The sequence below is a fragment of the Asterias rubens genome, chromosome 3 (genome assembly GCF_902459465.1).
Source record: "Asterias rubens chromosome 3, eAstRub1.3, whole genome shotgun sequence".
NCBI lineage: Eukaryota > Metazoa > Echinodermata > Asteroidea > Forcipulatida > Asteriidae > Asterias > Asterias rubens.
This window is the reverse complement of record NC_047064.1, coordinates 11,411,603-11,466,018: the sequence shown is the minus strand read 5'-3', so window position 1 is coordinate 11,466,018 and position 54,416 is coordinate 11,411,603. Positions and strand designations below refer to the sequence as shown.

The window sequence follows — 54,416 nt, the reverse complement described above, 5'->3', positions numbered from 1 at the left end:
ACTCTGCTGATCTGAAACACCAGCGGTTGAATTGACTCAAATCCACACTCTGCTGATCTGAAACACCAGCGGTTGAATTGACTCAAATCCATACTCTGCTGATCTGAAACACCAGCGGTTGAATTGACTCAATTCCACACTCTGCTGATCTGAAACACCAGCGGTTGAATTGACTCAAATCCACACTCTGCTGATCTGAAACACCAGCGGTTGAATTGACTCAAATCCACACTCTGCTGATCTGAAACACCAGCGGTTGAATTGACTCAAATCCACACTCTGCTGATCTGAAACACCAGCGGTTGAATTGACTCAAATCCACACTCTGCTGATCTGAAACACCAGCGGTTGAATTGACTCAAATCCACACTCTGCTGATCTGAAACACCAGCGGTTGAATTGACTCAAATCCACACTCTGCTGATCTGAAACACCAGCGGTTGAATTCGGTGCTCTTTACCCCTAGGCCATGACAATTTCTTAGTTGATTTATTTTGATCATTTAACTAACCTCCCAGTGTATGATGCACATTGTAATAGACACTACTGGTACTGAGTGAGGCTACGTTGATATGAAGACGGTGACCCTTGCTCACTGAGGCGGGGTAAAAATGGGTCATGTATATGTGCCTATGTCACTCTCAAATACACTGCAGACAACAAAGGAAACAAAGAAGCTCATTTGCATACAGCTGCCAACAAGCCCAAAATATCCAGACGATGACATCAAACTAAAGAATAATTGAACAAAATGGGGATCAATGTCTTGCCTTTTATGTCACTATTAGTTGAACATATTTATTTGCTGTAATACCTCTGTCAGCCTGTATGTAAGTTTGACAGTAAAACAATGTGTACAAAATGTCATTTTCTATCATGCTCTATTCAATTCTAACTATGGAAATATAAACACAGATCTTTTTCAACAGAATGGACCAACAGCTTCATAAGAGTGACATCATGAAAACAAAATATTAAAATGCTTTCCACATTGGGATGATGTTAGAATAAAACTGAGGTTTAAAACAAACAGATTTAAGCAATTGACGGAACAGTGGTTGCTGGTTGTATTGTGAGGATAGTGCAGACATCATACTATTTACATGTTAAAGGCACTGGACACCTTTGGTAATTGTCAAAGACTAGTCTTCTAACTTGGTGTATCTCAACAGATGCACAAAATAACCAACCTGTGAAAATTTGAACTCAATTGGTTGTCGAAGTTGCAAGAAAACAATGGAAGAAAAAACACCTTTGTCACACAAAGTTGTGTGCATTCAGATGCTTGAGACCTCAATTAATCAAATTTTTGAGGTCTCAAAATCAAATTCAAATATTTTAGTGCAAAATTACTTTTTACTTGAAAACTACATTTTTCATAATATTTCAATGAAAATGTTAACAATTATAAATAAATTGATGCCGATCAGAGTTTGTTATTTTCGGTCCTACTACTTGCGCCAGCAACTCGTAGTCAACTCGCTTGTGCCGTCTACTCGCCGTCAACCCGACCACTACACAGATGGCAGGTATGAACTAGTCTTCACCCAAGATGTCAGCGATCAATTAAAGGAGCGATTTTATAAAATGCATATATGGGTAGAAAGACGTTGTAAAAGTAGAATACAATGATCAACACAATCATGCCTCGAAATTGCACGGTTTTCCTTTTACCTCGTCGACTAACACAGTCGGCCATTTATGGGAGTCAAAATTTTGACTCCCATAAATGGCCGACCGTGTTAGTTCGCACAGTAAAAATGGGTGAAATAAGTATGTAGCTATGTAGAGTAATATCTAAAGTTACAGGATAAAATTTAAAAAATGAGATATAGTCTCCTATAATGCTAATTATGAAGTGATTTTAACGAGAAACAAGCGCTTAGAGTGCGACAGGACGGAATGACTCATTAAAACTATAATAACTTAATTAACAGATTTATCAGTTTTTTTATTTTTGTATTTAGACTAGCCGGTCATGGAGCATATGTATCTAAACCAAATACTTCAAATAATTGACAAGTGGGTTTGACTCTTTAAGCATATTTGCTTTCAACTAATTCCTCCAATTAACTTAATGAGGCAATCCGTAGTGTTCATAACAGGACAAAACAAGTGCGACAGGACGGAAATAGGTGCGACAGGATGGAAAACAAGTGCGACAGGACAGAATTATTTAGTCAGTTTCCCATTGTATGTTTTGTTTTTATATGGTTATTTATACACTGGCTTAAAAGAGATTAAAAACATTTAATTAGACCCATTTTTATAATGGTTATAGTTTATTAAAACCATGTGAACGAAATTCCGTCCTGTCACATTTCCGTCCTGTCGCATGTATATCATAATTAATCCTCCAGTATTGAAAGAAAGAAACATGCAAAAATGATTCTTTTTCTGTAGATTAGAGTATATGAGGGTATACTTGATTACAAAATAAAAAAGTGTATTTAGTTGCTATAAATTTGATAAAAATCTAAAAGCTACTTGAATGTTTCAAACACATGTTTCTATCGATCCGTCCTGTTGAGCGAATAAATTTGTGTTACTATGGCAACAAACTAAATACTATTCAATTTTTTGGGGGAGCTTGCTTGGGTCAGTTGGTTCCTTGTTTACACACCATAAATTAATTTCTGCTTTTATAGTTATATTATTAAATACACTGAAAATACTACATCATATTCCGTCCTGTCACACAAACGATACTTTTGACTTTGGCCCAAAACTCAATTTTTTTAAACTGAAATGTAACCTCGATCTTATGAAAATTCTCCTTTAGCTAATGCTTTACAGTTTTTTGCCTCTTTTGTGGATTTTAAATGTATTATTGGAGGAGCTGACGGCTAGTTGATGGCACCAAGTGAGTTAAGGGCTAGTTGACGGCAAGGTAGGACCCCACTTTCGCCAACCCCCTCTCTTTGTGCACTCGTGACTGCGATTTATTTTCCGGGCGGTTTATCATCCTATGAAAGACTTAGCACACTTTAGAAAAGTTGCACTGAATCACCCCAATTTGACTGTTTCGTCCAATCAAAACTCAAACATGAAGTGACAAATTATCTCTTGGGCTCACTTCAAATGAGGTCTAGCATCATGAATTAACATTTGGATATTTTCCTTGGCATTAATGTTCAACCTCTATTCCTTCCAATTATTAAGAGTAAATGATTTTTAAAAGTGCCCTCTCGTGACATCTTTTGTATTTTTTTCATAAACAATTGTTGCAAGCTCAAATAGTTTAAAACAAAGCATACATTTATTACAAATTAGCAATGATTGTATTGGTTTTCAAATGACACTTGATGATAATTCATATCTTGAGAACCACAGATGTAGGCCTATTATTTAAATATTTGCATTGCCTGGAAACATGTGATGTGTGTAAGATCCATTTCATAGTGACCTGGTTTGACCTCCATTTCCTGTCCAAACCAGATGTTCAAATAAAATATACTCTGTATAAATTATAAAACCGTGGCACTTGGATATTACTGTGGCATTGCTTATTGAAATGGAGGCAACATTAGAGTCTCTCTCAACATGGATCCCTTAAAAAGGGTTTGCAAAAAGAGAGAAAAGAAATTGAAATTATGAAGCCAAAAGCTAACGATTTTGTGACATCATATGTAGCACATACATGTAGCTTCATCAGAACATTTAATCTAAATATTGGGCTTTTCATTGGATCCAATGAGTCATAGTGATTTAAAGTGATCTTAGACTGAGACACACAACATGTTCCTGTTTTAAATAAGGGAATCAATGTGTGATGAAGAGGTTTTTTAAAGTAGAGGTTTAAACCCGCACAGGCCTGGTTCTTGATAATTTTACCAAGAACCAGGCCTCGGCGGGTTTAAACCAATAGTTTTAAACTAATTCAACACACTTTGATTCCAATTCAATACCTTTACCTTCATAATGTTTTTAACAACCTGTAAATTTGAGAACGAAATTCTGCTAGCTTTGCCCATGGCTATTACATAGTAGGCTAACAACTGTATTTAATCACTTTTGGCTGTGGTTATATCATCCGTTTAAACACCCCCACGTGATGTCCTTTCAACCAATCAAAATGAGGAAACTGTCCCAGGTATTTATGAATAATGGATCATATCCTCTTCCAGTATCCTCTTCCAGTAACTAATGTATATTTACAGTGTTTTGTTTTATTTTATTCGGTATTGTTTACATCGATTTGTTTTTATTTTTGTTTATATTTTTATTTGATTTTAAATTTATTTCCCTTGTCTTTTATTGTTTATTCTATTTTATAATTTAATGTAGGCTTTTGCTTTTAAAATATATTTTAAATATATTTTCACAGTCGTTTATGGTGGTCTGTTTCTGATCACTATTTTATTTTATTTAATCCTCAATGTATGCTTTAATTTTCTTTCCTAAGATGATTCTATTTTAATGGTTAACTTTGTACATATCAGATTGTTTTTATATAGGCTATATGAATATTTCTAATTGTTTTTTATCCTTTCCTGTAATTGGTGACTCGTCCGCTGTTGGTTTGGTCAATAAAATATAAATATAAATATAAAATATAAAAATTAGCATTTCAAGCAATTTCTGAAAATACATTTATTATTACAATATTATGTAGAAAAGTAAACACTACAAAAGAGTCAATCACTCTTGCAGTGGGTTAGCAGTCTGGTGCTAATATTTTAACAGTATTTTTGTAGATTAGTATACATGTACATTGTACGTTAAATGAATTACAACAACACACACACATGTTGTGTGAAAAGGTGGTTTGAAAAGACATAAATGTACATGCATACAAATTGTTGAAGATCATTTATTACCAGGCCCAACCAACATTATGCAAGTTGAAAAACATTAATGCGGTTTGGTAGTGAGTTACACTCTTACAGTGTTATTTATCTGAGTGCAATAAATCAATTTAAGTGTTTGAATTGTGTCTTTAATACATTTTTTAAAAGAGAATAAAAAGCTTGTAAATGTGATCCTGTCATATTCAAAGGTGGTGCATGTTGTGTTAGTTTAAACATGATATTTAATTGCTGTTATAAAAGCATACAGTTGTTGAAATTTAACACAACACTTTGCCCTCGCATCTTCTTGACCATCAATGGATGCAGTCCGTGCACTGTAGAACTACGTATTGTTGCAGGCAAGACAGAATGCATGAAACGGCATACATCCAGCTGGTAAATTGGCTCAGTAAAACCATGGTAAAACTGCTCTGCAGCTGGGCAAACAAAAACATGGCTTCTTCACCCAGGAGCCAGGCTAGCCTTGTAGTCAGGCAGTGATAGAGTAATATATCACACACTGTACATGTACATGTAGACCTCTATGTTAATGTAGCCTAAAGTGTACAATAACCACAATAATTAGGCAAGCCTCCACAAATTATCAGCTTTCTGGGTTGTGCAATATGGAATGATACAGGTAATAAATGTACATATTATTTGCATAACTGATATGACAAAAAAGGCTAATTGTTGAAATGCAAAACAAGAGTTGTGATTCGATAAAATAATCCTTGCTCAGTATTTATTAAATAACAAAATAAATGAACAATCTGACCCTGACACTGTACAACACAAAATATGGGTTTAAATGTAACCTTAAATTTGTGTTTTTATCCAAAAGGAACATTACACGTATATTTATAAAAAGCTCCACATTATTACTCCAAATAGCACAATTTACATAACTGTAATTAACAACTTAGGGATCACCAGCTAAATTATAAACAAAAGACGTTTTCAAATTAAAACTTTGAAACTTAAAACTGCAATTTGATACTGTCTTTTAGAGACCATAAATAAATGTGTTTTTTGTTCCTAGATTTTGTTCTCATTAAAAGTATATTGGAAGTACAGCATTCTATTCCGATAAGAATAATTAGCCTCTTATCTGTGATATTAGTAACATATAAAACTGACCTTTTTACTGTCTGAAACAAAGGTATAAATAACGTTTCCTATGTTTACCTAAATATGATCAGAAACATTTCCAGAATGATAAACAAATGCATTTAGATAGAATGTGAAAAAAATATTATATAAAATAATAATTAAAGCCATTGGACACTTTCAGTACAGGAAAAAAATTAAAAGTTCACAGATTTACAAATAACTTACAGGGTTTACAGAAGGTAATGGTGAAAGACTTCTCTTGAAATATTGTTCCATGAAATGCTTTACTTTTTGAGGAATTATTAAAACAATTATAAGTTCTCGACAAAAAGAATTACGGATTTATTTTAAACACATGTCATGACACGGCGAATAGTGCAGAAACAAGGGTGGGTTTTCACGTTATTTTCCCCCTACTCTGATGACCGATTGAGCCTAAAATTTTACAGGTTTGTTAAAAATATGAGTTGTGATACACGAAGTGTGGGCCTTGGACAATACTGTTTACCGAAAGTGTCCAATGACTTTAAGTACGCTTCATTTTTAGGTAAAAATTGAAAAACCTATACTGATTACATGCTAGCATTTCACTTCATTGGTGGCAACAATCTTTATCCTCAGAACCAATTTGTTATTTCTTTTGTTGATGAATTTCTTTTAATATGACTTGGTACAAAACATAGGTATTTATTGACGGTGCTGGTTTCCTTTATACGTTGGATACCAGATTATTTTAGAAGTTGGTTTGCGACTCCGTCCCCAGGAGAGCAACTCACATCAACCAGATTTCCTGACATTTTGTGTATGTTTCCTGCGTGACCAAATTTGTAAATTTAAGTATTTGGCTCCTACCCTTGAAAGCAGTATACTAAATGACACAAAAACAAACCATATGTAAATTGTTATCATACATGAACCCTACAATTCAGTCTGAGGAAGCTACATGATACACCAGTGAACACTGACTGGGTCAGTTCATAAGAGAACACAGTGTCATGTAGGCCTTACATGTGCAAACATTTAAAAATCAACTATCACAGAAGAATGAATATATCTTAATTCTGTTTCCAAGAAATCTTTTGCCCAAAGTAACTTGCATGAAAGTTCCATCTTTCTGTCAACGGTATTTCATCATGTATCAGCTTTTCCTCATTATCATGTAGTTTTTCTAACACTAACAGTGTAAAACACTCCATGTTTTAAAATTGATTGAGAACATAGATTGTAAGAAGAAAATTACTGTACTGCTTTTATTATTCATTGCATGCCAGGCAGATTAATAAAAACACACTCCAAGAGAAACATCTCGCTAATAAATCTTTCATAGAATGGTTTCTACAAGAATCAATCAAATGAGACAATTTAAGCTTTCTGGAGAAGGCTGACTTGTCCTCTTCAGTTGTACGTGTACATGTACATGAACATTTAACGTGACCTTTCAATGGAAAACATTGTTTGCACTAAAATAGTAGTAAAATAATTATTTTAACAAGTTTATTAATCTAAATTGCAGTGAACACAAATGTTTAAAGGGAAGGTACACGTTTGATAATTACCAGAAACAAATATTAACTTAAAACGGACGTGGTAACAAGCATTGGAGAGCTGTTGATAATATCAAACATTGTGGGAAACGACTCCCTTTGAAGTATTGTAGTTTTTGAGAAAGAGGTAATTTCTCACTTAAATAATAAAAAGACTTCTGGCTAGAAGTTTTTTATTCTTATCTGAAAGTACACAAATTCGTCCAACAAGGGTGCTTTTTCTTTTATAATTTTCTCGCAACTTCAATGACCAATTGAGCCCAAATTTTCACAGGCTTGTTATTTTATGGTTATGATGGGATACACCAAGTGAGAAGACTGGTCTTTGGCAATTACCAGACGTGTACCATTCATTTGGACTATATGAAATGATGAAGTTTTAATGAGACAGAGCCAAAGATGAGCAACTTTGCCTTGAATGACAAGAGTGAATGCCACAAAGCCAAATCACAAACGGAAATGGCAAGATTTGACAGAACTAGTATAGCCTCAAGGTAGAGTCATTGACATCACTCTGACCTCCTACTTGGATTGACACTGTGCACTGACATCATCAGCAAATATGTCTCCTGTCCACATCATCAAAAGAACTCTTGAAAACACTTGCAACCTTCACCATCATTTTATAATGAATTAGCATAACAATGAAGACCTGAGTAAGGAAAAGTACAAGCTGACACCTTCAAGTATGCTTTGTCATTGCTAAAGGTTTAATCCTACTGCTTGCAATTGGTTTTGCAGTCAGTAGCCTAGTATATAGTGCAGCTCATCATCAGCCAAATAGAAAGAGGAAACAATAGTAGCCAGGAAACAAGCTTGTTGAATGGTTGAAGACAGACTGCATGGTCTACTTGATAGGGCTATAATGAGATTCACTTCCTTCCTCACCAGCTGAAGCGGGCTACCTTGGAGTGCAATAATGCTCTCATCAAAGCAAAATGTACCAGAGATCTCCCTATGCAAGCTAGCTAATTGGGCTGATACGCCCAAATCACCTCTGATAAGCGCGAACAGCGTCTGATACGCTGCTGCTGATAAGAAAAAGTAATGGGGGGGGGGGGGGGGGGGGAGACTTCAAATCAAACTCACAAAAAGCATAAAGAAACCATTAATACCCTAGATTGAACATAAGGGCTTTCAACTTAAAAAAACAAAAAACATAGAAAAACACCAAAACACAATTTTTTTTCAGAGGACCTCAGTGTGCTTTGGCTAAACTTTGGTCCAGAGTGCCCCCAAATTTGAAAAATCCTAGGGGGGGGGGGGGGGGGGGGAGTGAGGCACCCAGTATTGTCATCTTCATATGGTACAATCAGACGAGGAGTAAAACTAACCCTAAATCCAAAAGTGCTAAAATAACCCTCTGTTGGAATGCAATAATCCATTCCTGAAGGGTCAATTTGACCAACGAAAGTGGGCTAAGTTAGTCTCCCAAAAATGTTGGATTAGCACAACTTAGCCCAGGTTTGACGACCAACCCCTGCTACGATGCACAATAAACCATCCTTGGAATGCAACTGACCTGCAACTTTTGGTATTTTTGACTCCACATGACCGCGACAGAAAATGTGACATAAGCTATGTGTATGGATCACTACATAGTATACAATTATCAACCAATTCTCAGTCTCTTGGGTCTCTCTAGCACTGTACTGTAAGCAGCAATGCCATACCAGAAGCACTGCACTGCAAGCAGCAACACCATACCAGAAGCACTGCACTGCAAGCAGCAACGCCATACCAGAAGCACTGCACTGTAAGCAGTACAGCCAAACCAAAAGCACTGCACTGTAAGCAGTACAGCCAAACCAAAAGCACTGTACTGCAAACAGCACAGCCATACCAGAAGCACTGTACTGCAAGCAGCACAGCCATACCAGAAGCACTGCACTGTAAGCAGTACAGCCAAACCAAAAGCACTGTACTGCAAACAGCACAGCCATACCAAAAGCACTGTACTGCAAGCAGCACAGCCATACCAGAAGCACTGCACTGCAAGCAGCACAGCCAAACAAGAAGCACTGCACTGTAAGCAGCACAGCCATACCAGAAGCACTGTACTGCAAGCAGCACAGCCATACCAGAAGCACTGTACTGCAAGCAGCAACGCCATACCAGAAGCACTGTACTGCAAGCACCACAGCCATATCAGAAGCACTGTACTGCAACGACACAGCCATACCAGAAGCACTGCACTGTAAGCAGCACAGCCATACCAGAAGCACTGTACTGCAAGCAGAGCAGCCATACCAGAAGCACTGTACTGTAAGCACCACAGCCATACAGAAGCACTGTACTGCAAGCAGAGCAGCCATACCAGAAGCACTGTACTGCAAGCAGAGCAGCCATACCAGAAGCACTGTACTGTAAGCACCACAGCCATACAGAAGCACTGTACTGCAAGCAGAGCAGCCATACCAGAAGCACTGTACTGCAAGCAGAGCAGCCATACCAGAAGCACTGTACTGTAAGCACCACAGCCATACAGAAGCACTGTACTGCAAGCAGAGCAGCCATACCAGAAGCACTGTACTGCAAGCAGAGCAGCCATACCAGAAGCACTGCACTGTAAGAAGTACAGCCATACCAGAAGCACTGTACTGTAAGCAGCACAGCCATACCAGAAACACTGTACTGCAAGCAGCACAGCCAAACCAGAAGCACTGTTCTGCAAGCAGCACAGCCATACCACAAGCACTGAACTGCAAGCAGCACAGTTAAACCAGAAGCACTGTACTGCAAGCAAAATAGCCATACCAGAAACACTGTACTGTAAGCACCACAGCCATACCAGAAGCACTGTACTGTAAGCACCACAGCCATACCAGAAACACTGTACTGCCAGCAGCACAGCCATACCAGAAGCACTGTACTGTAAGCACCACAGCCATACCAGAAACACTGTACTGCCAGCAGCACAGCCATACCAGAAGCACTGTACTGCCAGCAGCACAGCCATACCAGAAGCACTGTACTGCAACGACACAGCCATACCAGAAGCATTGTACTGCAAGCAGCACAGCCATACCAGAAGCAATGCACTGAAAGCAGCACAGCCATACCAGGAGCACTGTACTGCAACGACACAGCCATACAAGAAGCATTGTACTGCAAGCAGCACAGCCATACCAGAAGCACTGCACTGCAAGCAGCACAGCCATACCAGAAGCATACCACAAGCCCTGCACTGCAAGCAGCATAGCCAAACAAGAAGCACTGCACTGCAAGCACCACAGCCATACCAGAAGCATTGTACTGCAAGCAGCATAGCCATACAGAAGCACTGTACTGCAAGCAGCATAGCCATACCAGAAGCATACCACAAGCACTGTACTGCAAGCAGCATAGCCATACCAGAAGCACTGTACAGTAAGCACCACAGCCATACCAGAAGCACTGTACTGCAAGCACCACAGACAAACCAGAAGCATACCACAAGCACAGCACTGCAAGCAGCATAGCCATACCAGAAGCACTGTACTGTAAGCAGCACAGCCATACCAGAAGCACTGTACTGCAAGCACCACAGCCATACCAGAAGCACTGCACTGCAAGCAGCACAGCCAAACCAGAAGCACTACACTGCAAGCAGCACAGCCAAACCAGAAGCATTGTACTACAAGCAGCACAGCCATACCAGAAGCACTGTACTGCAAGCACCACAGCCATACCAGAAGCACTGTACTGCAAGCAGCAAAGCCATACCAGAAGCACTGTACTGTAAGCACCACAGCCAAACCAGAAGCATTGTACTACAAGCAGCACAGCCATACCAGAAGCACAGTATTACAAGCAGCACAGCCATACCAGAAGCACTGCACTGCAAGCACCACAGCCAAACCAGAAGCACTGTACTGCAAGCAGCACAGCCATACCAGAAGCACTGTACTGCAAGCACCACAGCCATACCAGAAGCACTGCACTGCAAGCACCACAGCCATACCAGAAGCACTGTACTGCAAGCAGCACAGCCATACCAGAAGCACTGTACTGCAAGCACCACTAAGCCGGTTCCGAAAAAAAGCTCGGTTCTGAGACATACCCGGTTCCAATTCAATATAAAACATAAGCCGCCCGTCCCGAGCTCACACACACACAATTGAGCCGATCTATTTTAACTGAAAATAACCAAGTTAATCAGACATCGGTCCCGAGCTCACACACACACAATTGGAGCTGATCTATTTTTAACGAAAATACCAGAATACCCACCCCAAGTCAATCAGACATCGTGCCACTGAGCACCTATTCTCCCTGCATTTAAACAAGTCTTTGATTTAGCCGGCAGTACGTCCGTTGTGTAGCAGTACGTCCGTAGTGCAGTACGTCCGCAGTGCAGTACACCCGTAGTGCATGCAGTGTGTCGTCTCTGTACATACAAGTGTACATGCCTGTACATGCCTGTACATGCAGACAGTACTGTGTGTTCTGTGCATGGGGCAAGCTTTTATGAATATGAATATATCGGCAGCCAACCACAACGTGCTGTCTATTTGGACTTTGGACTCTGTACATGTACATGTATATGCATGACATTTACATGTATAGATGCCTATGCATTGGAGGGGGCTGTGCACTGTGTATGCAGCCACACGTGATAGTTGATACTCATGTCGGCTTGAAGCCTTTGCACACTGTATCTGCGGTCACCGCTTTCAACATCAAGCCTCAATTTCTAGAGCCGGTTCGTCGCAGGATCGGCTCCACAGAGCCATTTATAGTTGGGACTCGGTCTTTTAAAATCGGAACCGACAAAAGCGGGTACCCGGTTCCACAGAAGAGTGGAACCGCCGGTCCGGTTTTCAATTTGGAACCGGGTAGAACCGGCAGCACAGCCATACCAGAAGCACTGTACTGCAAGCAGCACAGTCATACCAGAAGCACTGCAAGCAGCACAGCCATACCAGAAGCATTGTACTGCAAGCAGCATAGCCATACCAGAAGCACTGTACTGTAAGCAGCACAGCCATACCAGAAGCACTGCAAGCAACACATCCATACCAGAAGCACTGTACTGCAAGCAGCACAGCCATACCAGAAGCACTGTACTGTAAGCAGCACAGCCATACCAGAAGCACTGTACTGTAAGCAGCACAGCCATACCAGAAGCACTGTACTGCAACGACACAGCCATACCAGAAGCACTGTACTGTAAGCAGCACAGCCATACCAGAAGCACTGTACTGCAAGCAGCATAGCCATACCAGAAGCACTGTACTGCAAGCAGCATAGCCATACCAGAAGCACAGCACTACAAGCAGCACAGCCATACCAGAAGCACTGCACTGCAAGCAGCACAGCCATACCAGAAGCACTGTACTGCAAGCAGCATAGCCATACCAGAAGCACTGCACTGCAAGCAGCACAGCCATACCAGAAGCACTGCACTGCAAGCAGCACATCCATACCAGAAGCACTGCACTGCAAGCAGCACAGCCATACCAGAAGCACTGCACTGCAAGCAGCACAGCCATACCAGAAGCACTGCACTGCAAGCAGCACATCCATACCAGAAGCACTGCACTGCAAGCAGCACAGCCATACCAGAAGCACTGTACTGTAAGCAGCACAGCCATACCAGAAGCACTGTACTGTAAGCAGCACAGCCATACCAGAAGCACTGTACTGTAAGCAGCACAGCCATACCAGAAGCACTGTACTGCAAGCAGCACAGCCATACCAGAAGCACTGCACTGCAAGCAGCACAGCCATACCAGAAGCACTGTACTGTAAGCAGCACAGCCATACCAGAAGCACTGCACTGCAAGCAGCACAGCCATACCAGAAGCACTGTACTGTAAGCAGCACAGCCATACCAGAAGCACTGCACTGCAAGCAGCACATCCATACCAGAAGCACTGCACTGCAAGCAGCACAGCCATACCAGAAGCACTGCACTGCAAGCAGCACATCCATACCAGAAGCACTGTACTGCAAGCCGCACAGCCAGAAGCACTACACTTTAAGCCATACTGACTTTGAGAGGGGATGAGTTTGTATGTTTGGCGGAGGGGCAACTTGACTGGCAAATTTCCAGCAGCACATGTGCATCTTTTCAACCAGCAAAGCCTTATTGTAATTAAATCTCACAGCATCAAAACAGAACATCAGCAACACTTCAAAAGCACAGCTTGCCACACAGAGTAGCTGCAAAAGTGTAGCTTTATCAAAATTGTTGCTTGCACTATGCTACATAACTTTGCCACTCTCGTGTTGTTTGCTCTAAGGTAGATATCAAAGCTACCTGTTAATAACTATTTTACACTCAAAATAAGCATTAAGTACTTTTGAGAATTCAAGTCAGAGACGCACTACTTGAAAAGTAACAACCAGCCACGATTATGATATATGCATCAGAAACCTTGACGTCACTGGTGGATATTATGGTAGATTTTGACACCTTATTACAAACATGCAACACAATCATGTTGCATTAAAACCTGTGCAGATACTTTTTTGTGAAAAAGTTTAGACATTACTTCAAAGCTCACATGAAAGGATATGTGCACATACCATTAGGTCATGTGCTTCCTGCAGATCTCCAGCTGCAGTTGCAGGGGCAATCAACACGAAACCATCAGAACCAACAACCATACATGTAGCTGGACCAACAGCACACCTGGGAACTTCAAGATCGTCATATTCGTTGATTGACGATCCAGTCACTTAAAAAAGTGTCATCCTCAGACAAAAAACCTGTGTCTTCCCTTATCCATTACTAGCATTGTCCAACTCAGCAATGATCATCCAGCTTATTGTCTCTAGTAGTTCAGATATTTTGTCAAGTTTACAACGCTTGGGGTGTGCTGAACCCTATCAAGCCAACTGTATTTAGGTTAGCTCCGTTCAAAGTTCAAATCAAGTAGCCACCACTGATATCGTGTGTCCTTTATTAGTCATATGGTTTGCTTGACCTCGCATTATTTAGATTTTCACTTAAAGTGTCTTGGAGAAAAATAGTTTTTACCCTGTTTTAGTGTAAACCCAGTAATAATTGTTACCTATTTGCTGTGGACTCTAACTATTGGCGAAATATAAAAACTCATTATTTCAGAGCACATGTGAACCTGCTCCTTTAACATAGCAAACAAGTTTGAGCTTTTCGAAAGATAATCTGTCTATCAAAAAAAGGAATATTTTTTAAGAACCCCTCCCCTGTAAAAAATTATATGAATAAGTAATAAATACAAATAATCACAGAAACGTTATCAATATCCAGTGTATGCATATATATAACCTGCCGGTCAAGTCTAAATTAATTATGTGTTTATTTGTTTGTTTAAATATATCAGCTTGGTTTTCAAAGAAAAAATAAAAACAAAACAATATTACATGCATGTGATGACATAACAGAATAAGACCACAACACAACATGGACAATAATTAAAGGTAAAATCTCACCAGGTTTATAGGAGGTGGTATGGCCTGCTGATCCAGAAGAAGTTGGAGGTATCCCTGGCGGTCCTGATCTTAAAGGTCCTGGTGGTCCTGGCGGTCCTGGTGGTCTTGCTGGCCCTCCTGGTCCTCCTGGTCTCGCTGGCCCTCCTGGTCCTCCGGGACCTGCTTGTCCCATGGAAGCTCCATTATTAGCACCTCCAGGCTTCCCACCAGCTCCAGTAGGGGGTGAAAACATCTACAATGTGTCAACAAAACATTTTACACACATATGAAATAATTTGTAAAGTTCAAAAACAAATGCAAAAGGAAATGCCAGTAAGTGTCCTTGCTGAGGTATCTGTAGCTACACTCTGGTGTTTTTCATCACTGAGCAACAAAGACTTAAAAGTACATTTCTCAAGTAGGAAAATAAATTGTATTACCGGACTAACACATCTACCCTTAATTTATTCTCTAGAACTCAAACATTACACTGTTTAATTTTAAAGCTAAAAGGTCTTCAAATTATTGTTAATCAAGTTTTAATCATGATATTCATTCCCAATCAAAACAAAGTCACATGAAGTGTGATTTTATACTAGAATCTTTTGTTCAGAGGCCTCAATGTGCAACCTGAAATAAGTGCCGATGACTTAAAGACACTGGACACCTTTGGTAGTTGTCAAAGACCAGTCTTCTTACTTAGTGTATCCCATCCACAGAGCTATATATATTGACTAGAGCGCTAACTTGCTCTGCGTTTTGAAGCCACCCTGAGCGCAAACATGTTTGATGTGTTGCGTGACTACGGAACGATTTTAATTTTAAGAAAACACACATTGCCGCGATTTAAAAAAAACATTTTAAGCATGTGCGCTTTCGTACGCGACTGCCCATTCGCACACGTCCGCGCTACGAAAACCTAAGTTCGACTTGATTAAACATGACGCACATGACGCTCGCAGTTTTGTACACTCATCAGCAGATTGTGCGTTTACATTTTCTGCATTTTTTTGTTCGATGACACATAGAAAAGAACATACGCACTATCATGCAAATAGCTGTACAATTGCCGTACAAAATTGCAAGCTTTTGTATTGGTTTGTACATAAACATGGATGTGCCCAAAACCTTAGTGCGTGTATAACGGGGTGTTAGCGCTCTAGTCAATATATATAGCGAGATAATAATGAAAGAAAAAAAATTATCAAAGCTGACACAAAGTTGTAAGCTTTCAGATGTTTGATTTCGAGACCCCAAATTCTAAATCTGAGGTCTCAAAATCAAATTCGTGGAAAATTACTTCTTTCTCGAAGACTACATTACTTCAGAGGGAGCCGTTTTCCTCGAAGACTACATTACTTCAGAGGGAGCTGTTTCTCACAATGTTTTGTACTATCAACCTCTCCCAATTACTCACAATCAAGAAAGGTTTTATGACAACAATTATTTTGAGTAATTACCAATAGTGTCCACTGCCTTTAATATAAAAGCTTTCCAGGTATAAATTTAGTATTCTATACTAATGGCCTGAGAATTGTTTCCATCAAGAATGATACAGAAATCAAATTTCCACTCAAATTTTGAAAAGGCTTCTGAACAAAAAGTTTGTTGCTATTTTAAGTTTTTTTAAGAAGGAGACTGAACAACAGGCATGTGAGTGGGCTGTGCAAAAATAGAAACATTTGGGTCTTAGCTGGAGAACCTTTGCATCATGGGCTGCTGGGGCCTACATGTAACAATTATACACAATCAAAATGTCTTCAAGTAAAACAATTGTGATCTATGGCAGCCTAGGTTGCTATAGCTTGCTATAGCTTATCCTTTGGTACAATTATTCAATATAATGTCTGACACACAGCGGACAAGTGTACTGATAACAGAGATTCTTCCCATCAATAGAACTTGCCATTTGAGAACAATATAACTTGACATACTGTTGACCTACTCAACTTGTGGCAACTAAATTGTTATCAAGACTGTCTGAATGGACTATAAAGGAAGACAAATCCATCATTTCAGACAAATCCATTTTGAGATGAGTCCTCATTCAAAGGCTGCTTGCAGTTATTTTATAGACAAAGCCTTTAGTGAAATTCCTAGAAAATCTCATTACATTTGTAGACACTTTGACATAATATTCACAGAATCTCCCAACTGGATACATTGGTTCAAACTGACAGACTTTTTTTGCATTTGAACTCTTTGACACAGCCTATTTGTACATAACAATTAAAATATCCAAAAACAGTTGGTCTTTTTCAAGCCACTTTCAAGGCTTACATTACATGAAAACTAAATAATAACATGATTCAAAAGCCTACTCAAACTGGACATAATTTGATGAAAGTACATCACAGGAAAAACATGATATTAGGGGGAAAAGCTTATCCGTGCATAGAGTGTATGTATGATTTCTGTGAAATGTCTTGTATCAGGATCTAGAGAGATTAATTAGAATTCTACCAACACAGACCTTTATATCTGGTACTGGATGGAATTTGGTTCAATAACATACCTCAAGCCTAAATGAACTTTGTCTAAAGAGACATCAATGTACATGGCATGTACTTCTTCATCCTTTTTGAGGTTGTGCAATGTAAACATACGTAAAAGTACACAGGAGACACAGACACACAGCGTACATAAAATATGCTACACTGTGTATCTTACAACACATACTTTTGCAATGAACATACATACTGTATACTAGCATTACCTTGTTGCAGACATCAGTTTAGAGTGTGTGATCTGAACTCTAATGACCTTAGTGAACTCATAACATGAATAACACTTGAAGTGACCTGATAAGTGGAATGCATATGAACCTTATGACTGCTGGAACTATCATGGTATGATTGCCTCTAGCACTTTCATATCCACGGTATTCTCATACCATGTTTTTGTAAAGGTAATTGCTATGAAATGAGAGTTGACATCAACTAACAGACATTGGAATTATCATAATCAGAAAAGCTTCCACTGTACTTCATGTAAGGCCAGTAGGAAATAAGCTACAGTCCAAGTTAGTCAATCTACACAGGATTGATCTTTGGTATTTAGCTCTTAAAAAGAAAAATACAAAAAAAGCAGAAAAACAAGAAAAAAAAAACAAGAGATGAAACTGACTGCATTTATTGCAATCAAGTGCTTAAATGAAATGAGTCTTTTTAATAAATGATCCTTTTTACAATATAGAAAAAGAGTGTAAACAAGAAACGTGGAGATGGGAACCAACATATGGTAGACTATTGTGAGAGAATAGTTGTCAATTGAGATTAGTCACTGGTTTTCAATAACATTTGATGTGTGTACAGTTGTAACTAAAAATATTAGCATTTACTCCACTCATGTAGTTTTCAAAACAAATCTAACCTGTGAAAGGTGAACATTTAGGCTACCCCACAAAGTAAAACATTTCTTTTTGAAAAAAATATCGACCACGAGAATATAGTTTGAATACATGTAATTCCTGGTCAACACCTAAACCGCGGTTTAAATTTTACACTGAAGATGTACATGTAACTCACACAAATTGCTGGTAAGATAATATCTGATGTCATTATTTCATATAAAGTACCTGTTCTTATTTTTCCTTTCAAGACTGATGACAATTGGGAATAAGGTTTGATATGTATGTTATGGTAGTAGTTGGGACACTAAAAGTTCAATAAATATCTAGAAAAAACACAGGTAGAATGTTTGAAATATAACTTACAGCACTAAAATCCAATAAGTCATTCAACTCTTTGTCAGATGGTCCCATACCAGGCATCCTTGGTACAGAGTTCTGCATATTCGCTTCAAACCTGCCTAGAATGAAAGCAAATCATCATTAAGGTTATCAAGGATATTCAATCTTCCTAAATGTTTTGTTTGCCATTTCAAATTCTTATAAAATTTTGGTTACACACTTTTACAATTTGATTTCTCTCATAAACACGTAGCCAAACATTTTAAACTAAAATCCTAAAAATGCTTTGCAAAATACATTGTTCTTCTTGTTTTAAAGACACTGGACACTATTGGTAATTGACAAAGACCAGTCTTATCACTTGGTGCATCTCAACATGCATAAAATAACAAACCTGTGAAAATTTGAGCTCAATTGGTCGTCGAAGTTGCGACATAATAATGAAAGAAAAAAAACCCTTGTGACACAAAGTTGTGTGCTTTCAGATGCTTGATTTCGAGACCTCAAATTCTAAATCTGAAGTCTCAAAATCAAATTTGTCAAAAATTACTTCTTTCTCAACAACTAAATCACTTCAGAGGGAGCCGTTTCTCACAGTGTTTTATACTATCAAACTCTCCCAATTACTCGTTACCAAGTAAGGTTTTTTGCTAATAACTATTTTGAGTAATTAACAATAGTGTCCACTGCCTTTAAAGGAGAGAGACTTCAGTTTCACAAACTGTCAGTAAATATGACAACTCCCCTTTTTCAAAGTATATAAACAACAACATTACTTTGTACATATGTACCTTCACAAACCTCATACTATTTGGGTTTTCACTACTTAGGTTTGTACTCTTTACAATTGATAACAATTTGTTTAGTACTGTAAATGTGGCTTCATTGAACTTTAAAATGCTCGTTTTATCACCTCTTATTTACTGTTGTCAAATCTGTAAAGTGTTTTCATCAAATTGAAGAAGTTGTATCCAAGAACCAGCTCCACATCCAATGTGACTGCCATGTGATCTACAACATAAAGGTTGCCATAATGACGGCTACTCCAGAGTCAACAACAGTCTGCAAATAAACTAAAGAAAACACAAACAAATTTGGCCATTAATTAAAGTGGTGTTTCAAATGACCAAGCACGAAACAAATGGGTGATTACTGATACTACTATACATTTAGAATATTTACAACAGAGCAATTTTTGAAGTACATGTATTTCACCAGCTTTATAGTTTAGTCTGTTAGTGAGTTTATTAAAAGTGCACATTGTACAATGAAATACACAATAACATGAGTTTGGCTTAATTTTGAAGATATTTATAGATATAACCCACAAGGGAAAAATTACTTTTGGGCTGAACAAAGACAATTTGACGAGGGCAGGATTTTAAATTGTGACCTCTGGATAAACGGCAGGCGGCAGATTGTACTGTTTCTTGTACATGTTGTAAAGTGATGAGGTACCCTGTGTAAGAGTGCTCTATTATTATTATCATTAAGAGGATGCAACTTTTTTATTTCAAATAACCAGTATAAACCACAAAGGGGGTTGGAAAAAAACTGTTATTAGAGCAGGATTGAACCTGGGAACAAAGATATTGACAAAATAGGAAGCCGACAAACATTAGGGCTACTAGTAGATGGCTCAGTTGTTAGAGCGTCAAAAAGTTAACACAGAAATAGCAGGTTAAAATTCTGCTTGAGTAAAAAAAAATGTTTTAACCCCAAATTAGGGCCACTGATTTTCTGTTTCAGAAAAGTGCAAATTCCGTTTGGCAAAAACATGAATTCCGTTTCAGGCACAAAAAATTCCGTTTCATGTTTTTTTAATTAGATAACAGGTTTTTTAATACCCAGGGACACACTTATAAAAATCAATTTGAGATAAGTTGCACTGTTGACTTCGTAAAATGTTCATTTGAACTGACAAATTTCAAAAAAATACTTAAATTTTTTTATATTTATAATTGTGGATTATTTTGTATACTGCTGTTCGATGAAACAAACATGATCAAAGACTTGGGAACAAGTCTATGGACGTGACCGTTCTCCATCCACAAACAAAATGTCAGCCATTTTGTTTTCGCTTTGGCGACAGAATGTTGACAGTTTACGGTTTTATTTTAGACCTTTCGGAGATGAAAAAACATTGTACGTGTTCTTATAGATCATAGGTAAGCTAGTTTTTCTATTATTGTTGGTAAAAGAGAGGGAGAAAATGCAATTTGGGTGAACAACAAAAGTTAAAAACGTGCCGCAAATAATATGCCCTTCGCTTAACCATGTTAACAACGTGTGTACATCATGTGTACATCATGTGTGTAAACATGGAGGATGGTGTGAAGTAGAACAGAATGATCCACGGTTACGATCTCGTACTTTTTAATGGTCTGATTTCTGATGCTTTTTTAGTTTAACAAAACGAATCTTAATAAAGAATGCAATTTCAATAGTTTTGGCGTCAAGAAAAAAAATGAAAAAAAAAATCAAATTTTCTGAAATCCCGTTTTCCGTTTCAAAGGGCGGATTCCGCGAATTCCGTCCGTTTTCCGCGATCGCGGAAAATCAGTGGCCCTACCAAATTTACTAATTATTTACAAATTTTGTAGGTACTAAACAAGACAAAAGTTGTAGGAAAATCAACTAACGGTATGAATATAAGAATCAAAACTTTAAATTAGTACATAGGCCTACATACAGTAAATGGAAAGTACTTTCCCATTCCAAAGGTTTTCTGTTCAAATGAGAAAGAACTAGAGTACTATCCAGGACTGGAATCACACGGCAGCCACAATGGTCAGTCAATGCCAAAAAATACCCTCTTCACTAGAATATGTATAAAAAAGGGCTCTTTTGGTCATCAAATTGCATGAAAATAATGAAAGAAAAACATTCTTGATGCACATTTTGTGTGCTTTCAGATGCCCAAAAAAGGCCTGAAGTGAGAAATAACCTCTTTGTCAAAAACTAAGTTACTTGCTGAGGTGCTGTGGTTTTTGAGAAATTAGTAAAACAATGCCACAAAAACAGTATTCATCTCAGCTTTAGCATGTAAAACGTTTTATCCAGTTATGGTACATTACCAATTGGTTTGTTTTAACATGCTAAAACTATGGTCCTAACCTACATGTATTTTACTAATTTCTCAAAAACTACAGCACCTCAGCAATTAAAACCGCAAAATAAACTTTCTACCATCATTATCTTCAAACTATAAATCTGTGGACAAAGTATTTTGTATCATACAAAAAGTACCCAGACCTTTAACTGTGCATTTTAAATTCTTTGTAATAGAGATGATGATATAGATATTAAGACAATAATCTTCTGTCGCTGTATCATTGGTAAATGTTGATAACAACCCAATCTTGTTGCCACATTAGGGGAAATGATCGTATCATGTATAACTAATGGCTTCTTATATAGCGTGCATAACGTCACTCAGTGGCACTTAATAAACCACACATGTAATACACAATAAATCAGGACTAATAATACTTAGTTCTTGTTCTTTATGGTAAAGGGTAAGGGGACCTTCTTTTTTTTTAAAGATGGAAATCACTCATTTCAAAGAGAGCACCAAGGCAATGACCAGGGGCATGGATTTTCAATTTTCACTTTTATAATACAACAAATATTCATAGGACACAACTGTGCTGTTGACTTACATACGCAATGTTCAATGTCAACATTCTTCATCGAAGATTAAAACTCCTAAAATTTTAAGACACTAAAATTTCCAGACCCCATGGTGCCCAAATTCTGAGACTGAAGGCCTTTTCACACTACCTCCATTTTGAACCGCGTTAAAACCTACCCGGGTCCTCTCTGATTCAAATCCAATTTCGATCCGGATTGAGATTTTCAACCCTGGTCTCTGCCAGGGTTGGTTTCAATCCAGCTAGAGCATGCTACCCAGATCTGAGGCGGACTGAAATTTGAGATTTTGGACCGTGTGAAAAACTTGCCTTGAGACTGCAACCAAATCGAGAGTACACTGTACATGTAGGTAAGGTTCTCGTTTACTGCCCATGTTGTTTATCTTCGCCAGTTTATCTCAATAAAGTGTCTCTGTTACTCCAAATAAAAATATCTCATAACATTTTGAAAAAAACAAAGACCTAAATTTAAAAATACACTTCGAAGGTGATTCCTGGCACACATTGGAAGCTGCTTTCAAAATTGTATTCAAAATTTCCAGTGTCTTGTGTTCTTGAAACTACAATTTTGGAAGAAACAAGCTTTCTACATCTAGTGTAAAATATAATCTGATGTGAAAAAGTTCAAAAAATAAAGAATTTTCTTATTGATTTGTTTGCCGTTTGACCTGCAATTCACGCATTATCAGCCCATTTACGCACATTTTAGCCCGGTAGGCCAGCTAGTATGCCAGCTTGTGCATATAAGGAGAACCCTGAATTTCCTCATTTTTTGATGAACATAATAAAGATGACACAAATGGAAACTTTGAATGAAACCTCATGTCAATTCAGATCTGCACAGAGACAGCAAACACCAATTAGCAATTTGAATGAAATTTGGCACATTAACACCCCTAAAAAAATGTATGCCTTTTCATTGGTTTAGAGCGCTTCACATCATGCAATAGTCAAAAGACTATTCCGTAAAGTGCGCAGTACCCAGAAATTGTTTTTACCTACCTCGCACCCAATCAGTTATTCGCATCTGTGCGTCTAAAATGCGCGTACGAACGTTACGTGTACAAGAATGATGATAGTCTGTTGGGGTGTTATAAAACAAACACTGACTGCTTTTACTCGTGCTATGGTTAAAACTCTGACTCCCTCGGTGATCCCCTGACCATTCCATTTTCCATCGGCTGCGCCTTCGGGATCACCTCGAGAGTCGTAGTTTTAACCATAGCAGTCGAGATTTGTATACCAGAGTTGGCTCATCTAAAGGTTGCTATAAACAAGCTTGCCCAGAACCATATGACATAGCAACTGCCTCTATTAGTATAGTCCAAGGAATTCAAATTTAAGCGGTAACTTGAGACTACATTAAATGTAAGTCATAAGACATTATTCAAATGTAATATGCAATGGCTATTGTAATATGTCTATAAAAAAGATTGCGGTAAAAAAATGGTAATTGTTTGGTCAGATCAGCCGTGTTTTAGAGTAGAAAGAAAATACAGAGCCTAACATTTGGCGAATTGCGGTTCCAGTTTCAAAAATGGACTAACCTAGATGCATTAAACATGAGGGGCAACAAGTTTGGAGGGTTGGAGACATGCTGGGTATAAGCAGTACGAACCTCATAGTATTACAACAAGTATCCATCTATACATAACGTATTTCTAGATGGCATTGCATAGTTCCCTTCCAAGATTGCCATGATCCGTACAATACAAGCAAATTGAAAATGTCTCGTCAATAATTTGTTTAAAGGTAAGTAATTTCAAACGCCAAAACACTGGTCTGGAGAGAAGCTAAGCTAAGCTAAGTAAAATGGTTAATTTTACAAACATTCAACCCGCACATTCAGGGTTCTCCACATGCGGTTTTGTCCGGGCACTGCGCCCGGACAAAATTCTCAAAATACCAAATGCGCCCGGACAAAATTGTCGTGCGCCCGGACAAAATTGTCGTGCGCCCGGACAAAAAAATTACGAAAAACACTTCGCGACGAACACAAACCACCGTTCAAGCACTGTATCACCTACCTTTTTGTGTGCAGCGACTGGTACCCTGAAGTCGTCTATTTCGTAATGGCATTTCGCGTGCATTTTTCTCTGTGTCCCAGGGCATCCTGACTACATTTTTGACAACAGCGTGGTATTTAGACTTGGTTCCAAGTCTGTGATCGTGCGGTCCTGATATATTATTGGATGAAACAGCGCCCTCTCGTGAATAAGCATCCGTCATTAGAGCGAGTTAGAGCGGGGTTGCAAATCTAAGGCGGAATTCTGCGTGGCTGATGCAGATAAATTACCGCACTCTCAGACTTGAAATCAAGTTTACGTGGTATAAGGCACCGATCAGAGATAACAAAAATACCCAGACGCAAATCTGAAACTCGAAAAAAAATTTGGGCGATCGGGCACAAAGTGGTTTTGTTCGTGCTAAAATGATTTGCGCAAAATTGTTTGCACAATCAGTCGATCTTGCAGGAATAGTTTGTGCAATGTGCAACCATGGCGGAAGAAATATTCCTCCATGGAAACTGCCGATTGTGCAGGAATGGTTTTTAGTTTGTGCAATTGGCTTATCTATTTCAGCATGAATAGTTTGCGCAATTTGCCGATAGTATAGGAGTAGTGTGCGCAATATGTCGATAGACATGGATAAATTTGCGCAATAAAAAGATTGTGCATGAATTATTTGCGCAATTTGAAAACAATGCAGGAATGGTTTGCGCAATTTGCTATAGTGCAGGATTGGTTTAGCGCCCGGACAAAATTTAACCCTGTGGAGAACCCTGACATTAATGCCCACCATTAACATGGCAAATAGGGAATGCGCCCTGATCCCAGACATGCCTGAATCGCATAAGGTGCACAGATATGTGGCTATAGATAGGTCAACATCCTTCGCCACACACCAGTCCATGACTGTGAGTGCGGTGGGAGCTAGGTCAACACTGGATGGACCCTTTAATTATCAAACATCATTTAAATAAATGACGGAGCGATCTGTAATTATTGGCGAAAACGAAAAGTATTATGTGTATTATAATGTCATTCAGGGAACCCGACATAATCTAGTTTTCGTACACAAACGTTTGTGCATGTGCTCGATCCCGTTACATGGTAGCGTTGCAAATAATTTGTTCGAACACAATTATGAGAATAGGTGTACAACTTCTCAAACGAGCTATAAGTTGTCAAGATTGTTGGGATATTTCGAAAAGTTCACTCTCGAAAATCATGTTATTTACTCCTAAAACGTGTAAATGTTTCAGACAACAATGACAATGGAGGTAGAATAGATGGCAACTTTAACCAAATACAGCAACAAGGCAAGCTCCGAAGGTAGCAACGTATGTATTTAGGGACGCTGAAAACAACAAAACGTTTCACACACGCACAGTCCATGTGCACTGTGCATGCCATCCATCACAACAACGAAGACGCTCACAAAATAATGATTTGGCAAAGAGAAAAGCGCTGGATACGGACCCGGTCTGGCCCGGCATTTTTGCGTTTACACTAGCCGTTAATCCACCTTGCCGGATTCGATCCGGGTCTGATTCGGGATCTAGTGTAAACGGGGTCTAAGGTAACGTTCAAACAACATTATAAAAGGCAAATTGAGAGGGAAAAATAATCTTATCTGTAGCCGTCTTGCCAGGTGAGAAGTGATTGGGTACGCACAATGTGATGCACGCAAACCGCAGACACTACCAAGCAAACAATTTGACCGCATAGACGCATTGCCAATCAGATCGCAATATATGACAATGAGCGGACAGTATTCGTCAGCGGAGAATTTTTTGGCATGATACCGGTTTGACAAAGAATAGCATTTTAACTTCTTTTATTTTTTAACAAAGCCATTCATGGTTTAGCAGCAATAAGGGAGTCAATGTGTGGTGAAGAGGTTTTAAGCTAGTGGTTTAACCCCGCCGAGGCCTGGTTCTTGATATTTTTACCGAGACGAAGTCGAGGTAAATAAAATTATCAAGAACCAGGCCTCGGTTGGTTTCAACACACTATGATTCTCATTCATAAGTACCTTCACCTTCATAATGTTTAAAAAAAACTGTAAATTTGAGAACGAAATTCTGCTAGCTTTGTCCCTCGGCGCTCATGACTCAAGTCATAGTCGTACGCGATTTATGCATTATTTTCTATCAATGTTAATGGGCCAATTTAATAAATGCAACTAACATCTTGTTTCTGCCTCTCATAACAGCTGATCGTGCCTGACTATGTTGGGAACCAGACTGAATGATTCTGCCGCAGACGACAATCACTTCAGTCCATTCGCTCAACTTCTAGGGCTTTTTCACTATGAATAATTTTTTTGTAAAAATTTGTTCAAAAATTGTCTCAAATATAGGCACAACACCCTACCCTAAATTTTACCAAGATTCAGAACCCTGAAACTTTCGGGGATACCTTCAGCTTGCTCAAGTGATTAAAGTAATAGTACAAAGTGATGAACAAGGACATCAGAAATCCAAGTTGTATAGCTGATTCAGTGGCCACACATTGGCTAACTGTGTTTAAACTCTTCTGGCTGTGGTTACAATGTATATCATCCGTTTAAATACACTCTCTCAATCAAACAACCTACCATCATAGAATGTTCACAAGACCACACATTCAGACATTGTTGTCTCACCCATCAAGGAAATCAAGGGCTTCTTTTGGTGATCAGGCATTTGTATACGCCGCTCCAAATCTTTGGAACAATCTCCCACCTTGCATTAGACAGTCTTCTTCACTTAATGAATTTAAATCAAAGTTAAAAACCTATTTGTTTACTTCACCCATTTAATCCATTCTTTCTACGTTTGTGTATTTGGACAATTCCATGGTCGCTGGCATTACACTTTTCTGTGTCATTTCTTAATCTTGGAGCTGGTAGTTCTATGTGAGATATTACTTCCACTAAGTTTATAGACTGATTTGTACTTGACACCCAAGGCTTTGAAGTGATGATGTTAGAAATGTTGTGGGCTATGTACTGTGGATGTTATAGCTTTGTAAAAAGCGGTCAGTCGCATTTCACAGAAAGGACATGGTAAAAAATATACTTGTCACAATTCAGAAGTTTCCTCAAACTAAAAAACTTGCAAAACTTTTACTACATTTAACACACATCTCTTAAAGGCAGTGGACACTATTGGTAGTTACTCAAAATAATGATTAGCACAAAACCTTACGCGGTAATGAGTAACAGGGAGAGGTTGGTAGTATAAAACATTGTGAGAAACGGCTCCCTCTGAAGTGGAGTAGTTTTCGAGAAAGAAGTTATTTTTGTGTTCTCTTAATATATCGCGCCTTGATTGACATAACGGACAGAGCCCTCTCGGGTCGGGCCTACTTTTAAATTTGTAAATAAAATGAAAACTAATTTGTTAGAACCTTAGTTAACTGTTTATTCACATTCCACTCATCAAAACACTTATTTTAGTGACAAAAGCTTTATTTTGACAAAATACCACTCAGGTGACTTTATGCTCAATCGGTCATCGAAGTTGCAAGAAAAAAGAAACACCCTTGGAGATTTGTCTGTGCTCTTCTTGAAATCCTAAACATTCTGCCTTTTTAGCCCTAGGCAGTGGAGAGTAAATTATTTTCACAATTTGTGGAGAGTAAATTATTGTAATGCCATTACTTCACTTTTCTACTCAAAATTCTTAAAAATGTTGTTTTTCTTTATTCATTTCATATGTTAAGTTCATTAAGTTGATTTGTTTCAAAGAAGAAGTTACAGATTGGTATGGCACATGTACAACACGTGTTGTAGTTTTCAGCATGTGCTTTGGAAAAATGCATTGTGGGTAGGGCATGAGTGGCATCTGCAGAGCCCCAGATCTCTTAATTCATGTAATAATGTCCTCTAGCAAGTCACAACTAAGAACCCAACTTTGCTGACCTCTTAGCTCCCTCCTCTTGAAAAAAGATTTGGTCAGTCGCATTACATTGCCAGTTGCATTACCAGTTAGTCGCATTACCGGTTAGTCGCTTACACTATTTGATGACTCGTTTATTAAAATATACCAACTAGAGTGTTGATTTCTTTACTAATTTCAGACTTGGTCATAAGGGTAGAAGCATATTTTGATATCCCATAAAGATAGTCAGTGGATTTTTCTTGCAGTTGAAATAACTTCCTCTCTCGGTCAGTCGCATTACACCCTGTTGAAGCTCCAAAAAGTACACTCACATATTGCTTTTAAAAATGAGAAACACGAATTGAAACTCATTCTGGATCTAAAAAAGTTGTACCTGCTGCTAATTACAATTAATAATTTTTGCTGAAAGACTCTTTGCGGGGAAAATATCTAACTTAGAAGAAACCACCTTAATGACAATGTGCTCGTTTTTTAGGGTCCGCTCACAGCTTGTGCAAACATGAGCTGAATTTGTGCAAAATGGTACAGAATGTGTAAAAAAAGTTAATGTCTGTTTTCTTTCATATATGTTAGCTGTAACGTTTAAGTGGAAATAAAGTTGAGACACAAATTGTATTACTTGGTGTCATGTCTTTGTTTGCTAGGAATTTCCCATTTGCTTTTTCATTTTTTTCTCTGCATTTTTTGTATTCCTTGTAATGCGCAGTAGAGTAGGCTGTATTTAGTAGTGTTTATATTAGACGATGTGACCTATGTTTCCATTCAAACAGCCCTCTGTTGACAAAACACTGTTTACGACTTTTACGTCGTGTTTCGCCGGGCAAGATGGTAAGATCACAGCTGACTGCCAAAACACACAGGTTTTGCCTGGCGGTATGCCCACGAATCATGTTGTGGTTTTTCGAGTGATGTCAAAGGTCATATTGTCTATATTATTATACTTATAGGTCACTACGCAATATAAATGTATTGTAATATTATCATAATGACATGGTGAAAATAAAAATAAATGTAATTCAAGTTGAGTAATTATTGTTTAGGATTACTTTCCGTATGGCGCCACCACTTTTTCACTCATTTTTACAAAAAGGGATATCTCATTGAGGTAAATTAGATACTATATTATTTCATATCGAATGAAAAAGTGGTGGCGCCATACGGAAACTTTTCCATTGTTTACCTTGTTTACCACACATTTATCATGTTTATTGCCCTAGCCTATCTAATCTGGCTGCAAGTAGCCTGACCTACCTTACCTGGGGTCATGGTCCATACGTCTACAAAAACAAAGTAGGCCCCTATTTTTGGATTTATTATCATTAATTAACGCGCTAGACTGCTGAGTGCTGCTGAGCTAGTGCTTTTCTTCTTCAAATATATTAATCCCCCATTCGTCATGTAACATTTTTGTTATTTAAATTATGCTTAATTCCAACTGACGGCGTTAACGTCAGCTACATTTAAAAAAAAAAATAGGCCGATGCCATGCATGCAGCGGAGATGTCGATCAATCATGCAGTCTGCCTAACCTCACCTGCTTCCAAATTACTGTAATAAGCTGCAGGTCCAACAAGCCAAGAAGTCAAATTTCACAAAACATTGCTTTCAACGAAGCTGAAGCTCAGGAGATGTGGTCTGTCATCTACGGTAAACAAACACTTCACGTGAATTTCAGATGAATGGTTCGTAAACTTTTACACTGCATGAACTCCACACACTCATTCAGTCATATCTGAGCCTGTAACATCTAACCACAACAAGCCGGCAGACATCTTTATTCCGTAAACACGGCTTTTGTTGAGATTTCTTGCATATCATATTCTTCCGCCTGAAGATGTTGCCAGGTTTGTTTTACTTCGTCTTGTTTTTTGCATTTATTTTTGTAATCATACTTGTTTTGATAAAACAATTTACATTTTTTTTTCCTTTATTCGTGGTTAATTTCGTTTAATAATGCTATTATCAGATCGCTGTATACGTGAACTACTTTTCCCACTTTTTACTGCTCGTCGTCCCCATACTCGCCGTTAGAGGTCGCAATCCGGTGGTCTCTCATTCATCCGGGGATGGTCGGCGACGTAGGCCGACGGCCCCCTACGTTCGTAGTGGCGCTTTAAAACATATTGAAGTCTGATAATATAGCGCACGTCTACCAAGAATGTGGGCATACTCAAGGCTCTGAGCATAAAGTCCTACAGATAGGTTATTGAAGTTGTGGATTCTGAGACCCAATACAAAATTAGCCATCCAGGAAAACACCGGGCGAACCCCTTCTCATTTCGATAAGTGCACTATCATACTGTACATGCGTTAAACAACACATGGGATCAATGGCTTTACGTCCCCTCCGAAGGACGAAGCAATGATGAAGTGTCTTGCTTAATGACACAAGTGTCATGGCTGGGGATTCGAACCCACAACGACATTTCCACTATAACCGTACCGGTAGAAGGCTATGAGTATAGCGTTGCCATCCTCAAAAAAAGTTCATGCTTCTGTTATCCATTTTGTAGAAACAAATTCCCATTGAAAAGCACAACGACAGTGGCGTTATTTTGTTGATTTTGCCGTGCTTTATTATACCGCCCGGCAAAAGGAAGCAAAAAGGCTAGAGAGGGGGTGGCGGAGGCGTGTGTGTGGCGTTTTTTTGCTTTATTCGATAACATTGACTTTGTCAAAGTGGGGCCGGCCGGTGTGGGCCACAACTCTAGCCGGGGTGAGATAAGTTTTTTGAATTAAATAGACCAAGTACAACATGCACAATCCAGTCAATGTTTTCTTAAAGTTTTCAATTCGTCATTACCATAGGCCTAATATTCACTTTGTTCCGATGACTCAATGCATGTTATTATAGGATCCCGTTTCAATTCGTCATTACCATAGGCCTAATATTCACTTTGTTCCGATGACTCCATGCATGTTATTATAGGATCCCGTTTCATTTCGGCAATTGCAAAAAGGCAGCCTTTTAGGCCTCATTGCAATAATTTTCTATCCGACTAGGCTTAGTTCTGTAAAAAATAAATTGTACAACCATGGGTCATTGACGGTATTTATAATGATTGCATAATTAGATTTTTCAGAATACAGAATGGTGCAATGTGCATTTTCCGTTCCCCCAAAAAATTGACTAAGAAAATTGCCCGCAACTTAATCAAATTTATTAATCTAAATTATGTCAACAACATTTTTATACCCCCCCCCTTTTTATTTCATTTTTTAAGCCCTACTATTTTTAACCCAGACCTTTGGGTCTGCTTTGCCGGGTTGAAACATCAACGACTACGTTTCTGAATAAGAGGAGCTTGGTGGTTAAGCATAAAAGGCCTCAAAACGACGGTCTGAATCTGTTGCACGATTATACTGAAATTATAATTGAATAATCTGTCACTCGATGATTCTGAACTTATAATTTAACAATAGTAATGTCAACATCAACATGGGCGTCAATCAGGGTGGGGTGGGGGGGGGGGGGTTGGCAAGGCCGGACATGGCCCCCCCATCTTTTGGAGGGTTGGGGACACAATATCAATAATGTCCCCCCCCCCAAAAAAAAAAAAAAAAAAAAAAAAAAAAAACAACAACAATCTTGTTGACCACCTTTACATGAAGCCCAAGTTTTGCACTGTGTATAAGACCAAACCCTTTGTCCCACCATGGGCGTTAATCCTGGGGGCAAAGGATGACGCAACTTTTTGAAGGGTGGGGGGACACATCAGGAATATAGGTAAGATTCGCAAGTACTTGGACAAAAATTCCACTAAAAAGGTCATTCATGCATTTGTTACTTCTCGTCTTGACAACGGCAATGCTCTTCTCTACAGCCTTCCTAACAACCAGATTTCCCGATTTCAACGCCTCCAAATCACTGCTGCCTGTATTGTGATACTGTCTAGAAAATCCTGTTCTATCACCCCCATTCTGAAACAACTTCACAGGCTCCCGATTACTCAACGAATCATCTTCAAGCTGATGCTCATTGTCCACAAAGCTCTCAATGGCAAGGCTCCCCAATATATTTCTGAACTGCTTCGAGTTTACACTCCATCAAGGAATCTTCGATCAAGTTCCATGCTTCTTCTCATTGAACCCAAGTCTCGACACTCATGGGGACAGATCTTTTTCTTCAGCTGCGCCACGCATCTGAAACTCCCTTCCACTTATTCTCAGATCTTGTCTTTGTACCACATACTTCAAATCTTTTCTCAAAACTTATCTTATGTCACAGGTTTTTAATGATTATTTTTGTTGTGTCTGTTTTTTTTGTTTTTTGTTTTGTATGTTTTTTGTTTTACTGCGCCTTGAACACCCAGCAGGTGGATACGTGCGCATTACAAGCCTTATTATTATTTTTTTTATTATTATCAAATGTCACCCCTCAAAACTGACCCTAGATTGCACCACAGAGCATCTAAAATGCAAAATTTTCTCGGGCCCATGGGCCCGCACCCCACATCGTAAAGGCTTCTCACACGCATGCTAAATCGTTGACAGATTTGCACCTCCCCCTTGAAAGAGTGGAAGGGACGAGTCCCCCCCTTTCAAGACGGATTGTGACGCCCATAAAATTAATGTCAATACATTATCCCATCTGTTTCTTTACAACGTGATGAAACGGTGCGCCCGGTGTGGCGGTTCAGTCTTCCGCCGTGTTCAGTTTTCCGGGACTCAGTACGGCACTAACAATGACTACTTTCGCTTGTTGTGCGCAGGCGTCGCATGACGTAATGTTACCGTATTTGGTCATTCGGAAAACTGAACACGGCGGAAAGTTGAAAAAAGGAAAGAAAAAAGTTCACAGATTTACAAATAACTCACAGGGTTTACAGAAGGTAATGGTGAAAGACTTTCTCTTGAAATTATGATTCCATGAAATGCTTTACTTTTTGCGAAAACATTAAAACAATATAAATTTTCGATAGCGAGAATTAGGCCTACGGATTTATTTTAAACATTATGTCATGCCACGGCGAAACGTGCGGAAACAAGAGTGGGTTTTCCCGTTATTTTCTCCCGACTCCGATGACCGATTGAGCCTAAATTTTCACAGGTTTGTTATTTTATATATAAGTTGTGATGAAGTGTGGGACTTGGACAATACTGTTTACCAAAAGTGTATAATGGCTTTAATATAGTAGCAGTGAAATAAAGTGCTCAAAATTAGTTTTTGTCGGGATCCAAACAATATATCACGTAACCAATTCTTATGTGTTTTATAAGAAACGTTTTAATTTGTTTTCCATGGTTCCTGACCATTAAAAGTAAAACTTGTTTTCGATAGAGCGGGTGATACTCTTTGAAATACCATTCAGTAAAAAAAATCTATTTTTTAATGTTTGGGGCCAAAAATCTGACATAGCATCTTTTAAGTCGGTCGGAATTGTTTACTCTGTACTGAGCCATATAGAGCACACAGGGGCTCGTAATATTAGAGCGACACGTTTCGTAACATTATGATTTTTTTTAACACTAATTATAACCATGGAGGAAGAAATAACAGACTAGGGGAGGCCTAATGTACCAAGCAGACGCATGAAAAAAAAGAAGAAACAAAAAACAAATCAATACATAAAAAACCCAGCGCGACACCCCAACACCTCAACAAACAAACAACCGTGGACCTTGCCCGAACCGTCGACTCTACTGTCCTCTTTTGTTATAGGTCCCCGTTTGAATGAGTATACCATGTTAGTAAGTATCAATCACCGCTTCCTTCGGGGTCAATCGGGATTGCTCTCTGTGCTTCTGCACAATTTTTGTGTTTTGGGTGTGTGTTTTTTAGGGTTGGGTGTTGGGTATTTTTTTCTTTTTTTTCTTTGACAATTTTTTGTTATTTAAAAGCACCCTTCTGCGCGCACCACATTCTGCTCAATCTGCTGATGAGCTGATTTAATTGGGATTCCTGGATTCAATAATGTTTTGATGATGAACGCCTATAGGGCGCCCTCTTTTGGGTATTTTGGTAGGCTTTGGATAATAATAAACAAAGCAGCAGCCAGCTGTTTATCATGTGTTGAGCGTCCCCCATCCAGCAGATACCTGCAAAACAAGACAAAAGTGAACACGAACTGTGTAATAAAGTCGTTGTTTTGAGAAGAAGCATGGCGATCCATGCAGTTGCTGGCGTACAAAGGGATGATGTTCAAGCTGATGTTACTTTTAAGATTCTTGTTCTTGGGGATAGCAGTGTGGGAAAGACATGTTTGATTTGTAGGTTTTGTGAAAATAATTTCATTGATACTGGCTCCCATGCATCCACAGTTGGTAAGTACGGCCATACACAATGCACGGCGGCGTACACTTTTCAATAGGATTTTGAGTGCACTGTTTGGTGAATCATCTACCTCCAATGGTGAATACAGACAAATTTAACAACCAAATCTAGTGTCATTATTATGTGTCTACCATTATCTCTAAATAAAATGGCTTGTGGATAGCATAGCAATAGTACAGCAATAGCATGATGAATGATCATTGTCATTGATTACCAGGCAGCTAACTGATCACCACATAGAGCACGGAAGGAGTTACAACTACAGTCTCAATCCCTGAAGCTCAAATTAATCCGATTAGTGCTGCATCCACCTCCAGTGGAAACACTATGGATGTGAACCGCAGCGCCTGTTAAAGACTGTACACATTCCGACCGCAGCGAGCTCTTTGGACCCCATGTGTGTGACTGCCTTTCGCTGCCCTCGCTGGTATCAAGTCGCTTTCCATTCATAATTATTGGAGTGGTAAAGTAGTAACACAAAGTTCAACGCGTAGACTTTGAGCTTTTGACTGAATTCCCCCTTCTTACTATGTAAGTGAGCTAGTTCCGTGTTCCTGTTCGAACGAATCATTAACCAATTTATGAAGTGTAAGAAGTAACCAATTTTAAAGCCTAATTTTGATTTGTTGTACTAATATGTTGCAGGTCTTGACTTCAAACAAAGGGTTGTTACCCTTGATGGAAAGAAAATACAGCTGCAGATATGGTAAGCACATTGCTTAGGTATTGGCAGATTAATGAGGCAGAAGAGTGATGGGCAAGGTGGGCTAGGGTGGGCAGGGCTCAGATATGGTAAGCACATTGCTTAGGTATTGGCAGATTAATGAGGCAGAGTGATGGGCAAGGTGGGCTAGGGTGGGCAGGGCTCAGATATGGTAAGCACATTGCTTGGGTATTGGCAGATTAATGAGGCAGAGTGATGGGCAAGGTGGGCTAGGGTGGGCAGGGCTCAGATATGGTAAGCACATTGCTTGGGTATTGGCAGATTAATGAGGCAGAGTGATGGGCAAGGTGGGCTAGGGTGGGCAGGGCTCAGATATGGTAAGCACATTGCTTAGGTATTGACAGATTAATGAGGCAGAGTGATGGGCAAGGTGGGCTAGGGTGGGCAGGGCTCAGATATGGTAAGCACATTGCTTATGTATTGGCAGATTAATGAGGCAGAGTGATGGGCAAGGTGGGCTAGGGTGGGCAGGGCTCAGATATGGTAAGCACATTGCTTAGGTATTGGCAGATTAATGAGGCAGAGTGATGGGCAAGGTGGGCTAGGGTGGGCAGGGCTCAGATATGGTAAGCACATTGCTTAGGTATTGGCAGATTAATGAGGCAGAGTGATGGGCAAGGTGGGCTAGGGTGGGCAGGTCTCAAATTGGGGTGAAAATTTACTAGACCCAAATTGTTTTATAAGACCAGAATCAAAATGCAGTAAAAATTTCCTATCTCAGATTGACATGCATTTGAGTCTTTATGTTGAGAGAACATTGTCTTTATGCGTTTCATTAAAAGTTTATTTCATCACCCAATGGGAGACTTTTTGAAAGCTCTGCCACTAGAGGGCAGCAGACCTACCAGGTAAGGGTGCACAACTCCTATAGCAAACAATGGTAAATGCTAAAAATTCAAAAATACTCAAAAAATATTTAGAAGTCTCTCAGCCTCTTGAAAATTAAATCAGACACATTGTCATACAACTAAACTTCAGATTTCTTCTCAATTTTTGGTAGGTCAGCATTTTGGAATTTTTGCTAATTACCCTTGAAGAAACACTCCCAAAAACTCATGCACACCGTTTGTTATCATAGGGGAACTCGTGTCCAGTAAGTCCTGTTCCAGAACAGTTTGGTTTATGCTGGCAATGTGTTATGAAAAACAAAATACAGTTTGGCTAAATCTAAATTACAAAATCAAAAACACGCAAAACACAAGGTATTTGCTGTCAGTGATGGTCACTCATGCTTCTCCTATTCCTAAGTTGTTGACATTACCTGGTGAAGAGCGCCCTCTCTTGGTGATTGGCAGATAGTCTAAAGTTTCCCATTGAATTGGGAAATTGAGTTTAAGTAAACGTTTGAACATAAATTATTTCTGTTAAGATATTACACAGTGACTGAATGAGGTATTGTCGTTATTTAATTGAAAAGCACTCGTTGCCCTGATGCTAAAGTCACTGGCCGCGGGCAGTTTAAAATTTCGATCCGGGCTCTCCCTTTTCACTGTTAGTGTCAAGAGCAAATGCAGTTCCAAAGGTCCAAGACAAGGTTCTAATGTCCAAGTTAAAATCTAATTCTAAGTTGGATCTATATCTTACGCTAGTACTCAGCAAAAGTCCACTTCTGGATGTAAAAGCTGAGGTGAAGACTAGTGTGCAATAAAACATGTGGAAAGTTGTGCTTAATAATTAAGTACAAGTAAAAACAGCACTAGTTGAAACTAATGGGTGACCTGAAGATGGTCGATGATGGAGCGGTGATGACGTCTGCAGGGAGTGCGCTCCATAGTCTCCATAGACTGCTGTTGGCATGAAGGAGAACTTGTAGATATCCTTAGAGGAATGAGTTGTGAGGAGCTGGTACTTTGCTGGGAGGTAGTTTCTGAGATAAGTACCAGACATGGGTGTAATGTACTGGGCTCTGGCTATTGTGGTAAGGCTCTTTCAACCTAGTTTTCTGGCACTGTCTCAGGTTGCTAGCATTCTATTGGCTTTCAGGCTCTTTCAACCTAGTTTTCTGGCACTGTCTCAGGTTGCTAGCATTCTATTGGCTTTCAGGCTCTTTCAACCTAGTTTTCTGGCACTGTCTCAGGTTGCTAGCATTCTATTGGCTTTCAGGCTCTTTCAACCTAGTTTTCTGGCACTGTCTCAGGTTGCTAGCATTCTATTGGCTTTCAGGCTCTTTCAACCTAGTTTGCTGGCACTGTCTCAGGTTGCTAGCATTCTATTGGCTTTCAGGCTCTTTCAACCTAGTTTTCTGGCACTGTCTCAGGTTGCTAGCATTCTATTGGCTTTCAGGCTCTTTCAACCTAGTTTGCTGGCACTGTCTCAGGTTGCTAGCATTCTATTGGCTTTCAGGCTCTTTCAACCTAGTTTTCTGGCACTGTCTCAGGTTGCTAGCATTCTATTGGCTTTCAGGCTCTTTCAACCTAGTTTTCTGGCACTGTCTCAGGTTGCTAGCATTCTATTGGCTTTCAGGCTCTTTCAACCTAGTTTTCTGGCACTGTCTCAGGTTGCTAGCATTCTATTGGCTTTCAGGCTCTTTCAACCTAGTTTTCTGGCACTGTCTCAGGTTGCTAGCATTCTATTGGCTTTCAGGCTCTTTCAACCTAGTTTTCTGGCACTGTCTCAGGTTGCTAGCATTCTATTGGCTTTCAGGCTCTTTCAACCTAGTTTTCTGGCACTGTCTCAGGTTGCTAGCATTCTATTGGCTTTCAGGCTCTTTCAACCTAGTTTTCTGGCACTGTCTCAGGTTGCTAGCATTCTTTTGGCTTTCAGTGTGATTTTTGATATGTGAGACTTCCAGGAGAGCTTGGATGTGAAGGTTAAAGCCAGGTGTGGATTTTAAAGCCTAGGTGGTAGTCAAAACTGATGTTGGTACGGTGGGAGATTTGCATTACTGGCATTTTAATTAATTGAATTTCATCTGCCATTTTGCTAACCACAAGTGCAGAGAATCCAGGTCTTGTTGTAGTGCTTCGCTGAGAGGAAGCCATGAACTCCATATGTAGTTTCAGGGGTCGATTTCACAAAGAGTTTAGGACTAGTCCTAGGAGATATACAAATTGCATGGATAGTCCTAAGTTAGGACGAGTAACTGGTCCTAACTCGAGATAAGACTAGTCATAACTCTTTGTGAAATCCACCCCAGGAGGATTAGCTGGTGGGGTACTTGGTCGAAAGCCTTTGCGAAGTCAAGGATGATGGAGTCAACTTGATTTCTGTCATCAAGGGCCTTGGCAAAGTCATTGGCTGTTATGATCAGTTGTGACTCACAGGAACGACCACGATGGAAACCATGTTGACAGTTGGTCAGGATGTTATGCGTGTCATAATGGCCCATTACTTGGCTGAAGATGATATGTTCAAGTATCTTACACGATATTGAGGTGAGAGACACTGGCCTGTAGTTGGAGGCTGTACTGCAGTCACCCTTCTTGAATATTTGGGCTACGTTTGCAATCCGTCAGTCATGAGGAACCTCGCCACTATCGAAGGACGGCTGCAAGATGGATGTGAGAGTAGGTGAAATTTCATCTGCCATCTCTTTCAAGGTCCGAGCTGGGATTGAGTCAGCACCTGTTGCCTTGGAGATGTTAATTTCTTTCAGAAACTTGCGCACACCTTCCTCTGAAATCTTGGATGTACTGGACATCAGAAAAGGGAGACTCACTCAATGATGGTAGGTTGGAGAGATTTGAACTGTGTGTTGAGAATCTTGGCCTTCCTTTTATTGTCTTATTGTTGTGTATTGGGGTGAAATACCAGTGTTGTCTTGTCGCTTGGCTTTGATGAGCAGCAGAAACCTTTCTTGTGTTTGTTATCAGGATCATTTAGCATACAGTTGGTGTATGACCAGTAGGAGGCACGGATCTTCTTCTGTACACTCTTCCGGAATGACTTGAATTGGTCCCAGTCGGTTCTAGAGTTTGACATCTTCGCCTTCTAGTACATTCTGGCCTTTTTCCTAATCATACGTTTGATGGAGTGAGTAATCCCAGCTGGTTGGCACAAGATCTTTGAAGTTTACTAGGAATGTTCTTCCCCATTGTCTGCTTGACAACCAATTCTCATAATTGGTGGATCGTTGAAGATGCTCACTGACAAATTCATCATGAAATATTTTGAAGTTGTATTTTTCACCTGGCATATTCCCCTTGCAATAGATGAAGATTTGTCTTGGTTTTTTCTTACTTATTTTTGGAAGTAGGTCAACATCACTCAGAACAGCATCATGATCACTGATTCCTTCCACTACCTCGGTGTTCTTGATGGAGTTAGGATGAGTCATTACAATCAAGTTCAAGATGTTGCTGGCTCGATCCCTGGTTCTTGTGGGTTCAGAAACCTGCTGTTCCAAGTTCTGATCATTACAAATATTTAAGAGAAGTTGACACTTGGTGGATTCATTTGCATACTGTTTGACAGTGCTGTTAGACCAGTCAATGTCACTCAAGTTGAAATCACCTTCAAGAAGGATGACAGTAGGTTTAAACTTTGAGTGGATCTCTGATAACGCAGCATCAAGCTGTCTTAAGTTACCAGGACTGGACCCTGGGGGTCGATAGAAGGAACCTATAACAAGGAACCTGTATCACCTATCTCGATCTCGAAATAGGATCGCACTGCACAGTTACTTCTGTGACAATAAGATGGTCTTTCCCCATGACAAAGACGCCACTGCCATGTGTGTTTCAGTCTTTTCTTATAGTAGATTTTTTTGGAGAAGATTCATGTATAGCTGAGAGTCGTCTATGTACACATGGTGACTTAGATTAAATTTTTAGGTTGATGTCACAAATCGGTAAAGTGTACAGCGTAAACCACTGCGGGCCCAGAGTAGTTCAAAACAACAGGGTCTGATACCACGGTGCCAATACATACATGCTGAATTCTATTGAAGAGATACGATTTGCACCATGCTAGGGCTGTGTCCTTTATGCCAAGGTGATTCTGGAGCCGAGAGAAAAGGATTTTGTGGTCAACAGTGTCAAAGGCAGCACTCACAAGTCTAGCAGGACTGTAGTGCTGTTAGGTTACCATTGTCCATTGCAGAAAGAATATCGTTGCTCACACTGACTAGTGCAGCTTCTGTCCCATGGAAAGGCTCGTATGCTGACTGGAACACATCTAAAGACTATAATAATAATAAAATTTACATTAACCAACATAAGTTAACAAATGTAATAATTTAAAATAAAGGAGAAGCCAAAAATCTGGACCAGCCTGTGCAGAGGTCATTAAAAAGGACTTGGACTAGGTCCAAAAGTTTCAAGACCATTTTCTAAAGGTCCAGTACTGAGTCCTAAATTTCCAAGATCATGTCCCGAGGTACAAGATCGAGTTCCAAATGTTCAAGACCAAAGGTCCCAAAGGTCATAGACCATGTCCCAAAGGGCAAAATCATAATTCCAACTGTCGAAGTCCAAGTCCCAAATATCCAAAGCAAGTCTTAAAGGGTCTATGTAACTTTTGTAGACAAAAAACACAATGTCCACAGATTTACACTAAACTTACACAGTTTGAAGATAATGATAGTAGAAAGCTTCCCTGAAAATATTACGTGATGAGGTGCTGTAGTTTTTGGGAAATGAGTAAAACAATGTCATGGAAATAATTTTCGTCTCATGAGACGAAAATTATTTTAATCATTTACAAACGTATTTTCATGAATTTATTTTATTAATTTTTCAAAAACTACAGCACCTCAGTAAGTAATATTTGAAGGGAAGCTTTCCACTATCATTATTTTCAAACCCTGTAAGTTTAATGTAAATCTATGGACATTTTGAAAAAGTACCCAAATCATTTAAGGATCCAAGACTATTCAGTTCAAGCGGTCTTAGACTTAATAAAAGGAAATCCAAACTAAGTCAAGAATTATTGTGCTTTTCAATTCCTACAGGGACACTGCCGGGCAAGAGAGATATCGAACACTCACGACAGCTTACTACAGAGGAGCAATGGTAATGCATACACTGGATTTGGCTGCAAAGTTTCTTGAGAACAATAACACAAAAGTATATGGTTGAGCATAGAAAACATTGATACACCAGGATTAATTTGGTTGATTTATTTCTTATTTCAATTGGGTGGCCCAGTCAGTGGCAACCACTGGTCTCCCAGGTAAAAAAAGGTACAAATAGAAAACAGAGAAGACTGGAGGAAAGAGATTTGCATTTTTTAGAAATGCAAATCTGTTCTTTATTTTAATTTTAAAAAGACCTGCTCCAGCAGGCAGACTTAGAGTTGAAGGAAGGACATTCCATGCCTGGCTCCTCCTTAATTTGAAAAGGTTTTTGCATTCCTCACTTAATGAAAACAAGAATGCGGGTCTCAAATGGCTTTTATAAAAGTTCATTTCCAACTTTTTTTAATTTGCATTCTGTAGTTTATGTTTAATACGAATTGTGTTATGATGCTAGAGGCAAACAATCCAATACAATTTTCTGATAGTCATGATATCAATCATAAAATTAATCACAAATGAGTTGGTGTTGAATCGGTTGAGAAGTATTTTTTTACCTCACGGAACATGTAGTGTTAATATCACACTAACCTCTGTTTTGTTATTGATTTGGCTGTCCAGTTGTCTTTGTCCAAATGCTGTTGTTACTTATTTTCTGGTTGACTTTAGTTTTGTTAATATTTTATGCAGGGTATTCTTCTGCTGTTTGATGTGAGAAATGAACTGAGCTTCAACCACATTACTAGCTGGCTGGAAAATATATCACAGGTATCAAAGCAGATTGTTATTATTATTTTATTTTATTATTTTTTTTTTTTGGGGGGGGGGGGGGGTTGGGGGTGGTAATGCATAAAACATAGTCACTGTGTAGTGCTCTACTTTAATGAATTAAAGGCAAAGCATTTTAATGCTATGGAAATTTCAAAAGATGGTCGCATTGTTGAGATGCTGCCCAAATTATAATTATGTCCACGAAAAAAGAATAATCTGAATCCGAATACACAATAATACTAAGATTATGAGAGTCATTTGATATTGTAAGCCACAAATTTGGCTAAGTGTTTAGTCTGTGGAATTCCTGATGACGAAATGTTGTATGGTAAAAACTAAAATTTTAAGAGAAATAAGTCGAACCAGTTGAGTGTTATTTTCATGCATAAAAAAAAATGTCGTTGTTACTGTCCAGTATCTTCAGAATGTCATCTTGAATACATAATAATGCTGTTTCGGTGTTGTGGTCGGCTTTGTTGGCTGATTGTAGGGGATCTGCAAGAGAGTACTTATTGATGTGTTGTTTTAGTCCAGTGCCTACAACCCATTCAATGAGCATGGCTAAGTAACAAAGAAGATTAGACAATTTGAGCTAATTACGGAGTTGGTCTTTGTCCAGTGAAGGTTTCTTAAGAATTTAAGTGATCACAGCCTTGCCAAGTTCAAAGGAGAAACTGCAGAGCATGGTGAGGTGGTGTTAACAATTTCATTGGGAGGAATCAATGCAATGTACTGTTGTAGTAGCCAGAATGGAACAGGGTCTAGTTGATAGGATTCGATGGTAGACTGGTTTATGATCTTCAGCAGATCGTCTCTGGCTGACAGGACGTAAAAAAAAAAAAACACTGACTGGATGCAGGCTTGGTTTTCAATTGCATTTGAACTCACAAGGTGGTTAGCGATGCAGCTTCCTGGCTTTGAATGTTATACAAGACAAAATGAATACCTTCTTCTTTTTTTCTTTTTTTGCAGATTTAAATTCTGGATCTTAGTTTGAAAATCTACTGAAGCCTTGCTTTTGTCAATTTACACACAAAGTACACTAGCTTTATAATGCACTTTGAATCGCCCGGATGAATTTTGGTCTATACATAATACATCATTCGTTAACACTTATTAATCCTGTCTTGACTTGTGTATGTTAACCTATAATAAAGATTCCATTCCTTTATTTAGAATGCTTCATTAGATGTTTGTAAAGTGCTCGTTGGCAACAAGTGTGATGACAGCAGTTGCAAGAGAGTTTCAACAATGAGGGCTATCAATGTAAGACATTCCAACAATAATATGTTGGAACAATAATATGTCTTTAATATTTAACAATAATATGTCTGTCATATTTAACAGGTGAAAAAAAATCCTGGTCACGCTTTATCTCTTTTGACCTGGAATACAGCTCTGGTGAGAATTTGTTTACTCCTCAGTCACCCTGGCGCGCTTCCTCTGGCGCGCTTGCCTAGGTCCGTCCCTATTCCACAGGGTTTTGGTTGCACAATTCAAGAATACCCCAGGGTTGTACCCTTTACCCCTACTCCAGAGCAGGGCTCGCTCATCCCTGGGGAAGATCTGGTCATAGAGAAGGTTCCTTACTCTATGATCACGGGTAAATCAATCCAGATGTGAAAGTGCTGGTCGATCTTTCCCTGGGTTGCCCTGTGAGTAGTGTTAAAAGGGCCATAGAAGAACAAACCATTTACTAACACACGCACCCAAGCTTGTATATGCCTGCAACCGTCCACCTCCTTTTGTCCCTCTTTTGTTTACACTCAAACTGCTTCTGTGCAACATCTTCCATTGGTTTTTTACACGTTTTCCAATTGTGAACCTTTCTCGAACCTTGGACTCTATTGTCCTCTTTTGTTAAGTTCCCGGTTTGACTGTGTATACCTACTCTCACACACAAGTCCCCGGTTTGACTGTGTATACCTCTTTCACACACAAATCTTTGACTCTGACTGTAAGGTCTGCTGTAAACTGTTGGATAAATTTTGGCATGAAGATTATGTTAATGCTAAACTGTTGATTTCAAACAAGATACACTGATGAGAAGTTGCACTTATCCAGGGTTGTGCCATGTTGGATACGATCCGTAAAGTCAGCCAGCCAGTCAACAACAAATCACTAAGTTAAACCATGGATGAACGTAGTATCTGTAGTAGACTAGCTTGTATATGTAATATTGTGTCTTGATTAAAACTAGATTCATAACATTAATTGTTGCTAATTGATTTGTTCTTACAGCTTGCCAGTGCCTTTGATCTTATGTTCTATGAAACCAGTGCTAAGATGTCAGTCAATGTGGAACCTGCATTTATGGCGCTTGTCAAACAAATGCTCACTAAGCAACAACAGCGGGTATGTATACAAAGATGCTACATTTTGAACAAGTTTTACTTTGTCTGTCACTGGTTTGTTTTAACACAAGTTTAATTGATTTAAAGCTGTGTCCTTAGAGTATTTATTTATGTCCTTAGAGTATTTATTTATATGCTATCATTTTGTGTAGTTCTTACAAATGAAGAAAAACAAGAACAAAATGCCGGCTGGCCAAGATCATCTCATTCCTGACCTACTGCAAAGTGGTTTGTTAGCCATCGAAAAAAATACATGTTCGAGACCTACAATATCTGGTTCATTTAGGGCATTACTTGGTTCTTCAGTGTATAGATTACATAATGGAAGTCATTCAATATTTAACAATCGTAATTTGGTATGGGTGGGTCAAAACAATTTTGACATAGACGCCAACTTCTACTACAATGGAAAAGCGGCAGAGAGTGTGGCCAATCGTGAGCCAAACATGGTAGGATGAGCAAGGTTTGATCGGTGTGGGATCTCCTATGTCAGGATGCTGCGTTCTCTCCCCATGCGTATTTTGAACATGTTAAAAATAAAGGTAGCTGGGTCTTAGCCAACAATAATCCGGGAAAAGCTGTAGTGGGAATGCCATTATCGTACAAGCAGCGTGTTAGCATCTTAGTGAGATCTCTGTGGTCGTAACAAAAATGCAGGACTGCCAGCGACCATTTCAAATTAGAAACAACCACTTGCACTAATTGGTCTAGATGAAGACTCAGTGGCTGCGAGTCGGAAACACTTTTCACGTAGAAGCAGTACAGTTGGGCAGAGTTTTTAGTTTGACAAATTGATTCATTTTGACAGCAATTGAGTCCCGACTTGGTACATTTTTTACATCGGGGTGATTGGCATGTTCTTTTTAAGGTTATAGGGTTGTGTGAACCTGGTATAATACACATCGGTATAAAGGTCCAAACCAATATATATGTAACCAGAATTGTAGGTTCTTAACATGACCAGCAGACAAGTGTACACTTTGTTAATTTTCATGGCCCTACACAATTTCTTTTCATCATCAGACTAATCTGTCAATTTGTGTTGTTTTATTTTTATTTTCTGCAGTCTAACTATCTCCAAAATGAAGATGTTATCCATGGCAGTAGATTGGAGTCAATGAAGCAGGATGTTATCCATGGCAGTAGATTGGAGTCAATGAAGCAGGACATAAAGTGGTGTGGTTGTTAATCATTATTTATTCAAAGAATTAAAACAGAGAAAACAACGAGCGTGTCAAACAAATTTTCTTGCCATTTTTAGACATATGTGCAAGACATCTTATACCATCTCAAACTAATCAAAGGATATCTGTCATCAGAAATAACTTCACAATCAAACGGCCAGGGTACTTTTTGTAGGACAAAAAACACAATGTCCACAGATTTACATTAAACTTACACAGTTTGAAGATAATGATGGTGGAAAGCTTCCCTGAAAATGTTACTTGCTGAGGTGCTGTAGTTTTTGAAAAATGAGTAAAACAATGTCCTGAAAATAATTTTTGTCTCTGCGATCATGAGACGCAAATTATTTAACATGTAAAATGTTTTTTCATGGCATTGTTTTACTCATTTCTCAAAAACTACAGCACCTCAGCAACTAATGTTTTAAGGTACGCTTCCTACAATCATTATCTTCAAACGGTGTAACTTTAATGTAAATCTGTGGACATTGTGTTTTGTGTTATAAAAAGTCTCCAAATTCTTTAAAGGCACTGGGGTCGATTTCACAAAGAGTTAGGACTAGTCTTAACTTAGGAAGAAACAAAAAACTTAGGGCTAGTCCTAAGTTAGGACGAATAACTCCCTCATCCAAACTCAAGATAAGACTAGTCTTAACTCTTTGTTAAATCTACCCCTGGACACTATTGGTAATTGCTCAAAATAATGTTAGCTTAAAGACTTACTTTGTAACAAGCAATGGAGAGCTGTTGATAGTATAAAACATTGTGAGAAATGCCAACTAAGATGACTAATTGAGTTCAAATTTACCAAAGGTGTCCAGTGCCTTAAGCCCGGTTCATACTTCCTGCAAATGCAAATGTGATACGAATGTTGCCGTCACAAAATTCGCATGGAGTTGAGTTGTCCTCGACTCTCATGGGTATATCGCAGAGAAAGAGGATGGTTCATTTAGTGAAATGAATTTATGGTTGAAAAGAACATTATGTACCTGTAGTTTGTTTTGTGTGTTCTATCAGTTACAAGGAAAATATGGGTAAGAAAACAAACTTTATGTTGGGTTTCTTATAAAACAATGATGTGCAATAATAGTGAAGAAATATAAAGAGACAGCATGCCAAGTATGACCTTGATTTAGTTGTTTTATGTCTCTATGATTTGGGAATCTTAAGCTGTTTAAGATATTACATGGCATGATGCCTCATCAGTCCAATTAAATAGCTCAATCATATAAAGCCATTTCATCGGTTGAAGCAATCACATGACATGTCTTTGTAAGTAGAATAATAATAATAACAACCAATATTTATATAGCGCTCTTCACACCCGAAGAGCTTCTCAAACCGCATCCAACATTATTACCCCTGGTCACTGGGCCATTTAGTACATTCTTTAAACCATCTCAGCTCCCTGGGGAGTATACAGTCTCTGCAGAAAATATGGGCTACTCGGCTAAATCAATCGCAAGAACCATCTCTGCCCCACAGGTACTCATTTACCTCTGGATGAAGAGAAGCAATTATAGTTAAGGTTCTTACTCAGGTACACAAGTATCACGACCAGGATTCGAACCCACACTCTGCTGAACAGAAACACCAGAGCTTGAGTTGCCTACCAGTGTCACTTACGTCACATGATATCTTTTCCCTTGACTGTTGGTAAACTCCAAGCTTATTGCACTGGTATTTCCAGTGTTTTGCTTCATTGTATTAGGCTTTATCATTCATTTATTATTTGGCAAAATCATAAAATGCTCAATACAGTCATAATGTGTAACACATTATCTGTTGAGCCAAAACACTAAAGGATAACTAATTGATACATGTTTGTGCAATATTAATACATATCAGTACTACTGTGTTAGAAAAGCCAATGATTGTCAAGCATCTTTGAGTGAGATTTTATACTGAGTTAATGTTGAAGAAACGATCCGAAGGGGTGTCTGTGGGTCAGTATTCTGGAGAACAGATGTTGGCCTCCATGCTCATTGACTATCATTTTATGCATAGTCTGATTTTCGAATAAAGTTAAGTTTTTAGTTAAAGAAATGGCCTTCCTGTAACAGTATAAATACTTCCAGTCATGAATAAGCCTTTTGTGAATTCGATTTGATTAATGCCTGGTACAATGACTTTGTCAAGTTTGAATTTCTAAGAAGCTTATTGATAGTACATGTGCTTCAATAGACTTCAATATAAAAAGTGATACAAAAGTGAACTTTAAACAAATGGCAACATCTAGGTCCTGGTGAATCAACAGCTTTTATGACCCAGCCTATGAAGAACCTGTTTAAAAGAACACCCACAACATCAAAGTATAACCAACTAACTTTGATCATTCATTAGGCTCTGAAAATATGTATTTATTTTGTCCAAACCCCACAAAGAGTAGATAGAAGTAGAGTGAAGTAGATGAACTTGATCTGCTGAAAACTGAAGTCATCATGAAGTACAACATGATTAAATGGTGTTTGATGCTTTAAATGGTGTGGACAATAAGAGTAACTATAACTATAAATATAAATATAAATAAGAAAACTTGCGGGTGCAACCATGGGTAAAATCTCTTTTGAAGGAGTGGTGGCTCTGAAAAGAGCCGGTTTGGTCTCGACGTTTCGAACAGTATACTCTGCTTGTCTTCAGGAAAAGATTGATGCATCATAAAAAGGCCTATAGAACAACAATGACTTGTGAAAGAAATCCAAATACTGTACATGTAGGCCACTAGGTTTGCATGAGATTAATGCAGAGTGATGAGGAAGTTGTATCAGCTGTGTAGTATTAATGTTTATAAGGACGATGCAGGTGCAATATTGTACTCCTAGTGTATTGGTGTACTAGTTTTATCAAGTATTTGAAGTTTCAAAATGTGTAATGGTGATGTTTATTTTAGGTTTGTGTATCCAGGTGTGTTGACAGCACTGCTAAACCAAAGATGTTTACGGTCTAATGATGTTAATGGGAAAAACTTAATACAGAAAAATATATCAAAGCTTTCATTAAATCGGTGTCAATGTTGGCTTTTGTAATAATGTGATAATTCAAATACTGTACTTCAAAAAATATTACATAGCTGGTATTTGATAGGAATTAATGATGACAGTGACTAATAAAACCAGCGGTAACGATTCCGAATTGTGTTGGCTTGTTTGTTTCCTGTGTGGAGATTAGCAGAATTCGCAAAACTTTTGTAATTACAACTTTTTGGTGCAAAAGTGACGTCATAATTTGACAAAAAATCGTCGATTACATCCAAAATATAACAGTGACGGGGTTCAAATTTGCACCGGCACACTCGGGTGGGGTACCTGCAAGAAGAAATCACGCTAATTCGGCTTTTCGAGGTGGCTCGCAAATTAAAAAGTTTATTCCCCGGGCAGGGGCAAGGGAAGTGGCCATCTTGTTTTTCTAATAGTCAGTTTTGGAAATCGCGTTTTGACGGGAAAATCGACCAAATTGAGCATTCTGAATAACGTTCCTGTGTGGAGGCATACAAAACAATCGCAAAACCTTGGGAATTACAACTTTTTGGTGCAAAAGTGACGTCATAATTTGACAAAAAATCGTCAATAACCGCCAAAATATATCAGCGACGGAGTTCAAATTTGCACCAGCACACTCGGGTGGGGTATCCGCAAGAAGTAATCACGCTAATTCAGCTTTTCGAGGTGGCTCGCAAATAAAAAAGTTTATTCCCCGGGCAGGGTAAAGGGAAGAGCGGCCATCTTGTTTTTATAATTGTCAACTCTGGAAATCGCGTTTTGACGGGAAAATCGATTAAATTGAGCATTCTGAATAACTTTCCTGTGTGGAGGCATGAAAAATTCGCAAAACCTTGGGAATTACAATTTTTTGGTGCAAAATTGACGTCATAATTTGACAAAAAATCGTCGATTACCGCCAAAGTAAAACATTGACGGCGTTCAAATTTGCACCGGCACACTCGGGTGGGGTATCCGCAAGAAGAAATCACGCTAACTCGGCTGTTCGGGGTGGCTCGAAAATTAAAAGTTTATTCCCCGGGCAGGGAAAAGTGAAGAGCGGCCATCTTGTTTTTCTAATAGTCAACTCTGAAAATCGCGTTTTGACGGTGCAAATCGACCAAGTTGAGCATCCAGAACAAGTTTCCTGTGTGGAGTCATGCAAAATTCGCAAAACCTAGAGAATTACAACTTTTTGGTGCAAAAGTGACGTCATAATTTGACCAAAAATCGTCGATTACCGCCAAAGTAAAACATTGACGGGGTTCAAATTTGCACCGGCACACTCGGGTTGGGTATCCGCAAGAAGTAATCACGCTAATTCGGCTTTTCGGGGTGCCACGTAAACTTAAAAAGTTTATTCCCGGGCAGGGAAAAGGGAAGAGTGGCCATCTTGTTTTTCTAATAGTCAACTCTGGAAATCGCGTTTTCACGGTGCAAATCGATCAAGTTGAGCATCCTGAACAACTTTCCTGTGTGGAGTCATGCAAAATTCGCAAAACCTAGAGAATTACAACTTTTTGGTGCAAAAGTGACGTCATGATTTGACCAAAAATCGTCGATTACCGCCAAAGTAAAACATTGAAGGCGTTCAAATTTGCACCGGCACACTCAAGTGGGGTATCCGCAAGAAGAAATCACGCTAACTCAGCCGTTCGGGGTGGCTAGCAAATTAAAAGTTTATTCCCCGGGCAGGGAAACGGAAGAGCGGCCATCTTGTTTTTCTAATAGTCAACTCTGGAAATCGTGTTTTGACGGTGCAAATCGACCAAGTTGAGCATCCTGAACAATTTTCCTGTGTGGAGTCATGCAAAATTCGCAAAACCTAGAGAATTACAACTTTTTGGTGCAAAAGTGACGTCATCAATTGACCAAAAATCGTCGATTATCGCCAAAGTAAAACATTGACGGCGTTCAAATTTGCACCGGCACACTCGGGTGGGGTATCCGCAAGAAGTAATCACGCTAATTCGGCTTTTCGGGGTGCCACGTAAACTTAAAAAGTTTATTCCCGGGCAGGGAAAAGGGAAGAGCGGCCATCTTGTTTTTCTAATAGTCAACTCTGGAAATCGCGTTTTGACGGTGCAAATCGACCAAGTTGAGCATCCTGAACAACTTTCCTGTGTGGAGTCATGCATAATTCGCAAAACCTAGAGAATTACAACTTTTTGGTGCAAAAGTGACGTCATAATTTGACCAAAAATCGTCGATTACCGCCAAAGTAAAACATTGACGGGGTTCAAATTTGCACCGGCACACTCGGGTTGGGTATCCGCAAGAAGTAATCACGCTAATTCGGCTTTTCGGGAGCTCGAAAATTAAAAAGTTTATTATTCCACGGGCAGGGAAAAGGGAAGAGCGGCCATCTTGTTTTTCTAATAGTCAACTCTGGAAATCGTGTTTTGACGGTGCAAATCGACCAAGTTGAGCATCCTGAACAACTTTCCTGCGTGGAGTCATGCAAAATTCGCAAAACCTAGAGAATTACAACTTTTTGGTGCAAAAGTGACGTCATAATTGACCAAAAATCGTCGATTACCGCCAAAGTAAAACATTGACGGGGTTCAAATTTGCACCGGCACACTCGGGTTGGGTATCCGCAAGAAGTAATCACGCTAATTCGGCTTTTCGGGGTGCCACGTAAACTTAAAAAGTTTATTCCCGGGCAGGGAAAAGGGAAGAGTGGCCATCTTGTTTTTCTAATAGTCAACTCTGGAAATCGCGTTTTCACGGTGCAAATCGATCAAGTTGAGCATCCTGAACAACTTTCCTGTGTGGAGTCATGCAAAATTCGCAAAACCTAGAGAATTACAACTTTTTGGTGCAAAAGTGACGTCATAATTTGACCAAAAATCGTCGATTACCGCCAAAGTAAAACATTGACGGAGTTCAAATTTGCACCGGCACACTCAAGTGGGGTATCCGCAAGAAGAAATCACGCTAACTCAGCCGTTCGGGGTGGCTAGAAAATTAAAAGTTTATTCCCCGGGCAGGGAAACGGAAGAGCGGCCATCTTGTTTTTCTAATAGTTAACTCTGAAAATCGCGTTTTGACGGTGCAAATCAACCAAGTTGAGCATCCTGAACAACTTTCCTGTGTGGAGTCATGCATAATTCGCAAAACCTAGAGAATTACAACTTTTTGGTGCAAAAGTGACGTCATAATTTGACCAAAAATCGTCGATTACCGCCAAAGTAAAACATTGACGGGGTTCAAATTTGCACCGGCACACTCGGGTGGGATATCCGCAAGAAGTAATCACGCTAATTCGGCTTTTCGGGAGCTCGAAAATTAAAAAGTTTATTATTCCACGGGCAGGGAAAAGGGAAGAGCGGCCATCTTGTTTTTCTAATAGTCAACTCTGGAAATCGTGTTTTGACGGTGCAAATCGACCAAGTTGAGCATCCTGAACAACTTTCCTGCGTGGAGTCATGCAAAATTCGCAAAACCTAGAGAATTACAACTTTTTGGTGCAAAAGTGACGTCATAATTGACCAAAAATCGTCGATTATCGCCAAAGTAAAACATTGACGGCGTTCAAATTTGCACCGGCACACTCGGGTGGGGTATCCGCAAGAAGAAATCACGCTAACTCGGCCGTTCGGGGTGGCTAGAAAATTAAAAGTTTATTCCCCGGGCAGGGAAAAGGGAAGAGCGGCCATCTTGTTTTTTAATAGTCAACTCTGAAAATCGCGTTTTGACGGTGCAAATCGACCAAGTTGAGCATCCTGAACAACTTTCCTGTGTGGAGTCATGCAAAATTCGCAAAACCTAGAGAATTACAACTTTTTGGTGCAAAAGTGACGTCATAATTTGACCAAAAATCGTCGATTACCGCCAAAGTAAAACATTGACGGGGTTCAAATTTGCACCGGCACACTCGGGTGGGGTATCCGCAAGAAGTAATCACGCTAATTCGGCTTTTCGGGGTGGCTAGAAAATTAAAAGTTTATTCCCCGGGCAGGGAAAAGGAAGAGCGGCCATCTTGTTTTTCTAATAGTTAACTCTGAAAATCGCGTTTTGACGGTACAAATCGACCAAGTTGAGCATCCTGAACAACTTTCCTGCGTGGAGTCATGCAAAATTCGCAAAACCTAGAGAATTACAACTTTTTGGTGCAAAAGTGACGTCATAATTTGACCAAAAATCGTCGATTACCGCCAAAGTAAAACATTGACGGCGTTCAAATTTGCACCGGCACACTCAAGTGGGGTATCCGCAAGAAGAAATCACGCTAACTCAGCCGTTCGGGGTGGCTAGAAAATTAAAAGTTTATTCCCCGGGCAGGGAAAAGGAAGAGCGGCCATCTTGTTTTTCTAATAGTTAACTCTGAAAATCGCGTTTTGATGGTACAAATCGACCAAGTTGAGCATCCTGAACAACTTTCCTGTGTGGAGTCATGCATAATTCGCAAAACCTAGAGAATTACAACTTTTTGGTGCAAAAGCGACGTCATAATTTGACCAAAAATCGTCGATTACCGCCAAAGTAAAACATTGACGGGGTTCAAATTTGCACCGGCACACTCGGGTTGGGTATCCGCAAGAAGTAATCACGCTAATTCGGCTTTTCGGGGTGCCACGTAAACTTAAAAAGTTTATTCCCGGGCAGGGAAAAGGGAAGAGCGGCCATCTTGTTTTTCTAATAGTCAACTCTGGAAATCGTGTTTTGACGGTGCAAATCGACCAAGTTGAGCATCCTGAACAAGTTTCCTGCGTGGAGTCATGCAAAATTCGCAAAACCTAGAGAATTACAACTTTTTGGTGCAAAAGTGACGTCATAAATTGACCAAAAATCGTCGATTATCGCCAAAGTAAAACATTGACGGCGTTCAAATTTGCACCGGCACACTCGGGTGGGGTATCCGCAAGAAGAAATCACGCTAACTCGGCCGTTCGGGGTGGCTAGAAAATTAAAAGTTTATTCCCCGGGCAGGGAAAAGTGAAGAGCGGCCATCTTGTTTTTCTAATAGTCAACTCTGAAAATCGCGTTTTGACGGTGCAAATCGACCAAGTTGAGCATCCTGAACAACTTTCCTGTGTGGAGTCATGCAAAATTCGCAAAACCTGGAGAATTACAACTTTTTGGTGCAAAAGTGACGTCATAATTTGACCAAAAATCGTCGATTACCGCCAAAGTAAAACATTGACGGCGTTCAAATTTGCACCGCCACACTCGGGTGGGGTATCCGCAAGAAGTAATCACGCTAATTCGGCTTTTCGGGAGCTCGAAAATTAAAAAGTTTATTATTCCCCGGGCAGGGAAAAGGGAAGAGTGGCCATCTTGTTTTTTTAATAGTCAACTCTGGAAATCGCGTTTTGACGGTGCAAATCGACAAAGTTGAGCATCCTGAACAACTTTTCTGTGTGGAGTCATGCAAAATTAGCAAAACCTAGAGAATTACAACTTTTTGGTGCAAAAGTGACGTCATAATTTGACCAAAAATCGTCGATTATCGCCAAAGTAAAACATTGACGGCGTTCAAATTTGCACCGGCACACTCGGGTGGGGTATCCGCAAGAAGAAATCACGCTAACTCGGCCGTTCGGGGTGGCTAGAAAATTAAAAGTTTATTCCCCGGGCAGGGAAAAGGGAAGAGCGGCCATCTTGTTTTTCTAATAGTTAACTCTGAAAATCGCGTTTTGACGGTGCAAATCGACCAAGTTGAGCATCCTGAACAATTTTCCTGTGTGGAGTCATGCAAAATTCGCAAAACCTAGAGAATTACAACTTTTTGGTGCAAAAGTGACGTCATAATTGACCAAAAATCGTCGATTATCGCCAAAGTAAAACATTGACGGCGTTCAAATTTGCACCGGCACACTCGGGTGGGGTATCCGCAAGAAGTAATCACGCTAATTCGGCTTTTCGGGGTGCCACGTAAACTTAAAAAGTTTATTCCCGGGCAGGGAAAAGGGAAGAGCGGCCATCTTGTTTTTCTAATAGTCAACTCTGGAAATCGCGTTTTGACGGTGCAAATCGACCAAGTTGAGCATCCTGAACAACTTTCCTGTGTGGAGTCATGCAAAATTCGCAAAACCTAGAGAATTACAACTTTTTGGTGCAAAAGTGACGTCATAATTTGACCAAAAATCGTCGATTACCGCCAAAGTAAAA

At 39.3% G+C, this 54,416-nt stretch overlaps 2 protein-coding genes across 5 annotated transcripts; one reads left to right on the top strand and one right to left on the bottom strand.

Moving 5' to 3' along the window:
• Nucleotides 1–14,548: 14,548 nt before the first annotated feature.
• LOC117288545 (collagen alpha-1(III) chain-like) lies at nt 14,549–29,680 on the bottom strand. Of its 2 annotated transcripts, XR_004518885.1 has the most exons (4): nt 29,596–29,680; nt 19,432–19,580; nt 18,543–18,637; nt 14,549–15,080 (listed from the first exon to the last, which is right to left on the bottom strand). XR_004518885.1 is itself a non-coding variant. In XM_033769445.1 (3 exons), exons 2-3 carry the CDS (start codon nt 18,618–18,620, stop codon nt 14,748–14,750), a joined length of 411 nt encoding a protein of 136 aa, XP_033625336.1. In that variant the 5' UTR covers nt 18,621–18,637; nt 19,432–19,581; the 3' UTR covers nt 14,549–14,747. The 2 variants fall into 2 exon arrangements, 1 of the variants encoding a protein (XP_033625336.1); XM_033769445.1 differs by lacking the exon at nt 29,596–29,680 and having other exon boundaries at nt 19,432–19,581.
• On the top strand, nt 29,602–45,543 carry LOC117288544 (ras-related protein Rab-13-like). Of its 3 annotated transcripts, XM_033769443.1 has the most exons (8): nt 34,068–34,325; nt 34,981–35,041; nt 40,950–41,010; nt 41,703–41,780; nt 42,960–43,049; nt 44,025–44,138; nt 45,204–45,244; nt 45,284–45,543. In XM_033769443.1, the coding sequence occupies exons 1-8, from the start codon at nt 34,163–34,165 to the stop codon at nt 45,324–45,326; spliced, it is 651 nt and encodes a 216-aa protein (XP_033625334.1). In that variant the 5' UTR covers nt 34,068–34,162; the 3' UTR covers nt 45,327–45,543. The 3 variants fall into 3 exon arrangements, with proteins under 3 accessions (XP_033625335.1, XP_033625334.1, XP_033625333.1); XM_033769444.1 differs by lacking the exon at nt 34,068–34,325 and adding an exon at nt 29,602–29,708 and having other exon boundaries at nt 45,204–45,543; XM_033769442.1 differs by having other exon boundaries at nt 45,204–45,543.
• The last annotated feature ends 8,873 nt before the right edge of the window (nt 45,544–54,416 follow it).

What these genes read in the sequence shown, in the direction of transcription:
- LOC117288545 (XM_033769445.1), bottom strand. Translation starts at nt 18,620, where the DNA reads ATGCAGAACTCTGTACCAAGGATGCCTGGTATGGGACCATCTGACAAA. An exon ending in ACTTATTGGATTTTAGTGCT is followed by an intron (nt 15,081 to 18,542) that starts GTAAGTTATATT and finishes GACACATTGTAG; the next exon opens with ATGTTTTCACCCCCTACTGG.
- LOC117288544 (XM_033769442.1), top strand. Translation starts at nt 34,163, where the DNA reads ATGGCGATCCATGCAGTTGCTGGCGTACAAAGGGATGATGTTCAAGCT. An exon ending in GGCTGGAAAATATATCACAG is followed by an intron (nt 41,781 to 42,959) that starts GTATCAAAGCAG and finishes TCCTTTATTTAG; the next exon opens with AATGCTTCATTAGATGTTTG. An exon ending in CAACAATGAGGGCTATCAAT is followed by an intron (nt 43,050 to 44,024) that starts GTAAGACATTCC and finishes TTGTTCTTACAG; the next exon opens with CTTGCCAGTGCCTTTGATCT.